This window comes from Oncorhynchus gorbuscha, linkage group LG19 (genome assembly GCF_021184085.1).
Source record: "Oncorhynchus gorbuscha isolate QuinsamMale2020 ecotype Even-year linkage group LG19, OgorEven_v1.0, whole genome shotgun sequence".
NCBI lineage: Eukaryota > Metazoa > Chordata > Actinopteri > Salmoniformes > Salmonidae > Oncorhynchus > Oncorhynchus gorbuscha.
Genome location: NC_060191.1, coordinates 8,494,745 through 8,566,224, shown reverse-complemented (window position 1 = coordinate 8,566,224; position 71,480 = coordinate 8,494,745). Strand labels below are relative to the sequence as shown.

General features: G+C 44.7%; 3 protein-coding genes across 6 annotated transcripts in view; all 3 read right to left on the bottom strand.

Annotated features, from left to right (window-relative positions):
- Nucleotides 1-26,184: 26,184 nt before the first annotated feature.
- Nucleotides 26,185-41,609, bottom strand: LOC124004664 (vascular endothelial growth factor receptor 2-like). Of its 3 annotated transcripts, XM_046313337.1 has the most exons (8): nucleotides 40,057-40,278; nucleotides 39,355-39,559; nucleotides 35,597-35,718; nucleotides 35,057-35,261; nucleotides 34,065-34,210; nucleotides 32,401-32,545; nucleotides 31,274-31,418; nucleotides 26,185-27,031 (listed from the first exon to the last, which is right to left on the bottom strand). In XM_046313337.1, the coding sequence occupies exons 2-8, from the start codon at nucleotides 39,410-39,412 to the stop codon at nucleotides 26,944-26,946; spliced, it is 909 nt and encodes a 302-aa protein (XP_046169293.1). In that variant the 5' UTR covers nucleotides 39,413-39,559; nucleotides 40,057-40,278; the 3' UTR covers nucleotides 26,185-26,943. The 3 variants fall into 3 exon arrangements, with proteins under 3 accessions (XP_046169293.1, XP_046169294.1, XP_046169292.1); XM_046313338.1 differs by lacking the exons at nucleotides 39,355-39,559; nucleotides 40,057-40,278 and adding an exon at nucleotides 40,592-41,609; XM_046313336.1 differs by lacking the exon at nucleotides 40,057-40,278 and having other exon boundaries at nucleotides 39,355-39,752.
- Nucleotides 41,610-41,907: 298 nt separating this feature from the next.
- LOC124005764 (oocyte zinc finger protein XlCOF22-like) lies at nucleotides 41,908-45,300 on the bottom strand. The gene is made up of 3 exons (XM_046315280.1): nucleotides 45,097-45,300; nucleotides 44,641-44,824; nucleotides 41,908-44,503 (listed from the first exon to the last, which is right to left on the bottom strand). The coding sequence occupies exons 1-3, from the start codon at nucleotides 45,121-45,123 to the stop codon at nucleotides 43,026-43,028; spliced, it is 1,689 nt and encodes a 562-aa protein (XP_046171236.1). The 5' UTR covers nucleotides 45,124-45,300; the 3' UTR covers nucleotides 41,908-43,025.
- A 17,635-nt stretch (nucleotides 45,301-62,935) lies between these two features.
- LOC124005033 (zinc finger protein 883-like) overlaps nucleotides 62,936-71,480 on the bottom strand; it is a 9,103-nt gene continuing 558 nt past the window's right edge. For both annotated transcript variants that reach the window (XM_046313882.1, XM_046313883.1), the window contains exons 2-5: nucleotides 70,621-70,786; nucleotides 68,188-68,303; nucleotides 66,635-66,778; nucleotides 62,936-64,894 (exon numbers count right to left, since the gene is read on the bottom strand). In XM_046313882.1, the coding sequence (XP_046169838.1) occupies nucleotides 64,052-64,894; nucleotides 66,635-66,778; nucleotides 68,188-68,303; nucleotides 70,621-70,768 (1,251 nt within the window). In that variant the 5' untranslated portion in view covers nucleotides 70,769-70,786 and the 3' untranslated portion in view covers nucleotides 62,936-64,051. The remainder of the gene's footprint in view (nucleotides 64,895-66,634; nucleotides 66,779-68,187; nucleotides 68,304-70,620; nucleotides 70,787-71,480) is intronic.

The following is a 71,480-nucleotide window of genomic DNA, read 5'->3' as shown; positions in this document are numbered from 1 at the left end:
GAGAGAGGAAAGAGCCGTTGAGAAGAGAGGGAGGAAAGGAGAGAAGAAAGAGCCGTTGAGAAGGGGGGAGGAAAGGAGAGAGGAAAGAGCCGTTGAGAAGGGAGGGAGGAAAGGAGAGAGGAAAGAGCCGTTGAGAAGGGGGGGAGGAAAGGAGAGAGGAAATAAAGACAGAAAAGTGTATCTGATCAGACAGATTGGTTGGTTTGTTTCTCTACAACATCATCCCGGTTTGGGCTGCGGAGAAAGATTAATTAAAAATGAATGTTTATAAACGGAGCTAAACTTCCCCTCTGCTGTAAATAAGAGCTTCCATCCGCTTTCATTCAGACTTAGCGGATAGAGGAGATGGAGAGAAAGATGGATGGGGAGAAAGCAGGAGAGGAAAAGAGGGGAGGTTGGTTGGAAGCGAGGGAGTATAGGAGAGGTAGATGAAAGCAGAGGGATGGAGGTATATAGGGTCTCAAAAGGGAATGCCAATGGGGGAAATATCTCATTTGAGAAGTGCAGCACAGCACAGGAAAATGCAGAGTTCAGCAAGCCCTGTGCAAGAGAGATGTGGAGGGTAAGCTAGAGCAACTGCAAAATAGAAAGAGAGAGAGGGAGAGTGTGAGAGAGAGAGAGAAAGAGAGAAACAAAGAGAGAGAGACAGAGAGAAAGAGAGAGAAAGAAAAAGAGTGATGTAGAGAAACAGAGAGAGAGAGAGAAAGAAAGAGAGAGAAAGAGAGAGAGAAAAAGAGAGAGAGAGGATAGAGAGAAACAAAGACAAAGAGACAGAGATAAAGAGAGAGAAAGAAAAAGAGTGATGAAGAGAAACAGAGAACGAGAGAGAGAGAGAAAGAGAGAGAGAGAGAGAGAGAGAGAGAGAGAGAGAGAGAGAGAGAGAGAGAGAGAGAGAGAGAGAGAGAGAGAGAGAGAGAGAGAGAGAGAGAGAGAGAGAGAGAGGAAAGAGAGAAACAAAGAGAGAGAGAGAAAGAAAAAGAGTGATGAAGAGAAACAGAGAGAGAGAGAGAAAGAGAAAGAGAGAGAAAGAGAGAGAAACAAAGAGAGAGAAAGAGAAAGAGAGAGAGAGAAAGAGAGAGAGAGAAAGAGAGAGATCCAAAATAAAACAATAACAGACAGGGGAAAGACAAAGAGCGCTGCAAAACACATTCTCTATGCAAATGAGGAGGGAAAGCAACACCACAGGCGTTGATGCTGGCCACCTGGGCCCAGTCAAACCTTCCCAACACACCTGGCCATCACATCCCTGTATCCCGGGGTCAGAATCAGAGAGGGGAGGAGGGAGAGAGTGTGGCGGGTGGAGAGATCGGGGAGACGATGGAGGATGGCAGCCAAGAGATCAATCACCAAACAGTGGGGCTACCAAGGTAGCAAACGTCCCCCTGCAGAAATCTGTCTGCCCTCCCTCCCTCCCTCATTCCCTTTTAACTGGGGAGCCTGTATCCTGCTGATCGGCTCTGATTCAACCATTGTGCGGCTGCTAAATACACACACCACTGCCTGATGATTGAGGTGTGTGTGTGTGCTTGTGTGTGCTTGTGTGTGCTTGTGTGTGTGTGTGTGTGTGTGTGTGTGTGTGTGTGTGTGTGTGTGTGTGTGTGTGTGTGTGTGTGTGTGTGTGTGTGTGTGTGTGTGTGTGTGTGTGTGTGTGTGTGTGTGTGTGTGTGTGTGTGTGTGTGTGTGTGTGGCTATTGTCACAGAAGTGCACTGCTGGGATGGAGATGGACTGACAAGGGGAGGGGATAGAGAGATGGCAATGAAAGCTATTGACGGTCTGTGGTGAGTACACACAATACCACTTAATAACACTTAAACAGAGAGAAAGGTATGCCAAGCTACAAGGAAAACAAAGAGAAAGGTATGCCAAGCTACAAGGAAAACAGAAAGAAAGGTATGCCAAGCTACAAGGAAAACAGAGAGAAAGGTATGCCAAGCTACAAGGAAAACATAGAGAAAGGTATGCCAAGCTACAAGGAAAACAAAGAGAAAGGTATGCCAAGCTACAAGGAAAACAGAGAGAAAGGTATGTCAAGCTACAAGGAAAACAGAGAGAAAGGTATGCCAAGCTACAAGGAAAACAAAGAGAAAGGTATGCCAAGCTACAAGGAAAACAAAGAGAAAGGTATGCCAAGCTACAAGGAAAACAAAGAGAAAGGTATGCCAAGCTACAAGAAAAACAAAGAGAAAGGTATGCCAAGCTACAAGGAAAACAAATAGAAAGTTATGTCAAGCTACAAGGAAAACAAAGAGAAAGGTATGCCAAGCTACAAGGAAAACAAAGAGAAAGGTATGCCAAGCTACAAGGAAAGAAAGAAAGTATGCCAAGCTACAAGGAAAACAAAGAGAAAGTTATGTCAAGCTACAAGGAAAACAAAGAGAAAGGTATGCTACAAGAAAACAAGGAAAACAAGGAAAACAGAGAAAGGTATGCCAAGCTACAAGGAAAACAAAGAGAAAGGTATGCCAAGCTACAAGGAAAACAGAGAGAAAGGTATGCCAAGCTACAAGGAAAACATAGAGAAAGGTATGCCAAGCTACAAGGAAAACAAAGAGAAAGGTATGCCAAGCTACAAGGAAAACAGAGAGAAAGGTATGCCAAGCTACAAGGAAAACATAGAGAAAGGTATGCCAAGCTACAAGGAAAACAAAGAGAAAGGTATGCCAAGCTACAAGGAAAACAAGAGAAAAAACAAGGAAAACAAAGAGAAAGGTATGCCAAGCTACAAGGAAAACAAAGAGAAAGGTATGCCAAGCTACAAGGAAAACAGAGAGAAAGGTATGCCAAGCTACAAGGAAAACAGAGAGAAAGGTATGCCAAGCTACAAGGAAAACAGAGAGAAAGGTATGCCAAGCTACAAGGAAAACAAAGAGAAAGGTATGCCAAGCTACAAGGAAAACAGAGAGAAAGGTATGCCAAGCTACAAGGAAAACAGAGAGAAAGGTATGCCAAGCTACAAGGAAAACAAAGAGAAAGGTATGCCAAGCTACTAGGAAAACAGAGAGAAAGGTATGCCAAGCTACAAGGAAAACAGAGAGAAAGAAGATGGGTTTAAGTACATTGACGAGCTGCACCAGGTGTGTTCCTCCCGTCTGATACATCATCCTTAGAAGCTCGTCAGAAATGTGGCCTGACATTTGAACTGTGCAGAGAAAATTTCAGCCCAAACTAATTCAAGTAAATTCCTAAGCAAAATACAAGGTCTCTCCAGGAGAGTGTGTGTGTGTGTGTGTGTGTGTGTGTGTGTGTGTGTGTGTGTGTGTGTGTGTGTGTGTGTGTGTGTGTGTGTGTGTGTGTGTGTGTGTGTGTGTGTGTGTGTGTGTGTGTGTGTGTGTGTGTGTGTGTGTGTGTGTGTGTGTGTGTGTGTGTCCTCCACAGTGCCTGCCACATTGCAAAATGATTTATCCATCACCCATCTTTGGGGATCAACCTGGTTTTTAATTACCAATGTTTTATGTTTGTTTTTAATTTTCTGTGTAAGCCCATTAATCACGTTCCCCTCAACACCACTCAAATCCATCTCCCCAAGCCATGGAATTGCATATAAAAGTAGACCAGACTTAGTGGAGGGACTTCTACATGATCTGATCAACAGCAAGGTCACAGAAGGACATTTTGGGGGCAACACTATCTGCCATCATGGATCTTTGACACTAAATACAAGGGCATTGTATTGTTTCAAACTGAGTGCTAAGCTATTGTGGAGAGAGGAGACCAGTACACATAACAGGCCTATAACAAGACGTATCCATGGAACAGACATGAATACCAACTAGAATACCAGTCCCTTCGTGGACTCTTTCCATCGAAATCCATTGGCCACAACAAGCCTGTTCATTTTCATTTTCCATTTCCCCAACAAGGCAGAGTAGGCAACCGTTCCAATGTTCTGCCTGTGGTTCTGGCTGTGCAGACTAACGTCCATATCTGGGTCCTCTCTGTCGAATCACCTCAATATCAATGGCTGGCTCGCTGTTTGGCTGTGTGACTGTCCTGTCCTGTTCTGCCAGACAGAGAGAGAGGTTTGGGAGAGGGCCCAGGCCCGTCTGTTAGGGTGTGTGACTGTCCTGTCCTGTTCTGCCAGACAGAGAGAGAGGCTAGGGAGAGGGCCCAGGCCCGTCTGTTAGGGTGTGTGACTGTCCTGTCCTGTTCTGCCAGACAGAGAGAGAGGCTAGGGAGAGGAGAGGGCCCAGGCCCGTCTGTTAGGCTGTGTGACTGTCCTGTCCTGTTCTGCCAGACAGAGAGAGAGGCTAGGGAGAGGAGAGGGCCCAGGCCCGTCTGTTAGGCTGTGTAACTGTCCTGTCCTGTTCTGCCAGACAGAGAGAGAGGCTAGGGAGAGGAGAGGGCCCAGGCCCGTCTGTTAGGCTGTGTGACTGTCCTGTCCTGTTCTGCCAGACAGAGAGAGAGACTAGGGAGAGGAGAGGGCCCAGGTCCGTCTGTTAGGCTCTGTGACTGTCCTGTTCTGCCAGACAGAGAGAGAGGCTAGGGAGAGGGTCCAGGCCCGTCTGTTAGGCTGTGTGACTGTCCTGTCCTGTTCTGCCAGACAGAGAGAGAGACTAGGGAGAGGAGAGGGCCCAGGCCCGTCTGTTAGGCTGTGTGACTGTCCTGTCCTGTTCTGCCAGACAGAGAGAGAGGCTAGGGAGAGGAGAGGGCCCAGGCCCGTTTGTTAGGCTGTGTGACTGTCCTGTCCTGTTCTGCCAGACAGAGAGAGAGGCTAGGGAGAGGAGAGGGCCCAGGCCCGTCTGTTAGGCTGTGTGACTGTCCTGTCCTGTTCTACCAGACAGAGAGAGAGGCTAGGGAGAGGAGAGGGCCCAGGCCCGTCTGTTAGGCTGTGTGACTGTCCTGTCCTGTTCTGCCAGACAGAGAGAGAGGCTAGGGAGAGGGCCCAGGCCCGTCTGCAGAGGGGTTGGGTTAAATGCGGAAGACACATTTCAGTTGAATGCATTCAGTTGTACAACTGACTAGGTATCCCCCTTTCCTTTTCCCATTACACCCTCTCAGATGAACATGGAGATATCAGCATCTGCAGCCACACAGGACTGTCTCTGAGAGGCTGCATCCAGCCACAGAGCCAGGCAGCGGTACATCTATCACTCCATGCACCGCTGTAAACTACAGAGAGCCCAGAGAACAGCACACCACACTCACTGAAATGAGGTGAATCCAGCTCTACCTGCTTATCACCTTCTAACCATCCTGACAAATGACTCCTTAGTGACAGAGCTATAAACTCAACAAGCACTAACCCGTCTTCAAGGTCGCTGGTGCTTGGCCGTTTTCTTAGCGCCGGCCGCGCTTCTCAGAGCGTAACAGTCTCTCCCTTTAAAAAAGGAGAGTTCCAATGTGAGGTGAGATCATCTCTTCCCATCGGAGCCAGAGATCCTTTCTTCCCATTGGAGCCAGAGATCATCTCTTCCCATCGGAGCCAGAGATCATCTCTTCCCATCAGAGCCAGAGATCATCTCTTCCCATCGGAGCCAGAGATCATCTCTTCCCATCGGAGCCAGAGATCCTTTCTTCCCATCGGAGCCAGAGATCCTTTCTTCCCATTGGAGCCAGAGATCATCTCTTCCCATCTGAGCCAGAGATCCTTTCTTCCCATCGGAGCCAGAGATCCTTTCTTCCCATTGGAGCCAGAGATCATCTCTTCCCATCGGAGCCAGAGATCATCTCTTCCCATCGGAGCCAGAGATCATCTCTTCCCATCGTAGCCAGAGATCATCTCTTCCCATCGGAGCCAGAGATCCTTTCTTCCCATCGGAGCCAGAGATCCTTTCTTCCCATCGGAGCCAGAGATCCTTTCTTCCCATTGGAGCCAGAGATCCTTTCTTCCCATCGGAGCCAGAGATCCTTTCTTCCCATCGGAGCCAGAGATCATCTCTTCCCATTGGAGCCAGAGATCATCTCTTCCCATTGGAGCCAGAGATCTTCCCTCTGCGCAGGTGGCCCGCACCGCTTTGTTTTCTCATGGAAAGGACTGCATGAATTGATGATCTTATGAATCTGTAAAAAGCCCTGCAAATCATCTGGGTAAATTTCCCCACAGCAATATTTAACACATCACTGGAGTCTCTCCCTCTCTGGCCCCTCTCCCCTCTTTCCTCTGGAACGCTTAGGGGTCTTTAAATGTGGCAAACTTTTCGAGGATTGTTTTCATGTCCTGGTAATTAATTGCCCCTAATTAATGGTGGTTTACAGTTTACTAATGAAGCGGAACAAAGCTCACTCCTGACACTAAAGCTGTTGTCTCAGGCTGAGAGAGAGAGTTGGGTGTGGTTCATGCGATTAAAAGCGATGCTACTGTAGAGCAATTCCAGGGGTGTGTGTCAACAATGAGGTCGGTTTGGTTTCGGTTGTGATTATTTGGGTTGAATGCTATAACACAGGATCTAACAATTAATAGAAGTCCCATGATGGTAGTGACTGCCCATTACTGATTATCAACTATTAACCATCATTTATTCAAATTACTTTACTAAAATATTATTATCAATTAGCTGTTAATAAACAAAACTAAAATTTAGATTTTTCGGCTCAGCACTAGTCAACAATTATCTGGCCTCCCTCCAGAACCATATTGTTCAATCTTGTGTATTTGATCTGGTGGCAGCAGTTGTCCTTTTCACTGAATCTAGTAATCAACAGACATGCTAGTTGTTGAAAGAGCATATGGGACGGCTCAGATAAACAAAGCATTATGTTGGTAACAGCTAATAATGACAAGCCCACTGAGAAACTTTATTCTGCAACTCCCCCACTTCAAACACACATTAGGAGCCAAACAACTCATTATCGCCATTACCGTAATTAGCTGGCCTGAATAAGGAACACAATCCGTCTGGAATATCAATGTTTCATCCAAGTCCTAAAAAACTCCTTCCATCAAGACAAAAAACCAACCACAGCCAACGGGCACATTGACAGTAGATATGAGTCTGCAGTGAGACGGGGGCATTGGGAGACATTCTAAGATGGTGACATCATCGCAGACCTTTTCAAACGTGTTGTGGTGACCTTTAAATACATGAGTCTGATTTCCCTTCAAGAACGACTAAACAAGCCGATCGGCACGTGTTTTTCTGTTGCTCATTAGAAAAATGTGATTTCAGTTTTGGAGTTGTGTTTCTTGACCGATTCCACTTTTGGTTAATGATGTTTGTCCCCCATGAGACACTGTAGACACGGAAGCCTATTTCACTTCTTCAAAATCCCCAGAATGAATGTAAGACAACTCAAGAGATCTGTAATTAATCTGGACATTTTTGCAGAGGATGTTTTCATTGCACAATTTTACATCTAACTAAGGTGTTCTGTGCAGTATTTCTCAAGTAAAAACATGTGAGACGGGTTGTCTGAAGGAAACAAAGTCAGAGCTGCTGGGCAGGTCTGTCTCACTGTCTATGTTATTGGATAGAGAGTAATCACCACAGCTGTTCACCCTATGTTAGTGGACCAATGGACATCGTCAAACCAAAACCCAACCTTCATTTACCCGTTGTGATGCACCAATGTTCCAAACTCTGATTAAGACAAGGCTGACTTCATGACTCATATCGTTGCCCCATACGCCATTTTAAAAAGCAACAAATATCTTTGAAAGGCAGTCACTCTTTAAGAGAGAAAGACTGAACATTTCCAGAGCTCATCAAGACATCCCATTATTAAGAATTAGAATTCCTGGTAAATGGCAAGCTGCTGAATGGCTGTGTGTGTGTCTGTGTGTGTGTCTGTGTGTGTGTCTGTGTGTGTGACGGAGGGGGTTCAGGGAGGTTTCTGAGAAGGTCATTTCAAGAGGAAATCTTAGTCATTTGAAGAGGGGAGTGGGGGGGTTAAATACTGAAAGCGGAATACTACTGTGCTGTTCTACACACTATGTAAGTGGGCGCATAGCGACCTGAGAGAATGACAGACAACAGTCTATGTCATTGTGTGTGTGTGTGTGTGTGTGTGTGTGTGTGTGTGTGTGTGTGTGTGTGTGTGTGTGTGTGTGTGTGTGTGTGTGTGTGTGTGTGTGTGTGTGTGTGTGTGTGTGTGTGTGTGTGTGTGTGTGTGTGTGTGTGTTGTATAGCATGAGCTCATGGCCTCTTTTCTCTGCGTAGTCTACACAGCACCCACTCCTCTCTACATGGCCATCGTGTCTCTCTCCCACTCCTCTCTACATGGCCATCGTGTCTCTCTCCCACTCCTCTCTACATGGCCATGGTGTCTCTCTCCCACTCCTCTCTACATGGCCATGTTGTCTCTCTCCCACTCCTCTCTACATGGCCATGGTCTCTCTCCCACACCTCTCTACATGGCCATGGTGTCTCTCTCCCACTCCTCTCTACATGGCCATGGTGTCTCTCTCCCACTCCTCTCTACATGGCCATGGTGTCTCTCTCCCACTCCTCTCTACATGGCCATGGTGTCTCTCTCCCACTCCTCTCTACATGGCCATGGTGTCTCTCTCCCACTCCTCTCTACATGGCCATGGTGTCTCTCTCCCACTCCTCTCTACATGGCCATGGTGTCTCTCTCCCACTCCTCTCTACATGGCCATGGTGTCTCTCTCCCACTCCTCTCTACATGGCCATGGTGTCTCTCTCCCACTCCTCTCTACATGGCCATGGTGTCTCTCTCCCACTCTCTCTACATGGCCATGGTGTCTCTCTCCCACTCCTCTCTACATGGCCATGGTGTCTCTCTCCCACTCCTCTCTACATGGCCATGGTGTCTCTCTCCCACTCCTCTCTACATGGCCATGGTGTCTCTCTCCCACTCCTCTCTACATGGCCATGGTGTCTCTCTCCCACTCCTCTCTACATGGCCATGGTGTCTCTCTCCCACTCCTCTCTACATGGCCATGGTGTCTCTCTCCCACTCCTCTCTACATGGCCATGGTGTCTCTCTCCCACTCCCTCTCTACATGGCCATGGTGTCTCTCTCCCACTCCTCTCTACATGGCCATGGTGTCTCTCTCCCACTCCTCTCTACATGGCCATGGTGTCTCTCTCCCACTCCTCTCTACATGGCCATGGTGTCTCTCTCCCACTCCTCTCTACATGGCCATGGTGTCTCTCTCCCACTCCTCTCTACATGGCCATGGTGTCTCTCTCCCACTCTTCTCTACATGGCCATGGTGTCTCTCCCACTCCTCTCTACATGGCCATGGTGTCTCTCTCCCACTCCTCTCTACATGGCCATGGTGTCTCTCTCCCACTCCTCTCTACATGGCCATGGTGTCTCTCTCCCACTCCTCTCTACATGGCCATGGTGTCTCTCTCCCACTCCTCTCTACATGGCCATGGTGTCTCTCTCCCACTCCTCTCTACATGGCCATGGTGTCTCTCTCCCACTCCTCTCTACATGGCCATGGTGTCTCTCTCCCACTCCTCTCTACATGGCCATGGTGTCTCTCTCCCACTCCTCTCTACATGGCCATGGTGTCTCTCTCCCACTCCTCTCTACATGGCCATGGTGTCTCTCTCCCACTCCTCTCTACATGGCCATGGTGTCTCTCTCCCACTCCTCTCTACATGGCCATGGTGTCTCTCTCCCACTCCTCTCTACATGGCCATGGTGTCTCTCTCCCACTCCTCTCTACATGGCCATGGTGTCTCTCTCCCACTCCTCTCTACATGGCCATGGTGTCTCTCTCCCACTCCTCTCTACATGGCCATGGTGTCTCTCTCCCACTCCTCTCTACATGGCCATGGTGTCTCTCTCCCACTCCTCTCTACATGGCCATGGTGTCTCTCTCCCACTCCTCTCTACATGGCCATGGTGTCTCTCTCCCACTCCTCTCTACATGGCCATGGTGTCTCTCTCCCACTCCTCTCTACATGGCCATGGTGTCTCTCTCCCACTCCTCTCTACATGGCCATGGTGTCTCTCTCCCACTCCTCTCTACATGGCCATGGTGTCTCTCTCCCACTCCTCTCTACATGGCCATGGTGTCTCTCTCCCACTACTCTCTACATGGCCATGGTGTCTCTCTCCCACTCCTCTCTACATGGCCATGGTGTCTCTCTCCCACTCCTCTCTACATGGCCATGGTGTCTCTCTCCCACTCCTCTCTACATGGCCATGGTGTCTCTCTCCCACTCCTCTCTACATGGCCATGGTGTCTCTCTCCCACTCCTCTCTACATGGCCATGGTGTCTCTCTCCCACTACTCTCTACATGGCCATGGTGTCTCTCTCCCACTCCTCTCTACATGGCCATGGTGTCTCTCTCCCACTCCTCTCTACATGGCCATGGTGTCTCTCTCCCACTCCTCTCTACATGGCCATGGTGTCTCTCTCCCACTCCTCTCTACATGGCCATGGTGTCTCTCTCCCACTCTTCTCTACATGGCCATGGTGTCTCTCTCCCACTCCTCTCTACATGGCCATGGTGTCTCTCTCCCACTCCTCTCTACATGGCCATGGTGTCTCTCTCCCACTCCTCTCTACATGGCCATGGTGTCTCTCTCCCACTCCTCTCTACATGGCCATGGTGTCTCTCTCCCACTCCTCTCTACATGGCCATGGTGTCTCTCTCCCACTCCTATTTCCACTCTGCCGCCTTGGATCTCTGTACATTGCCTGTGGTCACACCTCTGTTCTTAATCTCTCACCCCTCTTTCTACTTCTCTTCCTCCAGATTTACACCTCTCGAGTGGCTAGATGTTCTTTACCATTCGACCCATCAGATTTGCCACCAATGCTCCTTATAGGACACATCACTGCACTCTACACTCTTCTGTAAACTGGTCATCTCTCGCAAGACCAACTGGTTGATGCTTATTTATAAAACCCTATAAGGCCTCACTCCACCTTATCTGAGATGTCTATTGCAGCCCTCATCCTTCACATACAACACCCGTTCTGCCATTCACATTATGTTAAAGGTACCCAAAGCACACACATCGTTGAGTCGCTCGTCTTTTCAGTTCACTGCAGCTAGCGACTGGAACGAGCTGCAACAAACATTCAAACTGGACAGTTTTATCTCAATCTCTTTATTCAAAGACTCAATCATGGACACTCTTACAGACAGTTGTGGCAGCTTTGCGTGATGTATTGCTGTCTCTACCTTCTTGCCCTTTGTGCTGCTGTCTGTGCCCAATAATGTTTGTACCCTGTTTTGTGCTGCTACCATGTTGTGCTGCTGCCATGTTGTGTTGCTACCATGTTGTTGTCATGTTGTGCTGCTACCATGTTGTGCTGCTGCCATGTTGTGTTGCTACCATGTTGTTGTCATGTTGTGCTGCTACCATGTTGTTGTCATGTTGTGTTGCTACCATGCTGTTGTCATGTGTTGCTGCCATGCTGTTGTCATGTGTTGCTGCCATGCTATGTTGTTGTCTTAGGTCTCTCTTCATGTGGTGTCTCTCTTGTCGTGATGTGTGTTTTGTCCTATATTTTTAATCCCAGCCCCTGCAGGAGGCCTTTTGGTAGGCTGTCATTGTAAATAAAAATGTGTTCTTAACTGCCTTGCCTGGTTAAACAAAAGTTCAATAAAAAGGCTCTGCACGGGCAGATTCATCTTCCTTGTCTTTCTCCACCCTTCCATCTTCAACTCCAAATCCTGCAATCATTCAGTCGTTTGTTGGACTCCTCTCTCCATCTCTCACCCCGACTCTCAGCCGGTCCGCTCCACTGGTCTGCGACGTACGCTCAGCGCTCCTTCCCTCCTTTCCCAGCTTCCCTCTTTCCCAGGCCCAGCAAGCAGCAATATACACCCTCCTCTTTCTCCTCTCTTATCACCCTCTCCCTTCCCAGCATAAACCACCTCCAACAGAGCCAGACTTCAGGGGGACTGGTCTGCGTGTCATGCCCTGCTGAGGAAGCCTCACCTGGGCTAATCTCTGTGTCTCTCATCCCCCTGACCCTGGAGGAGCCCCTAATATACCCCATTCAGAATCTGTACTCAGACTGTACTCATGAGCTAACGATGGGACAGTATTAGCCCCATTACACTGTTGTGCATTACACTCCAATGTAAGATGGTTAGCCACTCATCACAGGTGATTTGAAGTGTGTGCATGTGTCTGTGTGTGTGTGAGCGGGCGTGCTTCGGTCTGCTTCTCTCTTCATCCTCATCAAGCAATGGGAGGCATGTATTAGCTCCGTCGCTCAAGCAGCACCCAGGTTTCAACACTCCAATTTGAGACGGGTGGCCTTTCAGTTCAATCAGCTCCTATCATCCAATCAAGGCTGGCGAGGGCTCTAACGCCGTCTGAGTGGGTATAATCACTGTGGTTACAGTGTTACCGGGGGCCTTCCATCCCGCTGTGTTAGTGCCAGGCCATCCGGGAGTCACGGAGACAGGTGTCAGCAGGGTGGAACAGGGTGTTAAACAAGCAAGGGGGGCAAAGGAGAGGGGGGCGGTGTTTACCCAGAATCATGGCAACAAAGTCCTCAATAGGAAGGAATGTTCACCCCTGTGACTTCCCCTTCTTCAAGCTCTATATCCTGTTTTCTCTTTAGCCCTGTTTCTCTCTCTTTCTTTCCCACTCCCTCTCCCTTGTTCTCTCATTGTCCCTGTTTCTTGCTATTGTTGAATTCAATTCCGAGGTCCTTCACATAAGAGTGTGGCGCACATAGAACACACAGCAGTAGCACCGATACTACACAAAGTGTCAAGCGATGGTGAAGTGGGAATCGATGCTCTGATTTCACAGTCTCAACAGCAAAACAAACACACAGACAGCGGTAAGGAACATAAAGAGCCCCGGCCCAAGAGACAGAAGGTCAGAACATACAGAGAGACATGAGAAAAGGCTGTCAGTTTACTGACCAAGAAGCTGTGGAGGAGAGAGGAGCAGACACTCAGCGGGAGATTAAAGAACAGATTGATTGACAGGCTGAGAGAGCCAGAAAATAAGGATGTCCTTGACATCTCCTCTTCACCATAACATCTTCCCAGAGAAGTTGGTGGAAAGCCAATTACTCAGACATAGACATGTCATAAGGACAGCTTAGGTAAATCACTGTTATTATTAGAATGTTTAGCACTCTCTGAGGAGATGTAAATTATTCTAAATTAACTTCCTCTTTAAACAACCAAGTCAATATATATATATTTTTTTTTATGAATAATTCCTCACAAATCCACATTTTTTATTTTGTTGGGACTGAAAAGAAACAAATGAGATATCCGACTAAAATCATCAACATGGTTGCCTTCTGCCTTTCCATTGGCAGTGTCCACAATCTATTTATATCCTGTCGACTTCTCACTGCGGACAGATCAGCTACTGTAAGTAGTAAACAGGAAGTGAACTATGGCATGTGACCGACGGCCAAGTCTGATAGAGGCCAAGTCATCTCAATACTCTGAAAGTGGCTTCCTCTCTTCCTCTCCTTCCCTCCCTCTGCAGTCTGCACTTACATTGATGAGCTAGACATTCCTGATGGGCTTCTACCATGTTGCTTTCACATACCCTGTGTTTTCTGATCAGTGTGTAGAGGAAGAGAGAAAAGACTAAGAGGAATATACTTAAGACTTGAGATATTGCCCATATTTCCATAGTTCCATTGTTATGGATGAGACGGTGGGCTAGTTGGAAATGCGAGAATCATTGCAGTAAAATGCATCACCTGCACTAAACAGTCAGCTAGGAAATCTTCAATCCATGAGTAATGGAACCATAAAACCAAAGGAGGGAAGAATAAAACTGGCCCACGTTACGCTCCGTAACTCACGCTCTCTCTCGTTCACCGTTGTGACTTTGTGAAAAGCGACACACTCAAATTTGTTTATGACTTGATCCCTTCAGTGTTCCGTAGTGGAGAAGACAGAGCTTCTGTTTTGACAGCAGATAGCCTTTAAACTCAATCAGCTGATCAAACTGCTGTGATACTGCCGTGCCAGGCTGAATAGAAACAAACCTGAGTATCGCCCCAATCATGTTGACTTGACGGGCACGCCAGCATCGTATGATAAGGTTTGATTTTCCCATTGTGTCGTCCCATTAGAGAGGAATCCTGAAATAACGATGTATTACAGAGAAATTCCAACATTGGCATCGCTCAAGAACTTTATTATGGCACTTCTGTGAGAAGAGGAGGACGTTTCACTATTTTAATTCAATTGTCGACAACCTTATTTTATTTGGAGTAGAATTATCAAAGGTTTGGATCAAAGGATAAAATCTTGGCTTACGCTGAAGACTTATTCGATGCATTAAAGAACAAAGTGGTGAGCTGAACTAGTGATTCCGGCGTAATCTAGAAGAAAGAACAAGTGAATCCTGCTCTGACATGATGCAAACTATGCCTGACAAGCATAAAAAACGGCTCAGGCTGACATCGTCTTGCGTAATCACTCATCTTCTTGCATTAGACAGTAACCTGATCAAACTGTGTCGGCTGTCCTCTGAAGTCGCAGCGTGTGTGTGTGTGTGTGTGTGTGTGTGTGTGTGTGTGTGTGTGTGTGTGTGTGTGTGTGTGTGTGTGTGTGTGTGTGTGTGTGTGTGTGTGTGTGTGTGTGTGTGTGTGTGTGTGTGTGTGTGTGTGTGTGTGTGTGTGTGTGTGTGTGTGTGTGTGTGTGTGTGTGTGTATGCCTGCTTCCCTATATGTTAGTGTGTTTAAGGCAGAATAAGACGGTGACTCACACAGACATTGATTTATACTCGGCGCATGTGGATGTGTACGTGTGCACACCGACAATAATTGATATTCAAATCTTCTCCCCCCAAGTCCATCCAATTGCTACCGTTTTTCAACCGCCATGGGTCTTTAGCAGATCCATGGCCCAGATGCATAATGACAAAGGGTTCAAACAGATGGCTCTCATTGCATGCAGTCACATAAACAAATGGAGGTGATTAAATGCCCAGAGGTGATAGGAGCAGCAGTAATAGCAGACTGGCTGGGGTGCAGTGTGGTGGTAGTGGTGCTGGTAGCAGCAGAGGTGGCATTAGCAGTATTACAGTGAGGGGGAAAAAGTATTTGATCCCCTGCTGATTTTGTACGTTTGCCCACTTACAAAGAAATTATCAGTCTATAATTTTAATGGTAGGTTTATTTGAACAGTGAGAGACAGAATAACAACAACAAAAATCCAGAAAACCGCATGTCAATAATGTTATAAATTGATTTGCATTTTAATGAGGGAAATAAGTATTTGATCCCCTCTCAATCAGAAAGATTTCTGGCCCCCAGGTGTCTTTTATACAGGTAACGAGCTGAGATTAGGAGCACACTCTTAAAGGGAGTACTCCTAATCTCAGTTTGTTACCTGTATAAAAGACACCTGTCCACAGAACATTTACATTTACATTTAAGTCATTTAGCAGACGCTCTTATCCAGAGCGACTTACAAATTGGTGCATTCACCTTATGACATCCAGTAGAACAGTCACTTTACAATAGTGCATCTAAATCTTAAAGGGGGGGGGGGTGAGAGGGATTACTTATCCTATCCTAGAAGCGATTAATCAATCAGATTCCAAACTCTCCACCATGGCCAAGACCAAAGAGCTCTCCAAGGATGTCAGGGACAAGATTGTAGACCAACACAAGGCTGGAATGGGCTACAAGACCATCGCCAAGCAGCTTGGTGAGAAGGTGACAACAGTTGGTGCGATTATTCGCAAATGGAAGAAACACGAAAGAACTGTCAATCTCCCTCGGCCTGGGGCTCCATGCAAGATCTCACCTCGTGGAGTTGCAATGACCATGAGAACGATGAGGAATCAGTTCAGAACTTGTTAGGTGAGAATTATCTGTTAATTGAATGATTAGAATATTCCGCCCTGAAACATATAATTAATTGTATGGAAGTGATTAGAATGTACAAAATAATAATCAATAAACGTGTAGTCCTCGTCAGAATTAGGATAAAGACTATGTCTTTATGGTATTATAAACACAGACTGTCTGAGCTTGGTGCCGACCTGACTAGAGATTGGGAGAGAACCGGGAGCACGTGTCAAGAACAAGGTCACAAAGCTCTGGCGGCTGGGTAGCAGGACATGTGTGTGCGTATGGCTGTGTGAATGTGTGGGTGTGAGAAGTCAGTATAAAATGAATTGTTTTGTATTCTTGACTTTAGAACGTTCTCTGAATAAACTGTACCAACCTTTTGTATAAGCTGAGTCTTTGACTAATTATTATTATACCCCTGGTCTGACAAACCTCTGGGATTGTTATTATCATTGGGATTGGAAATTCTCTTATCAGAACTACATGGAAGGATCTTGGAAGGAACACATGGCCAAGGCAACAAAGGAGTGGCTCAAGAAGAAGCACATTAAGGTCCTGGAGTGGCCTAGCCAGTCTCCAGACCTTAATCCCATAGACAATCTGTGGAGGGAGCTGAAGGTTCGAGTTGCCAAACGTCAGCCTCGAAACCTTAATGACTTGGAGAAGATCTGCAAAGAGTGGGACAAAATCCCTCCTGAGATGTGTGCAAACCTGGTGGCCAACTACAAGAAACGTCTGACCTCTGGGTTTTGCCACCAAGTACTAAGTCATGTTTTGCAGAGGGGTCGAATACTTATTTCCCTCATTAAAATGCAAATAAATGTATAACATTTTTGACATGCGTTTCCTGTATTTTTTTGTTGTTATTATGTCTCTCACTGTTCAAATAAACCTACCATTAAAATTATAGACGGATCATTTCTTTGTCAGTGGGCAAACGTACAAAATCAGCAGGGGATCAAATACTTTTTTCCCTCACTGTAGGAGCTCTGCAGTATGGCAACTGCTCGGCCTGAGGGTAGTGTGTACGGCTCAGTACATCACTGGGGCCAAGCTTCTGTCATCCAGGACCACTATACCCGTCGGTGAAGAGAAGAAGGCCCTAAAAATGGTCAAAGACTCCAGCCACCCTAGTCATATAATGTTCTCTCTGCTACCGCACAGCAAGCAGTACCAGAGCACCAAGTCTAGGTCCAAAAGGCTTCTTAACAGCTTCTACACCCAAGCCATAAAACTCCTGAACATCTAATCAAATGGCTAACTGGATCATTCGACCCCCCCCCTTTACGCTGCTGCCAATCTCTGTTATTATCTACGCATAAGTCACTTTAATAACTCTACCCACGTATACATATTACCTGGACTAACATCGACTCTGTACCGGCACCTCCTGTATATAGCCAGGCTATTGTTCTTTTACTGTTGCGCTTTAATTATTTTTTACTTTTATTCATTTTAAAAAAAGGTATTTTTCTTAAAACTGCATTGTTGGTTAAGGGCTTGTAAGTAAACATTTCACTGTAAGGTCAGTGTTGTGTTTGGCACATGTGACAAATAACATTTGATTTGATTTGCTCTGGCAGTTTGGCCTGCAGCTGTAGCGGATCGCCCACACACACCAGAACCCCGATACAGAGCTCTCAGTGTGTGTGTGTGTGTGTCCCTCAGGCTTGCCCAGCAGACACGCGCTGTGAAGTCCTCCTTGCCTCTGCTTTGCATCTTCATCTCTCTCTCTCTCTCTCTCTCTCTCTCTCTCTCTCTCTCTGTCTCTGTCTCTGTCTCTGTCTCTGTCTCTGTCTCTGTCTCTGTCTCTGTCTCTGTCTCTGTCTCTGTCTCTGTCTCTGTCTCTGTCTCTCTCTCTCTCTCTCTCTCTCTCTCTCTCTCTCTCTCTCTCTCTCTCTCTCTCTCTCTCTCTCTCTCTCTCTCTCTCTCTCTCTCTCTTTCTCCTCCTCTTAGGTTGCCATCTCTGGCTGCCTCCCTGTCTTTACATCACTCTGTCTATTCATCCATCCAATCAATCCATCCATCTCACTCTCTGCCATAGTCAGAGGGCTTCTCTTTTTCTCCCTTTCCCTCGTCTCCCTCCTCCATCTCCCCTTTAAATTAGTTTTCTTGATTTCCATCCTGATTTGCATGATGAAGGGGTGTTGAAAACCAGCCATCTCTCCAGCTCCATCTCCTCACTGCCGCTCTGCCTCTCCTCCAACGCCCTGTTTCTATCACTCTCCTCCAGCTCCCTACCCCATTCCAGCTCCCCATAAACTCGACCACGTTACATGTCATGATTCCTTACTCCCCTCGGCTGACTCCCCACCCCCCCAGCCCTGTCACTGGCTTGATTAATGACAGTGATCACCAACCAGGCCCCAGCCAAGGCAGCCTGCAGCTCTGACAAAACCCTGCACAGTAAGCAGCACAAACACCTTTCTCTCTTACTCCAGTAAAGGATACACGCACATACAGTAACACACTCATGCATATATCATCATTCTCTCTCTCACTCTCTTGGCTATAGAGCAGCAGCTGTGGAATACACACATAGGGGTACGGAGGAAAGACTCATGTTTCTCCAACAGTAGACATCATTGGCAGGCACAGCACCGCTCTGTGACAATACACACAGTATGGAAGATCTTAACCCATTCACTGCCTTGCTAGAAGCATAATCAATATTACTGAATATAAAGACATCAGCCTACACTACAGCGTAATAACTTAGTAATAGCTAATGGGTACTATATGGGAACCTATAAAACAACACTATCCACACCACCCACTTCTAATTCCTGCGTTAGAATCATGAGAATAGTAACTCATTCTAATAAACATTGATGCAGGCTGAGCTAAAGCAATTCCTCTCGGATACAAACAGATGGCGAAACCAAAGCCATGCAGTAAAAAGAGCACGTTGTCTTGGAGATGACATGAATCCACATCTCCAGTGTGCAGCACATGCACTTCTCATGGGATGGTGAGCATGAAATAGGCTGTCCCTATGGGAACAGAAGGGAACAGGTTGGGACTATCCCTAGGTAAAGGGAGAGAGCCTCCAGCACTGCCTTAGGGTGCCTGGCTGGCTTTAATGATCATTCTGCAATACAACACTTATAGATATCAGACCAGCTGATGATAAGGTGTTGAGAACTCAAAGCTTCCAGAACACATGATGTGGAGAATGTCAGAAAATGAGTAGTAATCTGTCAGACGAACATATGAGGCTAGGGATACTGGGCTAGCACACTGCGACTGTCTGTCCCCAGAACCCAGGGATCAAAATGACTCTGGCCGAGGACGCTGTCAGCAGTGACTGACTGGACAGAGAATGTGTGGTAGTAGTGGGATTCTCTGCTCTGCTGCGGTATTTGTTATGAGCAGGCATGTGGCTGAATCGATATTCACACTGTGCGGTTACATAGCCTATGCGCATGGCGCGCACAGTCATACATCTAGCTATACACCTCGTTATGTGTAATCCCAACTATGTTCTGTCGATACAAATGATGAAGTGGAAGATGTATAGGTTACGGCGTATGATGGCGATGCAATGTACAATTAAATGTCATATAAGATTTGAACACTGGCCAAAAGGTACAATGGTGGCAATGACTTTTAGTTTTGTTTTCAATATGGGGTCGTAACAACGCATGTCTGCATATAATACTACCTGTCCAAACACAGAAAATAAACCATGATACCATGTAGCATCAATATATCGATGTGTAGGTGAAACATCAACGATGTGTGTTCAATGAGATACAGACCTCATCCGTCTTTAAAAAAGCTTCACAGACCACATGAGGCGCGTAATCGCATATGCACAATCACCAATGTCCCAGGCAGGCAGCGGGCAGTCCTATCCACTGACAAAATATATAATTTACATGACGAAATAGCCTGCGGTGCATATTTAGCGTTTAGGTTATTGTCACGCACTCCTTTCCACTTGAATAGTCAACAAAGGTCAGTGCAAGTCCCTACAGAAAGTAGGAATCTCTCGTTTCTGAGTCTTTCTTAACCAGCGGATAGCCCATTCTTTATATGATTCCCAAATAGAAAACGTTCTTACCTGTCCCCACAAGAGATAGCAAAGTGATGACAGACAATGGAACGCAGTAGTTCCACACCGCCGTAAATGCCATCGTTGATAGTCCCGCTGATCTCTTTTTTGATATTCCTCTTCCTTGGAGAAATCAAAGTGACGTGAACCCGCAGGTTCACCCGCGAAGAAAGCCTGGAGTGTGTCTGGTTCTATTTAATAACATTCACTGGGGTCTTTTTACATACAAAAAAACTGCATACTACTAGACACATACACCCATTTTTTTCTCGTTGACGTGAATAAACGACCGTGGTTTGGACAGTTTTTCTTGGTTACTTAAATATATTTAAAAGCAAGCAGAGAGGGCGGGACTCGGAACTGTTCTCTGACCAATAAGAAGCAAGGAGCAAGTGGAGGATTGTATATAAAGATGAGGGTGTGTTTCGAAAACAGGGGAGAGGGAACATACTACAATATATATCTATATCAATCAATGTATGTAGGCTACTATAAACCTGATTGATAACAAGCATTAACAGCCTACCAAATAAAAGGTATTTACAAAACATGCATAGTTAGGCCAACATGTATGATTCAAATTCAATGAGATTAATTAAAGAATATTTGCACTACTGTTCAAAAGTTTGAGGTCACTTAGAAATGTACTTGTTTTAGAAAGAAATACATTAAAATAACTTAAAATTGATCAGAAATACAGTATAGACATGGTTAATGTTGTAAAGGACTATTGTAGCTGGAAACAGCTGATTATTTTAATGGAATATCTACATAGGTGTACAGAGGCCCACTATCAGCAACCATCATTCCTGTGTTCCAATGGCACGTTGTCTTCGCTAATCCAAGTTCATCATTTTAAAAGGATAATTGATTATTAGAAAACCCTTTCGCAATTAGGTTAGCACAGCAGAAAACTGTTGTTCTGATTAAAGAAGCAATAAAACTGGCCTTCATTAGACTAGTTGAGTATCTGGAGCATCAGCATTTGTGGGTTTGATTACAGGCTCAAAATGGCCAGAAACAAATAACTTTCTTCTGAAACTCATCAGTCTATTCTTGTAATGGGAAATGAAGGATATTCCATGTGAGAAATTGCCAAGAAACTGAAGATCTCGTACAACGGTGTGTACTACTCCCTTCACAGAACAGCACAAACTGGCTCTAAACAGAATAGAAAGTGGAGTGGGAGGCCCCGGTGCAGAACTGAGTAAGAGGACAAGTACATTAGAGTGTCTAGTTTGAGAAACAGACGCCTCACAAGTCCTCAACTGGCAGCTTCATTAAATAGTACCCGTAAAACACCAGTCTCAACGTCAACAGTGAAGAGGCGACTCCGGAGTGCTGGCCTTCGAGGCAAAGTTCCTCTGTCCAGTGTCTGTGTTATTTTGCCCATCTTACTCTTTTCTCTTTATTGGCCAGTCTGAGATATGGCTTTTTCTTTGCAACTCTGCCTAGGAGGCCAGCATCCCGGAGTCACCTCTTCACTGTTGACGTTGAGACTGGTGTTTTGTAGGTACTATTTAATGAAGCTGCCAGTTGAGGACTTCCACAGCGTCTATTAAAACATTCCCCCAACCAGAAACCGTAGATTGATGGCAGCATTCACGCAAAACTGAAAGTGCGAACCACTGCTTTTAATCAGGGCAAGGTGACTAGAAACATGACCGAATACAAACAGTGTAGCTATTCCCTCCGCAAGGCAATCAAACAAGCTAAGCATCAGTATAGAGACAAAGTAGAGTCGCAATTCAACGGCTCAGACACGAGAGGTATGTGGCAGGGTCTACAGTCAATCACAGACCACAAAAGGAAAACCAGCCCTGTCACAGACCACAATGTCTTGCTCCCAGATAAACTAAACATCTTCTTTGCTCACTTTGAGGACAACACAGTGCCACTGACATGGCCCGCTACCAAAACCTGCGGGCTCTCCTTCACTGCAGCCAACGCGAGTACAACATTTAAACACGTTAACCCTCGCAAGGCTGCCGGCACAGACGGCATCCCCAGCCGCATCCTCAGAGCATGCGCAGACCAGCTGGCTGGTGTGTTTACGGACATATTCAATCAATCCTTATTCCAGTCTGCAGTCTCCACATGTTTCAAGAGGGCCACCATTGTTCCTGTTCCAAAGAAAGCGAAGGTAACTGAGCTAAATGACTATCGCCCCGTTGCACTCACTTCCGTCATCATGAAGTGCTTTGAGAGACTAGTCAAGGACCATTTCACCTCCACCCTACCTGACACCCTAGACCCACACCAATTTGCTTATCGCCCCAATTGGTCCACAGACGACGCAATCGCAATCGCAATCGCAATCACACTGCACACTACCCTAACCCATCTGGACAAGAGGAATACCTATGTAAGAATGCTGTTCATCGACTACAGCTCAGCATTTAACACCATAGTACCCTCCAAACTCGTCATTAAGCTCGAGACTCTGGGTCTCGACCCCGCCCTGTGCAACTGGGTCCTGGACTTCCTGACGGGCCGCCCCCAGGTGGTGAGGGTAGGTAACATCTCCACCCCGCTGATCCTTAACACAGGGGCCCCACAAGGGTGCGTTCTCAGCCCTCTCCTGTACTCCCTGTTCACCCATGACTGTGTGGCCATGCACGCCTCCAACTCAATCATCAAGTTTGCAGACAACACTACAGTGGTAGGCTTGATTACCAACAACGACGAGATGGCCTACATGGAGGAGGTGACGGCCCTCGGAGTGTGTTGTCAGGAAAATAACCTCACACTCAACGTCAACAAAACAAAGGAGATGATTGTGGACTTCAGGAAACAGCAGAGGGAGCACCCCCCTATCCACATCGATGGGACATTAGTGGAGAAGGTGGAAAGTTGTAAGTTCCTTGGCGTACACATCACGGACAAACTGAATTGGTCCACCCACACAGACAGCGTGGTGAAGAAGGTGCAGCAGAGTCTCTTCAACCTCAGGAGGCTGAACAAATTTGGCTTGTCACCAAAAACACTCAAACTTTTACAGATGCACAATCGAGAGCATCCTGTCGGGCTGTATCACCGCTTGCTTCGGCAACTGCTCCACCCACAACCGTAAGGCTCTCCAGAGGGTAGTGAGGTCTGCACAACGCATCACCGGGGGCAAACTACCTGCCCTCCAGGACACCTACACCATCCGATGTCTCATGGAAGGCCAAAAAGATCATCAAGGACAACAACCACCCGAGTCACTGCCTGTCATGATACCCCGCTATCATCCAGAAGGTGAGGTCAGTACAGATGCATCAAAGCGGGGAAAGAGACTGAAAAACAGCTTCTATCTCAAGGCCACCAGACTGTTAAACAGCCATCACCAACATTGAGTGGCTGCTGCCAATATACTGACTCATCTCTAGCCACTTTAATAATGAAAAATGTATGTAATAAATGTATCACTCGCCACTTTAAACAATGCCAATTTATATAATGTTTACATACCCTACATTACTCATCTCAAATGTATATACTGTACTCTATACCATCTACTGCATCTTGCCTATGCCGTTCAGCCATCACTCATTCATATATTTTTAAGTACATATATTCTTATTCATTCCTTTACACTTGTATGTATAAGGTAGTTTTTGTGAAATTGTTAGGTTAGATTACTTGTTAGATATTACTGCATGGTCCGAACTAGAAGCACAAGCATTTCGCTTACAACCCGCATTAACATCTGCTAACCATGTGTATATGACAAATACAATTTGATTTGATGAACAAAGACATTTCTAAGTGACCACAAACTTTTGAACGGTAGTCTATATACAGTATGTTATTGTAAGATTTAAAACATAATAGGCTGAATATTAAAATGTGCTATAATGGCCATATACATGGAGGCTTTAGAACTTATTGTCATCAAATGAATTTATTAGACCTAGTTTGATATTGGAGTAGCCTAGGAGTAAACAAAAAACTTGTGTTTGTTTGTGTTCTAAATGTAAAGTGAAATCATCAGTGGAGTGTAGAGCAGAGCACTAGCCTAAATAAAGCTATATTTGATCAAATTACCGCTTGGAATAGCGGTAATGGAATGAAACCAACAAAACTCTCCAGCGGTTCCAAACCCTTGTTCTTGACAGAGCTCGGGGCGCACATAACGTCTGAATAAGACGCACCGAAGACTCTTACCGTCATGCTGTGGTTGCACTGCACTCCAAATAGTGTTTTCTAGTCAGAGCGTGGCACCAAACGGGCTTATTATGAAAATTGTATTTTCTTTTGAATATACCTCAGTGAATATTTTATTATACGTGAATGAATATGTTTCAAAGTAAGTGTTTGGCGACACCTTTGGATGGGTAAAGTGCATAGCATGTCAGAACAGCTCGTAACATGAGCCTGTAATTAACACGTGTTTGTTAATGAATTAATTCAGCCTGAAAATTATAATATATTTGAAGCAGGGCACATGGAAATGTTGTAGCCCTAAGCCTGAATGTTCATCTAAAATTGCGACATGAAAAGTGGCCTGTCTCAGTCTCCATAACAGGCCCGTCTGTATAAATTATTCTGCCCCGTGGGTAGCCTGACATGATTGTAGGCTACTGATTTACCCTTCTGTACTTCTCCCGCTCAACCACCCTTCCCCGTTCCTTCTGTCTTTTGATTTCTACTTGTCCCACGCCGAAACCAAGCTTTCATCATGTTGTTTTGGCTAGGATAATATCCGCCCCCCGCATTTCGCGTTTCGTTTCATTTTCCCCTGTCACTTTCTCTCGGAGTGTTTGTTCCCGGGTTGGCGGGTGTCAGCAGCGGCTCCCCCGCATCAGATGGGGCATTGTTGGAGAGTAATGATGTGGGAACACCTGCCTCTCCAGAGAAAACCTATATTTTATTTCAGTCCATACATGTTTTTATATACAAGGAAACATACAAAACCAAGTGACGTGCACGAATGTGCCAGTCTATAGCAATTCAACAGAATAGAGACCACGTGTTCTAAAAATGTATTTGAGCGGGCCCTAGTTGCTATATTATTCAAGAGAACTATACATGCTGGAGATGTCCACTGAGACAGGCTTCTGTAGACAGGTATACTGCTGTCTTGCTGAAACATGTTGCACTCCAGTTCACAGCATAGTTTATCATTGACTGCAGGTCAAGTAGCATCAGCTATAGACTTAATGTAATAACCAATGTATGTGGTTATAGGTATACTTATCACTATATTGTGAATGGATATTCGTAGGAAACAAAATCAGCAATGATAAATACTTGGTGCAGGATAATAATAATGATTCCTAATAATTATTCCAATATGATATGTAAGGTAAAAGTTTAGCTGGTCATCTTTTTGTAAGCCTACTCCAATCCTATGACCTTTAGCTACTGACATGAGGTCAGAAGCCAGACCATATGCCAGTGTCTAAGGGCAGCCCTCAACTTTACCTGGTGACATTAGAAGGGAAATCTGATTCTAGGTCAGTGCCTAGGGGCCAGAGCTATCCAAACACAACCATGGAGGCAGAAAGCCCTCATGCGACTGACCTCACTGTCGTCTAGTAGTCCTTGGCCATCCTGTTGAACCAGCAACATCCATGAAGGCGGATGCTTTTTACCCATAAATGCCTCAAAGGCCAAAGTAAAACGCTGTTCACTGGCATTTCCAATGAAGAGCGCTTCAAATTTCCAAATGGTATTTTGATGAAGCATGACTGTTTTATGGACTTTTGGCTCCACAGTTTTGACCTCAGCCTTTACACCTAGTAACTAGGACACACAAATGGCCTGTAAACAAGCCAGACGGTGGCCGGAGACTTGAATAATCAGTTTAATAACATTATCCTCGCTGTGCTCTGTAGCGCGTGGACGGTACCCTTTAACAGAGTGTCATCATTAAAGCACAGCATCTCCTTCCCGTTATTAACGGCAGCCTACCTTCAACCAGGCACACATAGTAAAACATCAACAGACAGTCCAGGCGTAATGAAATAAATAGTTATGAGAAGAGCCGCTATAGTGATAAGCGGTGAAGCAAATACGTTAAGGTTAGAAAGGCAACAGAGGAGAAAATGAAAGAATGAAGTTGTAGCCTGGCTGGGAGAGGGAGAGTTATTAATGGTGCTGTAGGATGCAGTGGGGAATGAACCATGTGTAACCACATACATAGCCTCACTTAAAACAATGGGTAGATGCCTCAAGGTTGTCTGTCGGTCTTCTGTTATTGACTGGGCATATCGTATGCAGGCTCTCTCTCCGTGGTTAGATGGCGTGTGTGAGGTGCAGTAAAGGTCAGCAGTAGAGGAAGGCCTTGCAGAATGGATAGGAAGTGGAGGGAACTGAGGTTATAGAGAGGGTGAGGTCAAGAGGCCATTGGATTTACTGTATGTGTTCAAGCTTGTACCAGCATCCATCTTTCACGGCATTGTCAATATTCCTCCCACTCTCGATATGTCCTACATTTAAATCAATGATAAAAGACACTGGGGATTTACTATTAGAATGTCTCAAAGGAACTTTATATCATGAATATTAAACGTACAGGAAATACAGCTCTGAGGGTAATGTTTGAAAGTGCTTCAGTTGTCATTGGAATATAGAGATAGAAAATAATCTACAAGTGTACATCTTGTCTGTATACTTTGAAGTGCGTCACCACTAGTATGCTACACAAGGTTATACATTTCCTTGAGAAAAAAAACACACCAATATTCTACACCATGTAAAAGTATTGAGGGGAAAAGGCACATTTGTGATACAGCATCACATTATATTTGCAACGTAAGAGGCATTCCGTTTTGTGAGCCCAAGGCTGAAAAGTGGTGGTGGTGAGCAGTTTAACTCAAGGTAACCTCCTGAAACCGGTCTGCAGCTGCTCAGGGTTCACACAGTACAAAAGACTCCTCCCCCTCGCCTTGCCTCAGATAAGAAAGTGAATGTCAATTTTGCAGGTTGCGAGATCAATAAAGAGAAAATTGCACACCTTTTGTTCAAGAACACTTCAGCCAACCCCGCTGGAAGCAAACCACCCCAGTAAAACAATCATTTGTCTCCCTCCTCTTAGACGCAGCCAGCCTTTGATAATAGCTTCGATTTTACTCTGCATCCTGGCTCACTGCAACTCTGCATCCATTACCCAGGCACCTCTCCTCCCACCTCGATATCTACCCTCCTTCCTATTCCTCACTCCCTTGCCCCCTTTACCATCTTTCTCCATTTGTTCCTCTACTTCTCCTCTCCAACTCTCGGCGCGGTCACACCAGTGGTTGTTTGTCTCCACCGGTAGAGGCCAGAGACTCAACACTGGCTGTGTAGATGGGCTTCTTCTGAGAGTGGTCATCACTGGAGGTAGAGAGAGGAGGAGGAGAGAAAGAGTGAGTTGCACCATTATGTGTAAATGGACTGCCCAGAGAACCCCAGAGGAGAGAAAGATAGAGAGTTGCACCATTATGTGTAAATGGACTGCCCAGAGAACCACAGAGGAGAGAAAGATAGAGAGTTGCACCATTATGTGTAAATGGACTGCTCAGAGAACCACAGAGGAGAGAAAGATAGAGAGTTGCACCATTATGTGTAAATGGACTGCTCAGAGAACCACAGAGGAGAGAAAGATAGAGAGTTGCACCATTATGTGTAAATGGACTGCCCAGAGAACCACAGAGGAGAGAAAGATAGAGAGTTGCACCATTATGTGTAAATGGACTGCCCAGAGAACCACAGAGGAGAGAAAGATAGAGAGTTGCACCATTATGTGTAAATGGACTGCCCAGAGAACCACAGAGGAGAGAAAGATAGAGAGTTGCACCATTATGTGTAAATGGACTGCTCAGAGAACCACAGAGGAGAGAAAGATAGAGAGTTGCACCATTATGTGTAAATGGACTGCCCAGAGAACCACAGAGGAGAGAAAGATAGAGAGTTGCACCATTATGTGTAAATGGACTGCCCAGAGAATCACAGAGGAGAGAAAGATAGAGAGTTGCACCATTATGTGTAATTGGACTGCTCAGAGAACCACAGAGGAGAGAAAGATAGAGAGTTGCACCATTATGTGTAAATGGACTGCTCAGAGAACCACAGAGGAGAGAAAGATAGAGAGTTGCACCATTATGTGTAAATGGACTGCCCAGAGAACCCCAGAGGAGAGAAAGACAAGTAAAAGAGAACACATAGAATATATACTGTAGGTCAAACACACAGATGTAAAGAGCAACCTAACCTCAATAGCTTCCATATATAAAACAGAATAACTATTACAGAAAGCATGTACTGTACTCATGTTGTTATCACTCTGATATGAGGTTGACCAACATAAGTTGTGGGTCACAATGTGTCTGATTACTGTGTATTTATTATGATTTTAACAGTACATACTATATCACAACAGTATCCTTACATGTTTTGCAAGAGTCTGGTGAAAACACATCCACACGAAAAGAATACTATAGTATAAATACTATAGTATGCATTGCAGTGATTTTGAGGACTACAGTCTGCAAAACACTACAGTGAATACTGTAGTACTTTGTAGAAGTATACTGTAGTATCTATAGTTAACTCTATCTACAGTATAAATACAGTAGTTAAACAAAACGTGTAGTATATACTACAGTAATTAATGTAGTGTTTTTGTAGACTGTAGTATAATGTAGTATTTACTGTAGTATTTTTGCAGACATTACTGTAGTGTCCACTATAGTGTTTTGTTTTATTATCTTTTACATAGAAATGGAGGCTTTCACTTAGAAGAAACCTACTAGAGAAATTCTAAGAGCACATTTTCCATAACCAGTAAGCAGGTAGGACTGGGGTCTGAACGTCAGCTCTTTTCTCTAACCTGTAAGTAGGTAGGACTGGGGTCTGAACGTCAGCTCTTTTCTCTAACCTGTAAGTAGGCAGGACTGGGGTCTGAACGTCAGCTCTTTTCTCTAACCTGTAAGTAGGTAGGGACTGGGGTCTGAACGTCAGCTCTTTTCTCTAACCTGTAAGTAGGTAGGACTGGGGCCTGAACCTCAGCTCTTTTCTCTAACCTGTAAGTAGGTAGGACTGGGGTCTGAACGTCAGCTCTTTTCTCTAACCTGTAAGTAGGCAGGACTGGGGTCTGAACGTCAGCTCTTTTCTCTAACCTGTAAGTAGGTAGGACTGGGGTCTGAACATCAGCTCTTTTCTCTAACCTGTAAGTAGGTAGGACTGGGGTCTGAACGTCAGCTCTTTTCTCTAACCTGTAAGTAGGTAGGACTGGGGTCTGAACGTCAGCTCTTTTTCTCTAACCTGGGGTGAAGCTCTTTTCTCTAACCAGTAAGTAGGTAGGACTGGGGTCTGAACGTCAGCTCTTTTCTCTAACCTGTAAGTAGGTAGGACTGGGGTCTGAACCTCAGCTCTTTTCTCTAACCTGTAAGTAGGTAGGACTGGGGTCTGAACGTCAGCTCTTTTCTCTAACCTGTAAGTAGGTAGGACTGGGGTCTGAACGTCAGCTCTTTTCTCTAACCTGTAAGTAGGTAGGACTGGGGTCTGAACGTCAGCTCTTTTCTCTAACCTGTAAGTAGGCAGGACTGGGGTCTGAACGTCAGCTCTTTTCTCTAACCTGTAAGTAGGTAGGACTGGGGCCTGAACCTCAGCTCTTTTCTCTAGCCTGTAAGTAGGCAGGACTGGGGTCTGAACGTCAGCTCTTTTCTCTAACCTGTAAGTAGGTAGGACTGGGGTCTGAACGTCAGCTCTTTTCTCTAACCTGTAAGTAGGTAGGACTGGGGTCTGAACGGCTCTTTTCTCTAACCTGTAAGTAGGTAGGACTGGGGTCTGAACGTCAGCTCTTTTCTCTAACCTGTAAGTAGGTAGGACTGGGGTCTGAACGTCAGCTCTTTTCTCTAACCTGTAAGTAGGTAGGACTGGGGTCTGAACCTCAGCTCTTTTCTCTAACCTGTAAGTAGGTAGGACTGGGGTCTGAACGTCAGCTCTTTTCTCTAACCTGTAAGTAGGTAGAACTGGGGTCTGAACGTCAGCTCTTTTCTCTAACCTGTAAGTAGGTAGGACTGGGGTCTGAACGTCAGCTCTTTTCTCTAACCTGTAAGTAGGCAGGACTGGGGTCTGAACGTCAGCTCTTTTCTCTAACCTGTAAGTAGGTAGGACTGGGGCCTGAACCTCAGCTCTTTTCTCTAGCCTGTAAGTAGGCAGGACTGGGGTCTGAACGTCAGCTCTTTTCTCTAACCTGTAAGTAGGTAGGACTGGGGTCTGAACGTCAGCTCTTTTCTCTAACCTGTAAGTAGGTAGGACTGGGGTCTGAACGTCAGCTCTTTTCTCTAACCTGTAAGTAGGTAGGACTGGGGTCTGAACGTCAGCTCTTTTCTCTAACCTGTAAGTAGGTAGGACTGGGGTCTGAACGTCAGCTCTTTTCTCTAACCTGTAAGTAGGTAGGACTGGGGTCTGAACGTCAGCTCTTTTCTCTAACCTGTAAGTAGGTAGGACTGGGGTCTGAACGTCAGCTCTTTTCTCTAACCTGTAAGTAGGTAGGACTGGGGTCTGAACGTCAGCTCTTTTCTCTAACCTGTAAGTAGGTAGGACTGGGGTCTGAACGTCAGCTCTTTTCTCTAACCTGTAAGTAGGCAGGACTGGGGTCTGAACGTCAGCTCTTTTCTCTAACCTGTAAGTAGGTAGGACTGGGGTCTGATCGTCAGCTCTTTTCTCTAACCTGTAAGTAGGTAGGACTGGGGTCTGAACGTCAGCTCTTTTCTCTAACCTGTAAGTAGGTAGGACTGGGGCCTGAACCTCAGCTCTTTTCTCTAACCTGTAAGTAGGTAGGACTGGGGCCTGAACCTCAGCTCTTTTCTCTAACCTGTAAGTAGGTAGGACTGGGGTCTGAACGTCAGCTCTTTTCTCTAACCTGTATGGAACACAAGATATGGTCTATACTTGGCATGTAGGTTTTTTACTTATAGGTGGCACAAATTGGGATAGGGGAATGGGTAGGGAATATGCTAATTAAATACAGTAGTATATACTTTAGTTTAAAAAAGTGTTGTGTTTTTACGGACATTACTGTGGCATTTACTATAGTATTCTACAAAATACTACACATGATTGAGGGATACTACAGTGTCTAGTATAGTATTCTACAGTATACCACAGAATTCTATAGTAAGTACTGTAGTATTTTATAATAAACTGTAGTATTATTTCATGTGGGCAGGGAAGAGATCAGGGAGGAAGTCAGCGACTGAATCTAGCTGGTCACCGCCACTGGGGCATAGCGGTCTACAAGAACACTAACAGTAAATCCACCTTAGCCTTGGTACTATCGTAAGAGTCAGAGTGAAATATAAGGCAATAGATATAATATATTGGCCTGGCTATAATCCGGGATAAATGGAAGAGGGGAGGGGAAGGAGATAAGAGAACGGAGGGGGCACCACACACACACACAGAGACAGAGAGAGACAGTGAGAGTGAGAGTGAGAGAGAGAGAGTGAGAGAGAGAGAGAGAGAGAGAGATGAAGATGAAGATGAAGATGCAAAGCAAAGCAGAGGCAAGGAAGAGAGAGAGAGAGAGAGAGGTGAGGAGGGCACTGTGCCACAGAACTTCGCACTCACATGGGTCCCTTGGCCTGCTTGGCCCTGCGGACCAGGAAGACGGTGATAGACAGGATGAGCACCAGGAGAACCGCCCCCGCCACGGAGGTCATCAACACCAGGTTGGTGGAGTCGTACCAGGCTTGGTTGAGACGGCTGTTGGTGGCTGCAGGCCGGAGAGTCAGACACACTACAGGCTTTAATACCAGATGATTCACAGACAGATTATTTTGTTAACCTAGCTCAACACTGTCCATGTTGTCGTGTATCCAACTCTACTGGATAAAATGGTTATAATATGACCCTGCTGGTCATCTATGAAAGTTTGAATGCCTTGAAAAACGATCTGGCCTTAATGGCCACATGCATCTCCACCCGGTACAGCCAGAAGAGCCTGATTCCTCTCTAGGTTTCTTCCTAGGTTCCTGCTTTTTAGGGAGTTTTTCCTAGCCTCTGTGCTACTTCATCTGCATAGCTTGCTCTCTGTGGTTTTAGGCTGGGTGTCTGTAAAGCACTGTGACAACTGCTGATGTAAAAGGGCTGCATTAAATACATTTGATTGATTGAAAATAGTGTAAAATGAAGAGCAAATGATTGTTCACTACGATTGTTCACTTCCACTTCATACTGAAGCAGTGTCTTCACTGTTATAATTGACATGCATCCAGGTTGATTGGCGCAACTGACTTGGAGGATAGATAATTGAAACGATTGTAGTCGCAATGATTCAAATTGACATTATATTGGCGATATGATCGTGTGGAAAAACCCGTGACCATTAATGCAGTGTAATCATCTCGCAGGTCGCTGATAAAAATGAACAATGATCAGTATGATAAATTGGATTAGCTGTAACGTAATGAGTCCTCTTCTTCAGTGACATATTTAGTGTCCTAAGACACGTCCTCTGCAGTGGCCAGTTCCTCTCCTCCATCACATAGCCGTAAGACCCTCGACTTCACAGGAGCCTCTCGCTAGACACTCCCCCTGTACCCCTCCTCTACATATGTGCATTGGCCCTAACATTTGTACCTCTCACCCTCCCTCTTGTCCTTCCTGCATTCTAACACCTACACATAATGTCCCTCTTCATATCCCCTGACCCCCGTAGTCCCCCCCCCCTTCCTAACCCCTGACCCTCTACCTACCTGTCAGCACAGTTATGGAGATGGTGCTGCTCTTCTTCAGGCTGGACAGGGTGGGATGCTCAGCCATGCAGGTGTAGTCTCCACCATCCTCCATCCTCACATTCTTCAGCCTCAGCTTGGAGGAGGGCACAATCCAGTCCTCTCCCTGATAGAGGGAAGGATGGTGGATGAGAGAGAGAGAGGAGAGAGAGAGGGGTGCAAATGGAGGAGAAAGCGAGGGAACGAGTCAAGAAAACATTTCTCAGTGGAGTTACAGTATGTGTGTCCCTTTGAGAGAAGCGATAAACTCCCGGACAAGGTGTATTTACCTGAACAGTAATCCCACTGAATAAATTACACATAAACCCAATTCACTGACCTAGATGGGGAAATCAGCAAAGAATAGCACGGCAACACTGTTAACAACACATAATGAGAAAACGGGAGGCACTGTGGACACAGAACTAGCTGCTGGGCTATTATTAAGAGGGAGAGTTAGACACAGTAGGGGAGAAATAATAGGAGAAACAGAATAGAAACAAACCAAAAAAAAGACATTACACCATGCAAATGATTTGGCTCCTGGGATCTCCCATTTTCCTGCCAAGAAAGTACATTTCAATTTGAATGAGGGGCTGAATTAAGAGGATTTCCAGGAAAGACCAGGTTTGGCCAAAACAGCATTCTGTATGCAAATCCACTGGCTCAGATGCATCTAGCCTCCTGCCTGCCTCCCATTGATATTACTGGAGACCAGGACTGTGCAGTCAGTCAGCTGCTGTCCATCAAATGGCCCATACTGTTTGTTTCTCTACACCTATAATTCCTCCCATCCCCATCTTTGAATACTTTCTACCATTTGTCTAGACCTCATTAAACTATTCATCCTCTGAGTGGACAAGCTGCTCTCCAGAAAGAGGAGGGCCCAAACCAGGGAATAACATGAATACTGAGCACCTCTTATGGTGCTGAGAGAGAAAGAGGAGACAGAGATGTATAAACAGTTATGCAAATAGTTATGAATGTGTGGACAGAACAGTTCAAAAGGTAGATGGAGGATATTCACAGTTATGCAAATAGTTATGAATGTGTGGACAGAACAGTTCAAAAGGTAGATGGAGGATATTCACAGTGATGGATATTGGAGGGTGGAGGGGTATTCTTTCTAAAGACATTCAAATTCAGAAACATTTATTAAAATGAGGACTAAGTTGATTTTAAAGGTGTGAAATTGCATCAGGTCTGAAATAGTGGACCACAATGTGCTGAAGTAGTGATACCTTATTTTATCACTAGGGAGCAGCAAATCAATTCACCAAGGTCTTGTTGTTGCCTGCATGGCCATTCGGAGTTTGACATTTAGCATTGAGAGGTCTTAATTCCCCTGGGTATTTGGTTTGTGGCTTTGGTAACAGCAAGTTGAATAATTCAACAATGGTTAACTGAACATTGAAAAATCATTAGGAATCTATCAACAGATTGGCTTTCAGGTTGCCACTTGTCTAGACCTCATTAAACTATTAATCCTCTGAGTGGGCAGGCTGCTCTCCAGAAAGAGGAGGGCCCAAACCAGGGAATAACATGAATACTGAGCACCTCTTATGGTGCTGAGAGAGAAAGAGGAGCGGGACAGAGAGTGAGAGATCGAGCGATAGAAGGCCAGATCCTGACAGACCCAAACTCACATATTTCTGCCAGAAGTATTGTGGTGCCTCAGAGGCTGTGGTGGAGCACTCCACCTCTACGTCTTTGCCTCGTGTCACAAGCAGGTTTTCCTTGATGAACTTCCGGCTGGAGGAGGACACATCGTACACAGACAGCTCACGCATGTCTGAACAGGGGATCAGAAACACAGCAGGTTCAGGCAGAAATCAAGAAGAATGCATGTGTGATGTTTTAAGAGGTTTGAGTGTGTGTGTGTGCAGCTGTGCACACAGTGTACAAACATGCATAGACGTCAGTCAACAGAGTCATATCCTTGAGTATACTGCAGTATTGTGCCTCAAATCCTCTACAAATTGCCCATGAGGGAACAATCAGATAATGGTAATTGCCTTCATCTTCCTAAGTCCTCACAATGGTGCACTGTGGAGTGTGAAGGGTCATTTTCTCCCTCTCTACGTCAACGGAGCCATCTCCATGTGCCTTGGGCTCTCTCCTTCTGTCCACACAAATAATTCCCCATTATCGATTGCTCCACAGGCAAAGAAGCCTATCAAAAGACATGACGGACGATTTGATCGCCCCTGTAGCACAAGGGAAAATAGGCCTCACGCTATGACCACCCTTTCATGTGCCTCTAGTACAATACGTCTCTTCTTCTGGTTATTTGTATTTCTATTCCCCTGTGAAGTTTTTGAAAACAATGAGGAGAATGGATATACTGTACGGTGGATTGGATAGCAGGCACTCCTCCTGGAGAGCTACAACTGGGTGTGCAGGGGTTTGTTCCAGCACTACACTTACCCTCCGGATTCAGCTAATCAAGGTTCTGGGGAGCAGCTGATACAAATCAGGTGTATTAAAGCAGGGTTGTACTAAAAGCCTGCATGCCCAGCAGCTCTCCAGGAGGTTTGGTCTTTCCTGCTGTGCCGACGTATTGGCCATCGCGCCATTTAAATAAAAAAAACAGCTGTTACAGAAATGCATGTGACTATATAGCCCACCCCATACTCACAGTTGATGGTGATAGCCAGGGGCTGGGAGGAGTTGTCGGTTGCCGTGGCGTTGTCTGCGACACAGCGGTAGAGTCCCTGGTGGAAGTAGCTGTGGATGCTGCGGATGGACAGAAGCAGTTGGCTCACCTCACGCCTCAAGATAACACCAGGGATACATCGGCGGTACATGGACTCCTCCTCCAGTCGATACCACTTATTCATGTACTGATGAAGAGTAGGAGAGAGAGGAACAGTGAGAGAAACAGAGATGTACCTCATCTGCAAACAGCAGTCATATGGAGGACTGGCAGTGATATGAGTAGTAGTGAGAATGGTTACATTCTTGGTCTACAAACATTAGTCATTTTATATACAACAAAATGATAAAGCTGAGCCCTGTTGACATAAACATACTGCACTAACTGAAGTCGAGTTCAAGTCATGTTTCGATAAGTATAGAGCCTCAACACGCTTTACTTCATATAGTACAGCAACAGAATTGGCAATCATATAACCCAATTAGAAGTAAAGTCAGAGGTAGAAGTAGCCTGTGTCCTGACCTTGGAAAACTTCTCAAAGTGGACTTGGCTGGTGTTGAGCTCCGAGTCAGAAAGCAGACATTCCAGGGTGACTTCATCGTTCTCCAGAACAGGCTTGTCTGGTCCCTTTATGACCAGGGCCGCTAGACAGCACAGAAGAGGACAACAAGGACCAAATCAACACCATCATCATACACTTTAGTTGTTGTTTAGCTAATCTCATCCCATGGCTGGTAGTAGACATGATTATTGTTTAGCCCACCTATTTCTAGAGTCATTCCAGTGGGGTTTCTTTGTTGATAAGTATTTTGATACACTTCAGTGGATGGGCTGGTGCACCTAACATTAGGCCACATATAGGGCATTAGACTGGGCTGGTGCACCTAACATTAGGCCACATATAGGGCATTAGACTGGGCTGGTGCACCTAACATTAGGCCACATATAGGGCATTAGACTGGGATGGTGCACCTAACATTAGGCCATATATAGGGCATTAGACTGGGCTGGTGCACCTAACATTAGGCCAGATATAGGGCATTAGACTGGGCTGGTGCACCTAACATTAGGCCATATATAGGGCATTAGACTGGGATGGTGCACCTAACATTAGGCCACATATAAGTGCTTCCTTTTCCTTCTTGTTGACTGGTTCAAACCAGGCTGGCAATCAGCCAAACACAGCCAGATGAACAACAGGTTTGTCTACTTGACTAGGAGATGCTGGTAATAAAAGGTAGGTAGGAGGTCCCCTGCTGGACAAAACGTTTTAGTGCAAAAACACATACAAACAACAAACTTGAATTACTTGAACAACACATTGAAAGCACACCATTTCATGGGGATGACTGTGGCATTATCGATCCACACCATGGACAATGCTGAAGAAAAGCAATTGGAAACATGTTTTTAGATAGTGACAAAAAACTAAATATTGACTTAGATTGCTTTTCTCCACAGGCGTTGAGTCTCCAAGGTAAATCAAATCCCATGGAATTGGATTGAGGTGCAGAGATTCATGTCATTTGTCACACTTTCAATTTGTATTCAAATAATTGGCTTTTCAGGGGAGTTCCGCTCTCAATTAATAATTGAATCGATTACCCAGGCATAAACAGAGACAATATTAAAAAATGTATATAAACTCAGCAAAAACAAGAAAGTCCCTTTTTCAGGACCCTGTGTCTTTCAAAGATCATTTGTAAAAATCCAAATGAATTCACAGATCTTCAATGTAAAGGGTTTAAACACTGTTTCCCATGCTTGTTCAATGATGAACATGTGGAACGGTCGTTAAGACACTAACAGCTTACAGACGGTAGGCAATTAAGGTCACATTTATGAAAACTTAGAACACTAAAGAGGCCTTTCTACTGACTCTGAATAACACCAAAAGAAAGATGCCCAGGGTCCCTGCTCATCTGCGTGAACGTGCCTTAGGCATGCTGCAAGGAGGCATGAGGACTGCAGATGTGGCCAGGGAAATACATTGCAATGTCTGCACTGTGAGACGCCTAAGACAGCGCTACAGGGAGACATGGCGGACAGCTGATCGTCCTTGCAGTGGCAGACCACGTGTAACAACACCTGCACAGGATTGGTACATCTGAACATCACACCTGCGGGAGAGGTAAAGGATGGCAACAACTGCCCGAGTTACACCAGGAACGCACAATCCCTCCATCAGTGCTCAGACTGTCCGCAATAGGCGGAGAGGCTGGACTGAGAGCTTGTAGGTCTGTTGTAAGGCAGGACCTCACCATACATCACCGGCAACAACGTCACCTATGTTCACAAACCCACAGTCGCTGGACCAGACAGGACTGGCAAAAAGTGCTCTTCACTGATGAGTTGCGGTTTTGTCTAACCAGGGGTGATGGTCGGATTCGCGTTTATCGTGGAAGGAATGAGCCTTAACACCGAGGCCTGTACTCTGGAGCGGGATCCATTTGGAGGTGGAGGGTCCGTCATGGTCTGGGGCGGTGTGTCACAGCATCATCAGACTGAGCTTGTTGTCATTGCAGGGAAGACATCCTCCTCCCTCATGTGGTACCCTTCCTGCAGGCTCATCCTGACATGAACCATCATGACAATGCCACCAGCCATACTGCTCGTTCTGTGCGTGATTTCCTGTAAGACAGGAATGTCAGTGTTCTGCCATGGCCAGTGAAGAGCCCGGATCTCAATCCTATTGAGCATGTCTGGGACCTGTTGGATCGGAGGGTGAGGGCTAGAGCCATTCCCCACAGAAATGTCTGGAAATTTGCAGGTGCCTTGGTGGAAGAGTGGGGTAACATCTCACAGCAGGAACTGGCAAATCTGGTGCAGTCCAGTAAGTACTTAATGCAGCTGGTGGCCACACCAGATACTGACTGTTACTTTTGATTTTTAACCCCCCCCCCCTTTGTTCAGGGACACATTATTCCAATTCTGTTAGTCACATGTTAAAAATGTTCAGTTTATGTCTCCGTTTTTGAATCTTGTTATGTTCACACAAATATTTATACATGTTAAGTTTGCTGAAAATAAATGCAGTTGACAGTGAGAGGACGTCTCTTTTTTTGCTGAGTTTAGATACACATCTGCGTCACCTGATTTTACACAGCACTTGAGATCGTTTCAGCGCGACCAAATAAACACTTGCAAAACCGAGAACAAAATCATCTCTTTCCCATAATATTACATTTACATTTACATTTAATTTAGCAGACGCTCTTATCCAGAGCGACTTACAAATATAATAATATACCAACCTTGATAACACACCATGTGCAGGTAATGAGATAATGAGTTCAAGTTCAATCTGAGTATAAGCTCTTATTTGATGCCAACACACCTGATCTACAATATCTTGTCAAGTAGTGGTGGAAAAAGTACCCAATAGTCATACTTGAGTAAAAGTAAAGATACCTTTATAAAAAATTACTCAAGTAAAAGTCATGCAGTAAAATACTACTTGAGTAAAAGTCTAAAAGCATTTGGTTTTAAATATACTTAAGTATCAAAAGTAAATGTAATTGCTAAAATATACTTAAGTATCAAAAGTAAAAGTAAAACTATGAATCATTTCAAATTCCAAACCAGATGGCAGTGGTGGAAAAAGTACCCAATTGTTACACTTAAGTAAAAGTATAGATACTTAAAAGAACGTTACTCAAGTAAAAGTGGAAGTCACCCAGTAAAATACTACTTGAGTAAAAGTCTAAAAGTATTTGCTTCTAAATAAACGGAAGTATCAAAAGTATAGATCACTTCAAATTCCTTATATTAAGCAAAGCAGACAGCACCATTTTCTTGTTTTGAAAATGTACGGATAGCCAGGGGCACACTCCAACCCTCAGACATTATTTACAAACGATGCATTTGTGTTTAGTGAGTCACAGATCAGAGGCAGTAGGGATGACCAGGCATGTTCTCTTGATAAGTGAATTGGACACTTTTTCTGTCCTGCTATGCATTCAAAATGTATTTTTGGGTGTCAGGGACATTGTATGGAGTAAAAAGTACATTATTTTCTTTAGGAAAGTAGTGAAGAAAGAAATTGTCAAAAATATAAATCGTAATGTACATAACCTCAAAAAACTACTTTAGTAGTACTTTCAAGTATTTTTACTTAAGTACTTTACACGACTGTTGTCAAAGAAACTAACTTGAAGGACAATGCTGAACAGAGATCACATTTGCAGTTGAATTAAAACGAATAAGCCTACATAAAATGTAAGTGTATAGAGAGAGTAGAATACAATTCACTCAGTTAAAGTAAATAAAAGTATATTTACCAATACTGCTGTGAGCATGTGCAATTACTAAAATCGCAAAGAGTATAAAACCTCTCATGTTTGTTATTGGATTCTGGGTATTGATGAGTATTCCCACTCTGCTTCACTTGTCTGTATCCAAATACTGCAAATCCCTCTGAATGTGGAAAGGAACGTCTGGCACTGTACTTATTGATACTGGAGGAGGCGTGGCTTCCAGGGTTGTCTTTCTTTCAAAGTATGGAAACAAGCTTTACACACACACACCTCTTTCTTTCAAAGTATGGAAACAAGCTTTACACACACACACACCTCTTTCTTTCAAAGTATGGAAACAAGCTTTACACACACACACACACACACCTCTTTCTTTCAAAGTATGGAAACAAGCTTTACACACACACCTCTTTCTTTCAAAGTATGGAAACAAGCTTTACACACACACACACACACACACCTCTTTCTTTCAAAGTATGGAAACAAGCTTTACACACACACACACCTCTTTCTTTCAAAGTATGGAAACAAGCTTTACACACACACACACCTCTTTCTTTCAAAGTATGGAAACAAGCTTTACACACACACCTCTTTCTTTCAAAGTATGGAAACAAGCTTTACACACACACACACACCTCTTTCTTTCAAAGTATGGAAACAAGCTTTACACACACACACACCTCTTTCTTTCAAAGTATGGAAACAAGCTTTACACACACACACCTCTTTCTTTCCACGTGCCGAAGTCTTTTTTCTGTTAGGTTTTAAATAACTGTTCTCCACTGTTGTAGATATTAAGTAAAAACAAGACGTGTATACATTGATAACAATGGGAGTATACGCTCCAATTACCAATCACTTGTTAGTGCGTCACTTGTCTCCGTGTGCTCAGGATGTTGATGTAGTTTCACGCAGGTCAGTGCTATACGGATCATTGGAAAGTCCCTACCCTAACCATAACCATAGCACTTACCTAACATTTTAAAATTCTACTTTAATGGGGTAGGGATGTCCCAAAGATCCCAGATAGCACTGACCGTGTCATGCATGGTTCGCCAACCCGGTTCCTGGAGAGCTACCCTCCCGTAGTTTTTCGCTCAGGACTGTAGCTCACCAGGATCATGATTGGAGAGACGTACTGCCATCTATAGGTCAATTACCTATCATTAACCAAACCTGTCCCGACTTCAGGTGGGTCCGAAAATGGTTCCGTTTACACTTAATTACATATCATGACAAGTGGAAGGACGCTCTTTACCCATGAATGACTGTTCTGCGTCGCCTGATTTTACGCAGCACTTGAGATCGTTTCAGCGCGACCAAATAAACACTTGCAAAACCGAGAACAAAATCAACTCTTTCCAAAAGGTAATGTAAAATGCTGATGAGTTTCGAGGAACCGTGAACAAACTTGAAACAGAGCCTTTTCATGGACACATTTTGATTTGTCATGCTCCCAAGAACGCCCGTCTCATACGTTTTTCATTTTTCTGTTTCTAGTAAACCAATTCTGCTATTTCTGTAGTGTCATCATTAGTGGCTTGTCATGCTATATGTCTGATATAAGATCTCCCAGATAATTGTACAAGCCTTGCCTGTTGTTGGGAATCCCAGCTGACCGTGGTTTTAGTATCAGTTTATACCAGTTAGTAAACATCTGAGACACTCAGAAGCACATCTTGGGTCAAAGAGGCTGGAATGAAATTATCATTACAAAAGGCCCTATAGATGATATTTTTAAACAACCCTGAATGACTGAGGGCAATCATTACTGAAAACTGGTCTACGTGGAAAACAGATGGATATATAAAATGTATTTTGACAGGCAGTCATCTCTTTTACAGATGAGCCCTGTCAAAATACATACACACTATATACATCAATATAGACAAATATTCACATCAACACACAATCATAGAAAACCAACGCATTCTCCGGTAAAAAGGTCCTCAATCAGTCTTTTGTCCTCGAGGCTCCAGATTACCAAAGAAGGGAAGTTGGCCAAACAGAAGTTTCAAGTTTCAGTGTCTGGAAAAAAAAGACCACAGGCAACAGTAACGTTTGAAAATATTGGGAGGCAACACAGATATCTAGATCAATAGTTCAACCTTTTTCAGTAACTGGACCCCCACCTGAATTGTGCTCGGTCTGGACTACTCCTGAAGCACAGGGGGTTGGTGGCACCTTCATTTGGGAGGATACGCTCATGATAATGGCTGGAGCGGAATCGGTGGAATGGAATCAAATACATCAAACACATGGTTTTCATGCGTTTCATTCCATTCCATTTACTCCATTCCGGCCATTATCATGAGCCATCCTCCCCTCAGCAGCCTCCACTGCTGAAATAACCCCTCATGTGCAAGTACCCCCTGTGGATAGGCCAAGTACTCCCAGGGGTCCTAGTACTACTGGTTGGGAACCACTGATCTAGAGAAGGGTGTCAAACTCATTCCATGGAGGGCCTAGTGTCTACTGGTTGGGAACCACTGATCTAGAGAAGGGTGTCAAACTCATTCCATGGAGGGCCTAGTGTCTACAGGTTGGGAACCACTGATCTAGAGAAGGGTGTCAAACTCATTCCATGGAGGGCCTAGTGTCTACAGGTTTTGGTCTTTTCCTTTCAATTAAGCACAAGACAACCAAGTGTGGGGAGTTCCTTACTAATTAGTGACCGCAATTCAGAAATCAAGGACAAGGGAGCAGCTAAAACCCGAAGACACTCGGACCTCCGTGGAATGAGTGACACCTGTAGCCTAGAAAGACTAGTTTCAGTGTCTGTGTTTCTGCTGCTATGCTTCTAAATGTCCACTAGGTGGAGATCTGAAGCAATAGAAAACAGGTCAACAAACCATGTGTCTCTGAGAAATGATCCTGATAAAAAATATACTTTGTATAAGAAATATCTTCCAACAGTGAAGATATTGATCCTCAATAAAATCACTAAACCACTAACATATCAGTTGTCATGAAGTTTAGTACAGTGTGGTTTATGCAAATATATGTATTTTTTATGTACTAGAATGATCTAATCTGAGATCAAGGCACAATGAGCCAAATAGATAAACTGATATACACAAGTATATAAGGGCCTATAGACATACAATATCAGTTTATATTATTACAAAATATATATTACATAATGATACTAAATACAACATATCCTCACTTCGGCACTTACTTTGTATGTATTATTTAACCTTTATGTAAACTAGGCAAGTCAATTAAGAACAAATTCTTATTTATGGCCAACCCCGCCCAAACCCTCCCCTAACCCCTAACCTGTGCCACCAGCGGTCTCTGGTGGCACAGCTGGCGCTGCAGTACAGCGCCCTTAACCACTGCGCCACCCGGGAGGCCGGTACTTGACTTTTTGACAAAGAGAAAGTTGGACTCACAAAATGTGAAAACTATCGCAAAAGACTTCCTTAGGCCTGGAATCTTTTACAGTGGAATTCAACCTGAAATATGTCATAGATCCCATTGATAGACACTTCATGTTTCACTTTGTCTTCTCACCCTCCCTTCACCAACATGCCTTTACACATTTTCCTCCTCGATGAGTCTCAAGCTTTCGGCATCTTCTCACCTCTCCATGTTCCCATTCCAATTTTCCCATCTCTCCCTTAGCCTTTGATCCAACAATCTACTGCATCAAGCTTCCATCTCTCCCTCTCACCCCTCCCTCTCTCTCACCCCTCCCCCTCAGTGTCCCCCAGGTCATCCTCCTCTACCCCTTCTGTAGAGTAGTGCGCCAGAGTTTGGTGTCTGTTTCTGGAGGGAGCGTCCCCAAAACGCAGGCCACAGTCCTCACAGGTGTACAGCTGAGCCCTCCCTTCCCTGCTACTGTCTGGTTCTGCTCTTCCGGAGGGGATGTTCACACCGCTAGACTGGAACTGGGCCTCTTTGTCTGAGGTTATAGTCAGACCTGATCCTGGAGGAGCAAGGAGAGACCCAGGGGAAAGGATTTTGGTCGGGGCAGGAGTAATGCTAGAGCACACGTCAGTATGGGGGCTGTTGCGTATCCTGTTTGGATTGGCACTGGGGCGTCCCACAGCAGCTGAGCTGCCTAGACTCTGTCTCCCCCTATGGGACCCACCGGCCCCTCCACCCCCTCCCATATCCGACACCATCCCATGGACAGTGCGCTGGTGGAAGCGGATGCCGGAGCGGTTGGAGAAGCCCTTCCCACAGAGGCTGCACACAAACGGTCGTTCCCCCGTGTGGATCCTTGTGTGGATCTTCAGTGCCCCCGACTGGGTGAAGCACTTCCCACACTGGGTGCAGCGGTAGGGCTTCTCACCTGTGTGGGTCCTTTGGTGGGCCCGGACCCCGGCCAGGTGGGGGAAGCCCCTCCCACAGTAGGTGCAGGTATAGGGTCTCTCCCCAGTGTGGATGCGACGGTGGATCTTCAACGCTCCCGACTGGCTGAAACCCTTGCCGCAGTCAGGGCATGAGTAGGGCCGGGCGCCGGTGTGCACGTTGAGGTGGATCCGGAGGTTGGAGTGGGAGTTGAAGGCGCGCCCGCACTCAGTGCACAGGAAGCCGCCAGCCTTGTGAGCGTGCTGGGTGCGCTGGTGTTGTAGCAGCTGAGAAGGTCGGGGGAAGGAGGCTGGACAGTGCATGCATGGGTGTAGGGTGGGGGACACTGTGGTCACCCCTCCAACATGGTTCTGGGGGGGGTTGTGGCCCTGCTGGTGGCGGAGGAGCTGGGAGCAGGAGGGGAAGGAATGCTGGCAGGACAGGCAGGAGAAGGTGCCAGGGGACAGGCCATGGTGGGAGTGGTGGTGGGGCAGGCAGGTGGTAAGTGGGGAGTGGTGGTGGTAGTGGGTGTGCGTCTGGGAGAAGGGAAAGTCTGCTGCCCCCTGTTGGTGGTGCAGTAGCTGGGTGCAGGTCTGGAAGCCCCGGCGGCAGCAGAAACAAGGGAAGGTTGGAATTTGAGGCAGGGGGCTTGGTGAAGAAGTACCCTGGTTGGTGGAAGTGGTAGAGGCTGGGCTGGGGCTATGGGTGCTGGTCTCCTTGTCCTGACTCTGGGGCTGACTGAGTTCTGGGCTGTAGGTGCTGCTGGGCTCGGGCTGTGAGGACACAGTGCCTCTGGGCTTTATGGTCTGGAAGGTGGAAAATGAGGAAGAGTATGGGCAGCCAGGGCAAGTGCAGGTATGGTGCTGAGCTGTGTACAAGTGGGGGAAAAGACAAAAGCAAGAAAATAGATTTATTATAAAGCCAGACAAGCCATTACCTATGAAAACAAAAGTTTCCTTAGTATTCCCTGTCGTTTCCTATTACTCCACAATGTTCTCCACTCACCTTGTCCACTGATGTCTCTGGCCTCTCTAATGCTCTCTACCTGGGCCTGGACCTGTCTGGGCTGGGCTGAGCCTGGGGCTGAGCCTGGGCCTGCTGGTGGGGAGTCTTTTAGCCCCAGAGCCCCCCCAGACACCATCAGGTCTCCAATGAACTGGTGCATCTCCAACCAGGAGCATGGGTCATGCTGGGTGGGGAAATGAAGAGGAAGGATAGGTGTCAATTGTAAATAGCAATGAGATTGCTTATACTACAACATGTTTAATTTGTGACTTACATATACATTAGCAATAGTTATCAGTTTAACAAATATTTAAACTGTATTATATTTTTTACAATAATACTTTTTTAATCCAAGACTGCTTTTTTTTAGTTTATTATTATGGATACAAATAGGCTACACAATCATATTCTCACTTCTTCAAAATATGCATTTTATTGTCAGGCCTATATACTTACGCTCACAGCGAACTTGTCTTTGTCCATGTAGAATAATGTGTAGTTATACAACGTTTTTGCCGTCTGTTCGTTTCATCAGCCTACATTGCTCAAAGCAAGAGAAAGGAATTTGAGCTTCGTAACCCAAGTCTTTCAATCGACACTGAAATGGATATCTATTGCAAGCTGTTGTGTTCTTTACGCCCGCCACATTTCCCTACTTGTGTCATCTCCGCCGGATTTGACAAATTATTTCCGGGCTTTCTTACCATGTGACAATATTTGTAGTCTTTTCTTCAACCGAGCTCTGTACTGTGCGCATTAGCAATATCCAACTGTCTCGAGGTAGGCCTATATAATTACAGACCTACCTAGCCGAGTTCATTTATTAACATCTCAAAATTCAACACTGGAATTACAACGCGTTGGTTAAATGTTAGGTTATGTTATATTCATATTTATATCAGCGTGTTTACAATGAGATACAAACACTTACCATAGTGCCTTCCCGCGTTCCTCTCCAGCACTCAAGTAAGAGTGTTCTATATAGGTCAATGAAAGAAGGCTTTCCAAGAAAATCCCTCCATACCATTCCGACAAGTTGATCTTTATTTGTATCCTTTAAGATCCCAATTTCTGAACAGAATGTTTTAAAACTCTACAAAACACTGTAACCATTCAGTTGAAGTTGGGGTAAGACATTCAACGTGATAGAAAAAGATATACAAGTCAATTTAACATTACAATTGGACAGCACATATTTCTTGCATATTTGACCCATTATGGAACTCAAATCAAACAAAAACCGAGCTGTTGAGAAACATTTCTCAGGAAGTTGACAGTACATTAAATCCTGGCTCCCAAACATTCTCCATCAGTACCTGAATAAGAAACCTTGGCGACTGAAGTCCCATACAGCAGCTTATATTGAATAGAAACTACAAAATTACAATGACATTCAATTGAAGACTAACTAGACAACCTATAACAAAACAATAACAAATAAGTTATGTTGGTATAGTCAAATAGATATGGAGTGTTTGGAAATGTGTGCATGACCCTATTGCCAACATACGCAACTACTGTAATATAGAAAACAATAGCCACTGTTTACCCTAATCTCAATCGCTTGCCACACAGTAAGCAGCTAACAACCAGGATTGTTGGCTAGCTCAGTAAGCAATAGCAGGTACATTAAACATAGCTATTGAAGACTTGCAATGTCTAACAACAAAAAAAATCATTGGAATACAGGAAAGCAACCAAATCCCAAGGGCAAATTAATGTAGAGGCATGGTTTATCAAAATCACCACTAATTCACAAAATGTGTTGCTATTATGATTTAATAACAGGCCTAGTATGAATTGTTTTACATTAGGCTTGGTTGTTGTCCTCTGTTCCTCGGGCCATTAAAAAGCAGCCTAATTAACATTGTTGTCAGCAATCTTATTTTTTACTCTGTAAAGTACTGCCCTTATAATAAACAGTCGTGTAGGGCTCTAGGCTTTTCCCTTGTCCTTAGTGACCTTCTTCTTTTACATGGTGGTGAGGAGGGAGGAGAGGGGATGAGAGAGGGGGGGAGCTGTGTCTCTGGGTTATGGGCTGTGGGTTCATCAACAGGTGTGTCAGACTCCTCCGTTCCATCCTCCTTCCCTTTCCTCTCCTCCGTTCCACCCTCCTCCCCTTTCCTCTCCTCCGTTCCACCCTCCTCCCCTTTCTTCTCCGTTCCACCCTCCTCCCCTTTCTTCTCCTCCGTTCCATCCTTCTTTTTCCTCTCCTCCATTCCATCATCCTCCCCTTTCCTCTCCTCCGTTCCACCCTCCTCCCCTTTCTTCTCCTCCGTTCCACCATCCTCCCCTTTCTTCTCCGTTCCATCCTTCTCTTTCCTCTCCTCCATTCCATCATCCTCCCCTTTCCTCTCCTTCGTTCCATCCTTCTCCTCCAATCCAGCCTTCTCTTTCCTCTCCTCCGTTCCATCCTTCTGCTCTTTCCTCTCCTCCGATCCAACCTTATCTGCTTTCCTCTCCTCTGTTGCTCCATCCTTCTCGCCACCATCAAGCTCCTCCTCTACACGGTCTCCTTCCATGTTCCTCTCCTCTGCTTTCTCCGCCACATCACAACTGGCTGGGTTCCCTCCATTCAACCTCAAGTCGAGCACACAGCCTGGGGTGCCCCCATCCCATCTCAAGTCCAGCCCCACGTCTGGCTCCATCTTCCTCTTCAATGCTGTCAGCGGGCTGTACGAACAGAAGTCTGAGCTCTGTGTTCCACTGTCAGCCTCTAGAAACAGTGGTTCCTGCTTTATCTGGACTAAGCCCCGAAGCATTTTGGAGTGCAAAGAGCTGACTGACTCGATTTTCAGCTGATTCACTGGATCCACTTTGGCAGTGTTCTTCTGTTTGATGGTCAGGAGCTGTAGTGTTGACGGGACTCCCGGCGTTGGTGACTTCTTCATTTGAGACCAAGTTTTTCCATCATCTCTGCTGTCATTTTGCCTGTCTTCATCTCCTCTCCCTTCTCCATTTTCCCCCTTCTGAGCCATAGCCTCCATTTTAGAATCCTCCCCTGGCTCCCTCTTACTCTGAAATACTATCCCCTTTTTATCACCTGTTAAACTTGTGAATACTTCTTCCTCAGTCTCCTCTGCAAACCCAGGGTCTCTCGGTTCAGTCTTGACTACAAGGTTAGCAGGAGGAGTGGAGCAAGTCGACTTGTTAGACAGATCAAGAGGTAGTAAATTAGCAGGCTCCTGTTCGTAGTCAGCTGTCTTTAAGGCCAGATCCAGCGGGGCATCAGAGGAGTAGCGCCGGTTTGCCTCTGCAATGAGGCTCAGACCCGGCTCAGAGGTGAAGCTGGACTGGCACAGCACCGGAGGGGCTCCTGGATTTGGTGCTGGGTTGAGGACCTTCCACTGGGACTGGGTGCCTGAGAGGGCTGGAAGCTGGGGGGTGGAGGATGGGCCAGAGAGGCCAGAGGCTAGAGGGGTGTTGGCAGGAACAAACATGACCAAGGACACCCCAGGAGGCGGCTGTTTGTCCAGGCTGAGCTTCCACAGCCCCTTGGTGGGTTGGTCAGGGCTCACCACACGGACAGTAGTGGTGTTATGGACTCCCGTAGTGACTCTGGCAGGGGCAGAGCCTGGCATTCTCATCAGAGTAGGAAGTGGTGCTGACACTTGACTCTCTGGTTTCTTCACAGGAGCAGGGAGATGCCTTGGAGCGAGCTGGGGTAGGGGTTTGGAAGGAGCAGCAGGGGGGTCCTTCCGTGGTTTCTTTGGAGCCATCTGCACAAAGAGAGAGTTACAACAGTGAATAGAGAGCTACTTGTACCCTTCTCTATCCAATCCAACTTAAACTAAACTAATATGAAAATACATTTATTCCAAAGAGCCATTTACAGTGACAAACATATATCAGTGTATTGCAACAGTCCTTAGGGGGGTAACCCATACTCACCACAGGAGGGGGTTTGCGTCCACAGTCCTTGAGGTGGCTCTCGTAACCCTGCTGGTGAGGGAAGCCCAGGCCACAGTTCTTACACAGACAGGGCCTCGACCCTGCGTGGCCCCCCATGTGTGACATCAGCATCAAGGCCGAGCGGAAGCCCTTGCCGCACTCGGAGCAGGTCATCACCCTCTGGTGCGCCCCGGCGTGATTCTTCAGCTCGTCAGCCGTGGAGAAGGCCTGGCCACACTCCATACAGCGGATCTCATCCCCCTTGGTCCCCTGCTGGCCCCAGCAGCCCGTCTCCCTCTTGTGCCTCTGGAAGTCGTTGTGGCTCTGAAAGACGCCCAGGCATGCCACACAGTGGAGCCGCTCCGGCTCACACTCGTGCTTACGGTAGAGCCTGGCAAGGCGGAAATGTGCACGGCACTGGATGCAGGTGTAAGGCAGCAGGCCCAGGTGGGAGAAGCTGTGCTTGAGGAGGGCATTCTTGCGGCTGAAGTTCATGGGGCAGTCGGTGCAGCGATAGCTGCGGACACAGCCCCGCTCCTTGTGGCGGCGGAGAGAGCGGCGCAGGCGGAAGCGGCGGCAGCACTGCAGACACACGTGGTCCGCCAGCTCGCGCTTGTGCTCCTCCAGGTGCTCCTCACACTTGGTCAGGCAGGTGAAGATGCGCTTGCATGCGTCACACTCATAGAACTCCTTCTCAAAGTGGGACTTGGCTAGGTGGTCCTTCAAACCCTGCTCAGAATCGAAGCCCTTCAGGCAAACACGGCAGCGGAGCTGTACGGGGGGGACTGAGGTCTGGGGCTGGGCGTGCGTACGCAGGTGGGAGCGGTAGTTGGCCAGCTGACAGAAGCGCTTACCACACTCGGCACAGCAGTAGGGGCGTGCCCCTGTGTGCAGGTTCATGTGCTCCTGGAGCTGGAAGCTGGAGGAAAGGACGAGGTCACAGACGCTACAACGGTGTTCGCCTGAACCTCCAGGCTCTGCTTCTGAAAGGAAAAGGGGGAAGGGTGTTAAAGGTCCAGCACAGTCAAAACGTTTTCAGAAAATTGATGATATTTGGATGAAACCAGATCAAACTGGGATACCTAAAGTATGAAGAATGGCTGTAGCTTCTTCATTGAAAAGTTTGATTATAAAGTTACTGGTCCCCTCCCCAATGTCAAACACCAGGATTCAAGAGGTGGGAATATTAAGGGCATTTTGTGACATCACAAAATCTCAAATTTGAATACACCAATGGTATTGTCATAATCTCTTACCTCGTTTCGGAGGGGCGTGGTTTACATAGCTAGGTAACTAGTCTACTACTGGTGCCAAAATGTGACTATACTGTATTTGCTGACACAGTGCAATTAGAGGTGTCCCCTATTCATCTAAGGCAAAGATACTTAGAGGTTTCTGCTTTCATCTGTGTCTTGTGTTAGCTAGTAGCTGGCTAGCTAAGAACTCAGACGCAGTTGTCATGTCATTACATCAAGAGACATGCTGAATAGAAGATTCATACAAACTTCTATACATTGATAGCAGAGGCGTGGACTCGAGTCACATGCTGTACAGCTAGCTATAGGATCGGATGCAGCGCAAACATGCAGCTCCAAAAATGTCTGGTGATTAATAATATTAACTGTTTACTTTGCAAGCTCACCAGCAATGAGGCTTCAAACAACTAGCATAAGTCTACTGCTCTCTTGGTATGTCAACATTGCTTGAAATTAATCATTTACTTGCATTTGGAATGTTTTGTTAAAATGAATAATTACATAATCAAAATATGTTAGAGACAAAATAAAGAACAGGGCTGTCTGGTATCCTCAATAAATGTAGTTGAACAAGTCATTGCATGAAAATATATATTTTTTTACTTGACGTGCAACTCGACTAGCTCTTAGAACACACGACTTGGACTTGACCCAACCAATTCTACATGGGTCTCAACATGAGAATCGGACCTTGTGACTTGAGACTTGCAACACGAATAATAATGACTTGCTTCCACCTCGGACTGACAGTCATGACATATGAACATTGTCTGGTGGTCAATGTACAAACATGAATATTGAGTTGCGCCCCTTTCGCCCTCAGAAACAGCCTCCACTCGTCAGGGCCTGGACTCTACAAGGTGTCGAAATGGTTCCAATGGGATGTAGGCCCATGTTGAATCCAATGCTTCCCACAGTTGTGTCAAGTTGGTTGGTTTCCCTTTGGTGGTGGACCATTCTTGATAGACAGGGGATACTGTTGAGCTTAACGAACTCAGCAGCGTTGCAGTTATTGACATAAACCGGTGCGCCTGGGACCTACCCCGTTGTAAAGGCACTTAAATCTTTTGTCGTCTCGCCTATTCAACCTCAATGGCACACACACAAAATCCATGTCTCAATTGGCCAGTGGAGTAAAAAAAAAACATAATTAGCAGTTCCATTTAGTCAGCATAGAAAACAGTTTGGCCAGGCCAAATATATACACATTCCTTTTTTCTTGAAACATTAACATCTCATCGCCTTGAAACCTGGGCTTCCTACTTTACTCGTAACATTACTAAGTTTTACTTGCATTGAAAAATATTTGTCAGAACTTTGTCAGAATTCCCTTGACTGCCTGATAGGGAAGAGTGGGGGAAATGTTTGGAGAGTTGCACGCTTACTATTAGTATGGGGAGACCATGGAAACTTGTAAAAACCTTATATATATATATATTGTAGACATGTTTGCACAGTGGGGAACCTATTGGACCTTCAGTGTATTACAGGCTTTTGATGCTGAAAAGGACCTGCAGGAAGGTACCCTTTCCTGCAGGCTCATCCTGACATGACCCTCCAGCATGACAATGCCACCAGCCATACTGCTCATTCTGTGCGTGATTTCCTGCAAGACAGGAATGTCAGTGTTCTGCCATGGCCAGCGAAGAGCCCAGATCTCAATCCCATTGAGCACGTCTGGGACCTGTTGGATCGGAGGGTGAGGGCTATGGCATTCCCCCCAGAAATGTCTGGGAACTTGCAGGTGCCTTGGTGGAAGAGTGGGGTAACATCTCACAGCAAGAACTGGCAAATCTGGTGCAGTCCATGAGGAGGAGATGCACTGTAGTACTTAATGCAGCTGGTGGCCACACCAGATACTGACTGTTACTTTTGATTTTGACCCCCCCTTTGTTCAGGGACACATTATTCAATTTGTTAGTCACATGTCTGTGGAACTTGTTCAGTTTATGTCTCAGTTGTTGAATCTTATGTTCATACAAATATTTACACCTGTTAAGTTTGCTGAAAATAAACGCAGTTGACAGTGAGAGGACGTTTCTTTTTTTGCTGAGTTTACATGATTCCATGTGTTATTTCATAGTTTTGATGTCTTCACTATTATTCTAGAATGTAGAAAATAGTAAAAATGCAAAAAAAAAACTTGAATGAGGAGGTGCGTCCAAACTTTTGACTGGTACTGTCTCTGTGTGTGTGTGTGTGTGTGTCTGCACCAACACATATATTTGGGTAGTTTCTACCATTCTTCTCTGCAGATCCTCTCAAGCTCTGTCAGGTTGGATGGGGAGCGTTGCTGCGCAGCTATTTTCAGGTCTCTCCAGAGATGTTTGATCGGATTCAAGTCCGGGCTCTGGCTGGGCCACTCAAGGACATTCAGAGACTTGTCCCACAACCACACCTGCGTTGTCTGGGCTGTGTGCCTCGGGTCATTGTCCTGTTGGAAGGTGAATCTTCGCCCCAGTCTGAGGTCCTGAAGCAGGTTTTCACTCAGGATCGCTCTATACTTTGCTCCGTTCATCTTTCCCTTGATCCTGACTATTCTCTGACTATTCTCCCCACCGCTAAAAAGCATCCCCACAGCATGCTGCTGCCACCACCATGCTTCATCGTAGGAATCTTGGTTTCATCAGACAATTGAATCATGTTTCTCATGGTCTGAGAGTCTTCAGGTGCCTTTTGGCAAACTCCAAGCAGGCTGTCATCTGCCTTTTCCTGAGGAGTGGCTTCTGTCTGACCACTCTACCATAAAGGCCTGATTGTTAGAGCACTGCAGAGATGGTTGTCCTTCTGGAAGGTTCTCCCATTTCCACAGAGGAACTCCAGAGCTCTGTCAGAGTGACCATCGGGTTCTTGGTTACCTCCCTGACCAAGGCCTTTCTCCCTCGATTGCTCAGTTCGGCCAGCTCTAGGATGAGTGAGCTTTAGGAAGTCTTGGTGGTTCCAATCTTCTTCCATTTAAGAATGATGGAGGCCACTGTGTTCTTGGGGACCTTCAATGCCTCGACTGTGTTCTTGGGGACCTTCAATGCCTGTGCCTCGACACAATCCTGTCTCAGAGCACGACATACAATTCCTTCGACCTCATGGCTTCGTTTTTGCTCTGACATGCACTGTCAACTGTGGCCCCTGACATAGATAGGTGTGTGCCTTTCCAAATCATGTCCAATCAATGTCAAATTTACCACAGGTCGACTCCAATCAAGTTGTAGAAACATCAAGGATGATCAATGGAAAGAGGATGCACCCGAGCTCAATTGAGACTCATAGCAAATTGTCTGAATACTTATGTAAATAAGGTATTTCATTTTTTTATAAAAAAATATTTTAAAAACATTTGCTAAAAATTTCTACAAGCCTGTTTTTAGCTTTGCCATTATGGGGTATTGTGTAGATTGCTGATCACTTTTATTTACTTTATCCATTTTAGAATAAGGCTGCATTGTAACAAAATGTGGAAGAAGGGAAGGGTTCTGAATACTTATGAAAGCATACATACAACAGTGCATTCGGGAAAGTATTCAGACCCCTTCCCCTTTTCCACATTTTGTTACAGCCTTATTTAGTTAATTTTGTATACATTTGCAAAAAACTGTTTTTGTCATTATGGGGTAGTGTGTGTAGATTGACGAGGGAAAAAACTATTTAAATAGATGTTAGAATAAGGCTGTAAGACAACAAAATGTGGAAAAAGTCAAGGGGTAAATACTTACGAATGCACTGTATACAGTGCCTTCAAAACGTATTCACACCCCTCAACTATTTACACATTGTTACATTACAGCCTGAATTAAAAATGGATTAAATTGAGATTGTGTCACTGATCTACACACAGTACCCCATAATGTCAAAGTGGAATTATGTTTTTATAGATGTTTACAAGTTAATAGAAAATGAAAATCTGAAATGTCTTGAGTCAATCAGTTTTCAACCCTTTTGTTATGGCAAACTCAGGAGTAAAAATGTGCTTAACAAGTCACATAATAAGTTGCATGGACTCACATGATTTTTAAAAGACTGCCCAATCTCTGTACCCCACACATAAAACTATCTGTAAGGTCCCTCAGTCGAGTTGTGAATTTCAAGCACAGATTCAACCACAAAGACCAGTCAGTAGATAAAAAAAAGACTTCCCAGGGATATGTGACTCGTGATGATAGCTTGAGCATGTTGCAGTTAATAATTACATTTTGATTGGTGTATCAATACACCCAGTCACTACAAAGATACAGGCGCCCTTACTAAGAGAGCTGCCCAGTGACACGAGCCTGCCAGACGAGCTAAGCTACTTCTAAGCTCACTTCGAGGCAAATAACTCTGAAACATGCATGACAGTAACAGCTGTTCCAGAAGACTGTGTGATCACACTCTCTGCAGCCAATGTGAGTAAGACCTCTAAACAGGTCAACATTCACAAGGCCGCAGGGCCAGATGGATTACCAGGACATGTACTGCGAGCATGCGCTGACCAACTGGCAAAGTGTCTTCACTGACATTTTCAACCTCTCCCTGTCTGAGTCTGTAACACCAACATGTTTTAAGCAGACCACCATAGTCCCTGTGCCCAAGAACACTAAGGTAACCTACCTAAATGATTACCGACCCGTAACACTCACACCTGTAGCCATAATGTGCTTTGAAAGGCTGGTCATGGCTCACAACACCATAATCCCAGAAATCCTAGACCCACTCCAATTTGCATACCGCCCCAACAGATCCACAGATGATGCAATTTCTATTGCACTCCACACTGCCCTTTCCCACCTGGACAAAAGGAACACCTATGTGAGAATGCTATTAATTTACTACAGACAGCGTTCAACACCATAATGCCCTCAAAGCTAATCAATAAGCTAAGGACCATGGGACTAAACACCTTCCTCTGCAACTGGATCCTGGACTTCCTGGCGGGCCGCCCCCAGGTGGTAAGGGTAGGTAACAACACATCCGCCACGCTGATCCTCAACCCAGGAGCCCCTCAGGGGTGTTTGTTCAGTCTCCTGCTGTTCTCCCTGTTCACTCACGACTACACAGCCAGGCACGACTCCAACACCATCATTAAGTTTGCCAATGACACAACAGTAGTAGGCCTGACATATAGGCATCTCGCCAACAACAATGAAACAACTTATAGGGAGGAGGTCAGAGACCTGGCTGGGGGGTGCCAGGACAACAGCCTCTCCCTCAATGTGATCATGACAAAAGAGATGATTGTAGACTACAGGAAAAAGAGGGCCGAGCACGCCCCCATTCTCATCAACGGGGCTGCAGTGGAGCAGGTTGAGAGCGCCAAGCTCCTTGGTGTCGACATCACTAACAAGCGAACATGGTCCAAGAACACCAAGACAGTTGTGAAGAGGGCACGACAAAACCTCTTCCCCCTCAGGAGACTGAAAAGATTTGGCATGGGTCCTCAGATCCTCAAAAGGTTCTACAGCTGCACCATCGAGAGAATCCTGACTGGTTGCATCACTGCCTGGTATGGCAACTGCTCTGCCTCCGGCAGCAAGGCACTACAGAGGGTATTGCCGAACGGCCCAGTACATCACTGGGGCTAAGCTTCCTGCTATCCAGGACTTCTATACCAGGCGGTGTCAGAGGAAAACCCTAAAAAAGGTAAGACTCCAGCCACCCTAGTCCTAAACTATATATATCTATATATATATATCTATATATCTATATATGCCATTTAGCAGACGCTTTTATCCAAAGCGACTTACAGTCATGTGTGCATAAATTCTACGTATGGGTGGTCCCGGGGATCGAACCCACTACCCTGGCGTTACAAGCGCCATGCTCTACCAACTGAGCTACAGAAGGACCAACTGTTTTCTCTGCTACCGCACGGCAAGCGGTACCAGAGCACCTAGTCTAGGTTCAAGAGGCTTCTAAACAGCTTCTACCCCTAAGCCATAAGGACTTCTGAACATCTAGTCAAATGGCTACCCAGACTTTTGCATTGCCCCCCCCCCTCTCTTTTACACCGCTGCTACTCTGTTGTTATCATCTATGCATAGTCACTTTAATAACTCTACCTATATGTACAGTCGTGGCCAAAAGTTGAGAATGACACAAATATTAATTTTCACAAAGTCTGCTGCTGCCTGTTTGTATGATGGCAATTTTCATATACACCAGAATGTTATGAAGAGTGATCAGATGAATTGCAATTAATTGCCAAGTCCCTCTTTGCCATGCAAACTGAATCCCCCAAAAACATTTACACTGCATTTCAGCCCTGCCACAAAAGGACCAGCTGACATCATGTCACTGATTCTCTTGTTAACACAGGTGTGAGTGTTGACGAGGACAAGGCTGGAGATCACTCTGTCATGCTGATTGAGTTCGAATAGCAGACTGGAAGCTTCAAAATGAGGGTGATGCTTGGAATCATTGTTCTTCCTCTGTCTATCATGGTTACCTGCAAGGAAACACGTGCCATCATCATTGCTTTGCACAAAAAGGGCTTCACAGGCAAGGATATTGCTGCCAGTAAGATTGCACCTAAATCAACCATTTATCAGATCATCAAGAACTTCAAGGAGAGTGGTTCAATTGTTGTGAACTAGGCTTCAGGGCGCTCAAGAAAGTCCAGCAAGTGTCAGGACAGTCTCCTAAAGTTGATTCAGCTGCGGGATCAGGGCAACACCAGTAAAGAGATTGCTCAGGAATGGCAGCAGGCAGGTGTGAGTGCATCTGCACGCACAGTGAGGCCAAGACTTTTGGAGGATGACCTGGTGTCAAGAAGGGCAGCAAAGAAGCCACTTCTCTCCAGGAAAAACATCAGGGACAGACTGATATTCTGTAAAAGGTACAGGGATTGGACTGCTGAGGACTGGGGTAAAATCCATTTTCTCTGATGAATCCCCTTTCCGATTGTTTGGGGCATTCGAAGAAAAGCTTGTCCGGAGAAGACACGGTGAGCGCTACCATCAGTCCTGTGTCATGCCAACAGTAAAAGCATCCTGAGACCATTCATGTGTGGGGTTGCTTCTCAGCCAAGGGAGTGGGCTCACTCACAATTTTGCCTTAGCTGTGTTCTATGAATAAAGAATGGTACCAACACATCCTCTGAGAGCAACTTCTCCCAACCATCCAGGAACAGTTTGGTGATGAACAATGCCTTTTCCAACATGATGGAGCACCTTGCCATAAGGCAAAAGTGATAACTAAGTGGCTCGGGGAACAAAACATTGATATTTTGGGTCCGTGGCCAATTTGTGGTCAATCCTCAAGAGGCAGGTGGACAAACAAAAACCCACAAATTCTGACAAACTCCAAGCATTGATAATGCAAGAATGGGCTGCCACCAGTCAGGATGTGGCCCAGAAGTTAATTAACAGCATGTCAGAGCGGATTGCAGAGGTCTTGACAAAGAAGGGACAACACTGCAAATATTGACTCTTTGCATCAACTTCATGTAATTGTCAATAAATGTCATTGACATTTATTAAATGCTTGTAATTATACCTCAGTATCCATAGTAACATCTGACAAAAAATATCTAAAGACACTAAAACAGCAAACTTTGTGGAAATTAATATTTGTGTCATTCTCAAAACTTTTGGCCACAACTGTCCATATTACCTCAACTAACCGGTGCCCCCCGTACTGCTGCTCTTTAATTACTTGTTACTTTTATTTCTTATCTGTATTTTTTTTTATTAACTGCATTGATGGTTAGGGGCTCGCAAGTAAGCGTTTCACTGTTGTATTTGGCGCATGTGACTAATAAAATTTGATTTGATAAATGACAGTGAAAAGAACGAAGCCTGTACAGAATACAGACTTCCTGTTTGCAATAAGGCCCTTAAGTAATACTGAAAAAGATTTGGCTAGGATTTTTTTTTTTTTTACCTCAATACAAAGCGTTATGTTTGGGGAAAATCCAACACAAAACACCACTCTTCACATGTTCAAGCATGGTGGTGGCTACATCATGTTATGGGTAGGCTTGTTATCGGCAAGGACTGGAACAGGATTTATTTTTTTATAAAAAGAAACGGAATAGAGCTAAGCACAGGCAAAATCAGGCAAAATACATGGTTCAGTTTGCTTTCCAACAGACACTGGGAGACAAATTCATCCTCCAGTTGGACAATTACCTAAAACTCAAGACCAAATACACACGAGTTGCTTACCAAAACAACATTGAATGTTCTTGGGTGGCCCAGTTTTGACTTAAAACCGTCTTGAAAATCAATGGCAAGACTTGACAATGGCTGTCTAGCAATGATCAACAACCAATTTGACACAGAATATTTTTTAAAGAATAAATTGTACAATCCGGGTGTGCAATGCTCTTAGAGACAAAGCTCTTTCATCCCTGCCGAAAGTGACTAACATGTATTGACTCAGGGGGTAGAATACATATCTAATCAAGATAGTGTTTTATTTTCCATCAAACATTTTTTGTGTAGATTGTTGACAAAAAATTACATTTACATTTACATTTAAGTCATTTACAATGAAATCCATTTTAATCCCGCTTTTGAACCTCCCCCTGTAAAGTGAACTGAAATTGAAACTGAAGTTGTCCAAGAACTAGCTAGCTCACCTGATAAACAGTGCTGACAATTCATTTTGGGCTAGCTAGCTAAATTATATAGCCAACATTTTTTCTATATGGATGCTGTTACATAACCAAACAGTTGGATACATTTTTTTGTGTGAAACCATTATGTGATGTATGACAGAATTGAATGTTGAATGCAATTTCAATGTTGTTTTAGTTGCTTTTTGCATCAGCAAATTTGCTTGAGATAATCTCACTGCAAACATGTTGCTTGACATCGGTGTTTGAAGAAAACTTCACTCAAGGTGAGCTCCTCGCCTCACTCAGCCTACTAGCTCCCCGCCCACTCAGTCTGTCTTTTCAGACTTCCTGGTAGTTTGACAAATTTTGAGCATTTTTAATCAGCGAAAAAATATTACAGTTGTTGTTTTAGTCACTCAAAAGGCTATTTTACAATGGAATCAGAATGACTGCTTGGGAGCTTTAACAAACATGAATAGGAAATAAGCATAGACGTGTACTTTAACGTATGTGAACGTACAACTGTTTTAAGCAAAAAAATGTTGTTTGACAATAAGGTATTAAGATTTTAGAGCTGTAGCCTACCTGGGTCCAGTTCCTCATCCTCCTCTTCCTCTTCGTCATCCTCCTCATTCTCAGAAACCTCACTGTCATCTGTTTCCTCAGAATCCTCCTCTAAACTCTTTGCAACTTCTGCTTCTTTCTCTTTCGGTTCTTGCACTTTCCCATCATCGAAAACACCTTTCTCTCCTCCAATTTTTTCACCTGGTTCTTCTTCCTCAGCAACTGCCCTTCCAGGCTTCCCTGTGTTTACAGGTTTTGGAGTGGTCTGAAACATTGCAGTCTGGTCTGCCAGTGGCAGCTCGGAATCATTCTTAATGGTTCTTAAGTGTTCAACAGGGGGAGTGGAAGTAGCTGGTACAGACGTCAACACAGTACCAGCTCCAATACGAGACACAGATATCAGGACAGTTTTTGTTATTTTGGGGTTTTGGTGAAGGCTATTGCTTTGACCACTTACTAAACTCTTGGGTAGCAATATGGGACTAACAGGCCGTGAAGTGTGTGGCACTGCCACAGGTTTGTGTGTAGAAGGAGGGGGTGGGCAGAGTATTGTCAGTGTCTCAGGGGGCACAGAGGGATTTGGGGTTACTGTAATATGAGTGCCAGTCTGTGAGGCAACCTGCTGAACTGTAGAAGCAGTCTGTGAGTCTACAGAAACCAGCTGTTCTACACCGACCAGTTCTGGGACCACAGCTGTGGGGGTGAGTGCAGCAGGAGGCGGTGAGGAACTGGGGGTTTGGAGGTTAGCCAAGGATAAAGGGGAGATATTGTTAGAGACCGAAGGCGATGGTGTTTCCTTCACACAGGTTGTTTCTCTGGGCTGCAAGATGTCAGGGAACCCTAGTTCTGTCAGCTGGATATCGATGGTGAAGTCTGACATGGTACCTGTGAGACAAACACAATCCATTGATATAATTCTCTAATGCCACCATTTCAGGATCAGGACAAAAGCCATCAGAATTATGTACAGTAAGACCAGACCATGACGCAATTCCAGTGTCACTAAAAGTAACTGCCATTACAAAACTAAATGTTGCATGCTTTTATACTGATGTTGGCAGAAAACGTCAGAAAACAGCTAAGACAATGTATGTTTGACACTGATTCTGAAATATACAAAAAGTAACTAGCCATATTCAAGCAAGTACAGTGAGCGAGCTGAATACATGAACGCACTGACTGTGACGGCAACATTCACCATATTAACTTTGAATTGTAGCTAGCTAACGGTAGCTACTTACTTAGCCAACCTAATTAAAATCAGAAGCGCAAAAATGCCCCACGTCAATAAAAACTACCTACCTACTACAACTATTGACAGAATAAGCAGGTAAATTATGACGACATATGGACTTCCGCAGATCACCTCAGTTCTGATTGCAACAGTGAAGATGGCTAATTTTCAGATGCTCCACCTGGACAGAAACACCTTGTGGCCGTGGAGGCATGCGCTCTTCACTGTCCGAAATATATCCAGAAACTATCATATGTGACTGATCTGTGATACTGTATAGCGCATGTTGCACAGTGTTACTATCTAGCCTAAATACTGGTTAAAACGTATGTTGAATTTTTTTGTAACACACCATTTGTTGTAATTGAATCACTCACAAACCGCGACCGATCTGCTTCCGTCTTCTACACAACAGTGGGACAAAAACATCCGGCACTTTACACACTTAATGACACCTACTGGCGTGGAGGGGTATTACAATAACAAATAATATTTGACTCTAAGAAGAGGCTCTTATCCAGAGTGACTTACAGGAGAAATTGGGGTTAAGGTCCTTGCCCAATGGCACATTGGCAGATTTTTTCACCTAGTGGGCTCAGGATTCGAACCAACGAACTTTCAGTTACTGGACAACACTGTTAACCACTAGGCTACCTGCCTGACCTGTGAATGGAACTTTGCACAATGTGAAAAAGCATAAAACTACAAGGGGGATATTTAATGCCAGAACATATTTTTTATTATTTTTTTGGGATGCGTCTGTAAAATAATGATTTCACATATTCTCAACATATTTAAAAAAACAGTATGTGCCTCCTGTTTTCTGAACAAAAGGCTGCAATAAAAAAAATTAGGATTATGATATGCAGTCCTGACAAGACTATGCAGAAGGGGATTCTGCGCCTGAACGATCCATACTCTGCAGCTCCTCCTCCTCATTGCTGGAGGGCAATGAAGAGTCACTGTGATAAGGAGTGGTGAAGTTTATCTCCAAGATCTGGAAGGTGGCACCTGAACTCTCCCTCTGTGGGTTTGTTGAGTTTGCTCTGTGTGCTGCCTGAGCTGCTGCATATGCTGCCTGAGCCATTGCCTTCCCTATGGCCCTCCAGGAATTGCTGCAGAGGTTCTGGCTTTTGTGCTTGCAGAACAAATGATGGCTGCCGAAATAGCCCCCACAGGTGGTACACTGGACCAGCCGAGGGTTGCACTTGTGTTTGTGGAGCACGCCTGGTGACCAGAACTCTCGAGAGCAGGCCTGGCAGACATGAGTAGGTTTTGGGCGGGTGTAGGGTTTCAGCAGCATATGAGCAACGCCTTTAGGCCGGCCTGGGCCACGTTTGGAGAAGGCAGGCCGAGGATAGCAAGGCAGAGCTAAGCTGTGCATGTTGACCTGGTGTCTGATGAGGAGCATGTCATTCTTGAATATGCGGCAACACATGTTGCATGAATGAAGGTGCCTTTCCTTGACATGATGGTGCAGAAGAATAGGCAGAGCAAAAGTTTCTTGGCAGAATCGGCACAGCAAGGGACCCGGGGACACCACATCAGGCTCAAGGGTCTGGAAGACACTCTGGCTTGCCTCCAGGGATGGTGGAAAGGAAAACGAGGAGTAGCCCAGATCTATGGTGTCAGGAGAGGGGAGCTGAGGTGGAATATCCCAGGTGGGCTCAGCAGTCATCTGACTCAGGTTTGGTTTCATGTCAATGGAGAGGTTCAGAACAGGATCCCTAAGGACCACAAGGCACTGGACACAGAAGGACGAATTTCTAAGGGAATCTCTCCAGCCACAGTTATGGCAGTAGATCTTCTTTGGACTCAGGTCCAATGGCTCTTCCTCAGGAGATGCAGAGGATTGTGGAGCAGTGGGATTTCCTGGTAGGCAGAACAAAACAAAAAAATATGACAAGGACATCAAAACAAAACTTTGGAAAAATTGCCTAGAAGTCCCCAGTTCAAGCGGATCATAGTGGGCATTCATAAAATGATGTGCAAGTCCCTGGCATAAAAGGAAGACAGAGGAGAGCTGTGCAATAAAGATGCAAAATACCTGTAAAATCAAACCCAGGTCTCGCTCTGTTTTTTGGTGGCATCTCTAAATGTATCCAGCCCTCAGGTCGAATATGGTATTGAAGCTTGGTGATTGAGAACACGTAAACAGGGGACCAAATGAATCAGGTGAGATCAATTGGATAAGTTCAATAAATGATAGGTTTACATTTATTTTTAATAGCTACATGGCTTTATAAAAAACAGTGGTTCCAATAAAAAGACGAACTATGTGTGTAGGAAACTGTTTTACAAATCAGCAAGCTCACAAGATACTTTAAGCTTAGATACATTTTGATAACACAAAAAAACAACTCAAAGTTTAACTTTATTTTAAAACGCAATACTTTATTTTAAACAGCAGAGGGCGTAGTAGTAAACTAAATTATGTTAATCTTGCTGTCAACACAGGGCATCTGCTGTCGTCTTAATTACTACTTGCGCGACGGCAAAAACCCTATATTTAATTTAGATTCAGTTTTTTCGTTAATCCATCATACTTTACAAATAGCCTGTCCACTTTTTCAATTACCTTCGCTAGGTGAGGGATTACGTTTGGGATTGTCCGCAGAAAGATTGGTTGACCTATGGTCAGTGATTCTTTTGGGCCTACTTACTACCTTTAAAGAATGTTTTAATTCCGAATTTAATTGATAATCGTCTGTCTGTAGTTACAGCTGCTAGGCAATAGCGGGTGACGTCACAAAGCACAAATGAATAAAAAAATAGGGGTTAATGAAGGACACATTGAAAGGCAAACAGACAAATGTATCATTCTGTAGCAGCCCTCGGGCACCTTTATTACATATTGGCAGAGTGTCCAGGCATGTTTCATGGGGAGAACAATGAAAACAAGAAAACGTCCATTCAGGCCTCTGGTCATTTCGTCATCATGCCAAACTTAAACCAAATAATTTATGTAAAGTTCATTAGAATATTTATGACATTTAAATTAAGTATAACAAATCAATGGCAGGATTATCCTAATTTGAGTCATTGACTATTAGTCTTCTTTACAACCATTGTTTAGGATGAAATTATTTTAAAATCTATGCATGACACCAAAGAAGAACCATTGGGCCTAAACCAAACGAACTTAAGAGGATAAATACACTGATATTTTTTAATGCCCTGCACATTTAACAATAGCAGTACAATTTAGAAGTTAATCATAATTGAAAGTTTGGCATTACAATGCACCACTACATGAACCAGAAACCGTATATAAACAGATGCAATTTCTAAGAGACGTTATGTAACTCCCAAACATTTACAATCCATGTTTCACTTTTCACAATAATATTTTTCAAAAAGTAAATAGCCAACAGGTTTTATAAAATGCACGGTGGTTGCATTTCATCTTCTACTACAGAAAACGTACTTAGCAATATAAAAAATCATAAAACAAACAAGAAAAGCTCCATGTCAGACAGCATGAAAGCCATTTTACATACACCTCTAAAAATAATGTAAAAACAACTCAATTCTCATGATCATCATTTAAAGATAATCAAAACAAAGGGAACAAACACAATACCCAAAACTAATTATTGTCGCTCTTAGTCCAGAAAAGAAACAGATGGGTTTAACAAAGAATAACATCTTTTGGTTAGTAAGTCAGTCACTCCAAATGTGATGTGTGCCTTGAACATCCTAACACAATCCAAAAATGACAAATGGTGAACAGTCAGTGGGACACCTCAGGTCACCTGTTAAAAATCCTGCAAGAAATTCCTCACATTCTAAAAACACCTCAAACTTATGATCTACATTTTACGCTCAACCTCAAACAAAACCCCCTGACCAAATTCAAATTCTTTAAAACCCCTCGGATACTTCGTCCCCCTCCCCAATCACTTTACAGAAATCCCCCTTCCCCATTCTGAATTATCTCTTGCTGCGGCCCGCCGCCTCTTGCTTCTCCTCCTCCTCTTCCTCCTCTGGGTGGCTGCTCTGCTGGTGGCCCTTCAGGTTGCTCTCTCGGCCAAAGCTCTTGCCACAGGTAGGGCAGGCATAACGCCCCTTGGTGTGTGCCCGGTTCTTGTGGGCTTCTAGCTGCTCGGGACGGGCAAAGCTCTCCTCACACTCCTCGCAGGGATGGGCCTTACGTGGGGTGTGCTTTTCCTTCTTGTGGGCGCGGAGCTGGGCCAGGGCAGGGAACGTGAGCTCACACTCAGGGCAGGGGTGTTGCTTGGGTGGAGCGGGAGCCGCTTTGGGTTTCTTCTCCTCTGCTGTGGCTTCACTGTCATCTTCTCTGGCCTCCTCGCCTGCTGCTGCTTTAGGACGGCCTCGCCTGCCACCTCCTGCTGCTTTCCCCTTGGTCTCAGCCGGAGCTGCTGCAGCCTCCTCTGCATTGTTTCCAGTCTCCGCCTCCTCTGTGCCCTCTTCCTTCTTCTTTCTCCTCTTCCCTTTCTTCTCTCCGACCGTTGCGTCCTCTGCTTTTAAGGGCCGTCCGCGCTTCTTTGCAGGCGAAGCACTGCCGTTGCAGTGCTGGTCACCGGCGTGGTTCTCCTGGTGCATTATTAGCTCAGACTCGGTCTCGAAGCCCCGATTGCACTTCCCACAGCGGTGGGTCTTGGTAGGGTCATCTGGCTCATCCACCTCTGCCTCTGGACGGGGGTGCTGGGTCAAGCGGTGGGTACGAAGGAGGGCAGGGCTGCGGAAGGTCTCACTGCAGTCCTTACACACAAATTGCCTCTCTGGACAAACCTGTCTCCTGTGGGTCGTCAGCTGAGGGGGAACAGAGAGTGAACAGAACAGAAATGTGAGTCAAGGCTTAGGGAAGAGTCCAGTGATTGACATTAACTGTTCTAGCCACAAGCAGGACTGTGTTTTTACTTGTCTGAAAGCTCAAGTCGCAAAAAAAAAAAAAAAAGGGATCTGAAAACTGTGTTGAGTGATGCAAGGAACCATTTCACAAAATAACATTAATTATCAACACTGGTATTGACAATAGAAGGCTGCTGGTCTCTGATCCCATGTACTATATCTCCTCCTAGTGGCCTTGAGCAAAGGCACACAACCCCCACAAAGTAAAATATTGCACTGATATAAAAGGCTACCGTATAAAACATGGTCCGTCAATCCTCCATCTGGAGAGCTACTGGGTGTGCAGGCTTTTGATCCAACCCTGGTCAAACACATCAGAGTCAAGGTCCTGTTGAGTAGCTGATGTTTTACAATGTAGTGTGTTCAAGCAGGGCTGGAACAAAAGCCTGCACTCCAAAGTAGCTCTCCAGGAGGATAGTTGGCCACCCTGCAACATTACAATTACAACCAAATACTTTTTGATATCTTTATAGAATAATTCCCTCACTCAATGTACTGGGGATCAAATGGCTAAGGTGGGAGAGGTAGCTAAGTAAGACCTTTAACTATTTGTAAAGTTAAAATATTCAGTGTTCAGGGAAATGTTGACAGCATAGGAGTTACTCGTCAATAACTTATTTCATGGCCAGTATTGAATAGAGATTCTTAGCCAATTCTGAGGTCGAGACAGTATTACAAACAGTAGGCAGCATTGGTTTCATCAACTGCGCACCCGTATCAACTGAACTGTCGACAATTTACGGTTATACACAAGTGCCAGTGGAAAGTTATTTTAGGACATCGAACATTAATACATGCTAATAGCTAAATAGTTAGCGAGAAACAGCTATAGTACACAATGTTTTGAATTGGCAATTAGTCTGTTATTATTTCACCTGCTGAGCAAACATCTCTCTCTATCCCTCTATGACAACAGCCCACGGACACCCACGCAGGCGATGTACACACCATGACCTTTCCAGGATTTTCTTTTCTGACCAAAAATTTGCCCTAACTGGGAAAATAACTCACTAACTAGCAATGAATATCAACAAATGTGCACTTAGATCAAAACGCATCTCGCGACTGCATGATTGAAAGACCCCTCATGCCCTTCAACACAGGACTACAATAATTATACTCCGATGCACTCTGCATAGATTGGGAGGACAGTGAGAGAAACATCACATCCGGAGGACAATTATATCCAATTCTGATCAGAGTAGCCTAATTGTTTGATAGTGATTTCTTTACTTGTCCATTTGGACTATTTCAATCTATAATCTCCTTGCTTGAAAATGTTTTATTGCCCTGGGCAAGCGTTAATGTAGCCTAGGTGGCAAGTAGCCTAGGGGTTGGAGTGTTGGGTTAGTAAGTAAAAGGTTGCTGATTCGAATACCCGAGCAGACAAGGTGAAAACTGTCGACGTGCCCTTGAGCAAGGCACTTAAACCCTTATTTTCTCCAGGGGCTCCGTACTATAGCTGACCCTGTAAATCAACACATTTCACTGCACCTATCCGGTGTATCTGACGATAAAAACACATTTATTTACTTATTTATTATGTCGAGACCTTGAGTCTGACACTTTACTAGTTCATTTCAAGCAGTGTTACACTAAACATATATTGGTTCGGAACCTGTGTCACTGTTCTGCACTCACCTCAGAGAAGGTGCGGAAGCTGTCCTGGCAGTGGGGACACTTGAAGGGCTTGTCCTCCTTGTTGTGTGAGCCCTGGTGCTGGGTCAGCTCCTCAGAGGACGGAAATGTACGGTCACACACATAGCAGGTGAACAGAGTATCTCCCTGGGAAGAAAATACAGGCGTGCATAAATTATGTTATGCCACAAATTCCTACTGATCTAGTCTGGAAATAAGCATTTACAGTTGAGGTCAGAAGTTTACATACATCTTAGCCAAATACATTTAAACAAAATTTCACAATTCCTGACATTTAATCCTAGTAAAAATTCCCTGTCTTAGGTAAGTTAGGATCACCACTTTATTTTAAGAATGTGAAATGTCAGAATAATAGTAGAGAGAATGATTTATTTCAGCTTTTATTTCTTTCATCACAGACCCAGTGGGTCAGAAGTTTACATACACTCAATTAGTATTTGGTAGCATTGCCTTTAAATTGTTTAACTTTGGTCAAATGTTTCATTTCACCCCCACAACATGATGCTGCCACCCCCTGTGCTTTACGGTTGGGATGGTGTTCTTCAGCTTGCAAGCCTCCTTTTCCCTCCAAACATAACAAGGTTCATTATGGCCAAACAGTTCTATTTTTGTTTCATCAGACCAGAGGACATTTCTCAAAAAAGTACGATCTTTGTCCCCATGTGCAGTTGTAAACCATAGTCTGGCTTTTTATGGCGGTTTTTGAGCAGTGGCTTCCTTCCTACTGTGGATATAGATACTTTTGTACCTGTTTTCTCCAGCATCTTCACAGGGTCCTTTGCTGTTGTTCTGGGATTGATTTGCACTTTTCGCACCAAAGTACGTTCACCTCTGAGACAGAACGCGTCTCCTTCCTGAGCGGTATGACGGCTGCGTGGCCCCATGGTGTTTATAATTGCGTACTATTGTTTGTACAGATGAACGTGGTACCTTCAGGCATTTGGAAATTGCTCCCAAGGATGAACCAGACTCGTGGAAGTCTACAATTTTTTCCCCCTGAGGTCTGGCTAATTTCTTTTGATTTTCCAATACTGTCAAGCAAAAAGGTACTCAGTTTGAAGGTAAGCCTTGAAATACATCCACAGGTACACCCCCCAATTGACTCAAATTATGTAAATTAGCCTATCAGAAGCTTCTAAAGCCATGACATCCTTTTCTGGAATTTTCCAAGTTGTTTAAAGGCAGTCAACTTAGTGTATGTAAACTTCTGACCTACTGGAATTGTGATACAGTGAATTCTAAGTAAAATAATCTGTCTTTAAACAATTGTTGGAAAAATGACTTGTGTCATGCACAAAGTATATGTCCTAACCGACTTGCCAAAACTATAGTTTGTTAACAAGAAATTTGTGGAGTGGTTGAAAAACAAGTTTTAATGACTCCAACCTAAGTGTATGTAAACTTCCAACTTCAACTGTATGTTGGTCTGAAGCTTATGACATGACATAAAACATTTTAAGGTAAAAACAGGGCTTCAGTAGGTAATACCTTCTAGAAAGTGCTTTGATTGTTAGGCAGGTTGTGTAGTAGCATACCTGCTGGAGCTGCTGCTTGTACTCCTCACGATGGCTCTTCTTCATGTGCCTCTCCTTGGCTTTGGAGTTACAGAAGGTGATGAAGCACTGGAAACACTGCAGGTTCTCATGCTGATCTGTGAGAAGAGGGGGTCAGTGATATGACAGCTGAATATGCATTACCTTCCCTACCTAACAGATTGATTTAATTCAACCCAAAGAAAATCTGTATTTGTCTATGTGTAGTGCTGTGACGATCATTACATTTTGTCAGACGGTGATTAGCAAGCAAATGACTGAAGATCTCAGTAATTGACTGATAGTTAAAACACATTTAGCATCTCCAACAAGCCACTGATGCAGAACTTTGGAACAACTACATTAAAAATATATATTTTTAAAAGTATAACAAATCCATGTAATAACACAAAACTATTATTTATTTTAGACAGGTCTAAAGAAACAAAGAAAATGTAGTCTAGTTCAGAAGAACAGAATATCATACTCAGAGTTGTCCTTATGTTAGGCCTTGATCTGGCTATGCCATATGGCTGTGGGCTACACTAGATCATTTGGGAGAAAAGATTTGCTTAGAATTCCATGGCATTATTTTATAGTTTTCAGAATACAATTGAAAATAGCTGAACAAAATTGAAAGGATATTTTCTCCAAATTATTTGAGAGATTGCGCACATGCGGCTATTCTGTGTTGAAAGGTTAAAAAAACATTTTTTTTAAAGGCACTCCTATAAGATTAATTTAGAGTAATGTAACTTGAGTTGTAACAAATGTTTGGTTGCGTTTTGATTTTTAATACATTCCTGGCTGCATGATGCAACTAAAGATGTTTTTTTTTTAAGTTGCATGAAAGGCTTGAGCTCTGCTTAGTTTTTTTGGCAAGGCTGTACACACTTAATCAGTTTCTCATTCACCATTTGACAAGCACTTGATAATGCCTCGATTTTCCCAGCTGCATCCTCTGTGCGGCTGTAATGCCCCCTAAAATAGTCCATGCCTTTTGCAGACAGTGGCCTTTGTGCCCTTGGGCTGAATATAATAATTATAATTCCCTTCTGCCGGCTGTGTGCCGAAGCACCTCTCACTCGCTCTCCATCACGTGATCAGGTCTTTCTCACAGGCTAAAAATGGCGACAGACACGTCGGGGAGGCAACTCTGCGTGTCCTTATCCAATTCGGAAGTGCATATTGAAGATATCGGAAGAACTGTCCCAATTTACTATTCATCAGCCAACAAGATGAGTAGACCCAACGAACAGCAAACGCACTTGCCTATGTCAATTGACTATCGCCCATAATACAAAAGTTGACCTATTCCATTCTGTGAGAGAAATACATATTCCTAACAGTCTGGGACAGTTGTGGGATGCAATAGATCCCAAATTAATACAACCACTAGCACCAAAAAACTTGTTTCAAGCAATGAGCCTGGCGCAAGAGATGAGAACGACATAAAATGTTGTTAAACTATTAGGCTATTTCTTCACATTATAAGCACAGCAATGCGCACATAGCAGTAGGTTAGAAGCGCAAATGTTCCAGGAAAATGTTAGCAAGGAAAACACAATTTTCAAAAGTGCGATTATGCATGTAATGCTTTTATGATAAAAGGTGCATTTTTATGGTGTAAACTATCTTCCCTGAACTTGAAACTTACGCGCAGAAGCAGATTAATGTGCTTCATTTTAACCAGTTATTTGGCCACTTTATTTGTGATACAATCCTTTCCAAACAAACATGGAGTCCTATGGGGTAGGCTACATGAGGTTTGTGACTATGATTTGAAAAAGTTAAGCTGGGTATTATATTATTCACAAGTGACATGCTAATATTGTCACCCATCACACTATTCTTGATTTAATCTTGTCTTCACATATACTAAATAATATATGTGTGAAATTTGTTTTGATTTAGAACAGACCATTATCATGCACCTGTCTCAAAACAGAGGCAGCGGTGAAAAACCCCCACATGTCATCTATGCACTTAAATAGCAAATAGAGGATGCTTTTCCCATGGTTCATTATCATGGATGTCAGAGTGACAAAGAGGGGCAATTGCATGCTGAGTACCAAGCAGTTAGGCAGTTTGGTTGGCTACTAATGACCATCAGCAGCATCAGAACTTGGAGAAGCCTAATTGCCGTGACTAAACGGTCACATGGAATTTGACTGCAGCCATGACTCGTGACCGCCGGTGTGGCGGTAATACGGTCACCGTAACAGCCCTATCTGTGAGCCATTACAAAAACTTAAAACAGTAGAGTAACTGCCAACCAATGTGTGCATCTTTTAAGGTCTTTGTATAAGTAATTTATTGTACCCCAAAGCACATGTTGTTAACATTGTCTGTTTGTATACTTTTGTATGTGTACTGTTTTTTTTCTGCAATAAAAATACCATTTCAACCAAAATAAGTAACTGCCACCCAACTCACATGGTTGAATGGTGGGTGGAGGCGGTGCTTTGAAGGAGGAGATGGGTTTGTAGGGTTCTGCTGGTTTTTCAGTGGTCAGTTCTGCAGGGGGATCTGGTGGCCCCTTCCCCATCACTATCTCCTCTATATTCAGTATGTCTGAGTCCATCGTGGGAGACTGGATGTCCTGAAAAGTTTAAACATATGATCGACTTAGCCAACCAGGGAGGTACATTAATATGTAATGTAGTCAGATGGGTTTTAATATAGCTAATAATAAATCATCACATTGCAAGCTTGATAACTGAGAAGTTATGACATACTTTTAAAATAACTAAGGGTTGTGCACAGGCATATCTCAATTAAATCCCACTTATTTGGACTGAATGCTAAAAATAAAAAAGGGTTCATTGACTTTATGGCTGGCTGGCTAATTCGATGCTAGTTGCGAACAAAGTTGTTGACTAGTTAACTACATAGCCAGCTGTTAACTAACATTAACTACAGCTAGCTAAATGCCCATAATTTATTTAATAACTTTAATTTGCTTGCAAAAGTTAGACATAAGAACGTTAAAACATGCACAGCTAGCAGCTCAGTGCGCTAACGTTAGCTGAAATAGGCTCCCAAACCAACAAGGCCCTAAAGTTAGCTAACGGTGAGAAGATTGGCCATATCAGCTAACGGTAGTAAGTTACTCGACAATTAGAAGGATATATTGCGAGTTTCCCCAGAAACAGATTATAATTTTCACTTAGTGAAGCAATGGTAGTTATACTTTGGCTAGATGTATTTTATGTATACAGTATGCCAATGACGATAGACATGTTACATTTGTACTAATGTTAACGTTGTCCAAATAGGACTTCACGAAACTCCTG

Bases quoted from the DNA above. Each gene is read 5' to 3' on its own strand.
- LOC124005764 (XM_046315280.1), bottom strand. From the start codon at position 45,123: ATGGACAAAGACAAGTTCGCTGTGAGC. The intron at 44,825-45,096 runs GTAAGTATATAG...TTCCCCACCCAG, and splicing joins AAGACAAGTTCGCTGTGAGC to CATGACCCATGCTCCTGGTT. The intron at 44,504-44,640 runs GTGAGTGGAGAA...ACTTGTACACAG, and splicing joins CAGAGACATCAGTGGACAAG to CTCAGCACCATACCTGCACT.
- LOC124004664 (XM_046313337.1), bottom strand. From the start codon at position 39,412: ATGAGAGGTTTTATACTCTTTGCGATTTTAGTAATTGCACATGCTCAC. The intron at 35,262-35,596 runs GTCAGGACACAG...ACTCTTCATCAG, and splicing joins ACTTTGAGAAGTTTTCCAAG to TACATGAATAAGTGGTATCG. The intron at 34,211-35,056 runs GTGAGTATGGGG...TCCCCTGTTCAG, and splicing joins CCTGGCTATCACCATCAACT to ACATGCGTGAGCTGTCTGTG.